At 42.7% G+C, this 72,089-nt stretch overlaps 2 protein-coding genes across 2 annotated transcripts; both read left to right on the top strand.

Annotated features, from left to right (window-relative positions):
* Positions 1-3,289: 3,289 nt before the first annotated feature.
* On the top strand, positions 3,290-39,992 carry cox10 (cytochrome c oxidase assembly factor heme A:farnesyltransferase COX10). Its single transcript, XM_083932686.1, has 7 exons — positions 3,290-3,388; positions 5,026-5,168; positions 5,321-5,693; positions 6,682-6,806; positions 31,804-31,874; positions 35,652-35,884; positions 38,856-39,992. Exons 1-7 carry the CDS (start codon positions 3,358-3,360, stop codon positions 39,284-39,286), a joined length of 1,407 nt encoding a protein of 468 aa, XP_083788812.1. The 5' UTR covers positions 3,290-3,357; the 3' UTR covers positions 39,287-39,992.
* Positions 39,993-45,562: 5,570 nt separating this feature from the next.
* hs3st3b1b (heparan sulfate (glucosamine) 3-O-sulfotransferase 3B1b) lies at positions 45,563-67,414 on the top strand. Its single transcript, XM_083932317.1, has 2 exons — positions 45,563-46,402; positions 64,408-67,414. The coding sequence occupies exons 1-2, from the start codon at positions 45,804-45,806 to the stop codon at positions 65,024-65,026; spliced, it is 1,218 nt and encodes a 405-aa protein (XP_083788443.1). The 5' UTR covers positions 45,563-45,803; the 3' UTR covers positions 65,027-67,414.
* The last annotated feature ends 4,675 nt before the right edge of the window (positions 67,415-72,089 follow it).

Genomic DNA, 72,089 nt, shown 5'->3' on the forward strand with positions numbered 1-72,089 from the left:
GCGGAGAGGGTATTAATCAGAAGGTTTCCATCTTGTTGGTCGTGGCAGCCAGGGCCAACAAGATGATCATTCACATAAATAATAGGCCAAGCAGCGGAGCTAGTCAGAGGACGTACAAGGGCAAGAGGCAAAAGGCCAGACATTGAATTAGACGGCAATTTTGAATCGAATGAATCCTGTCTCCGAATCAGATTTATTGGTCGGTGACAGAGGTTTTCTGGTAACCTGACTTCTGAAAACTCCGGCGATAGTGTCGTTACACGTAAACACACTTTGTGACGCATTACTTTAATTCAGCTGAACAGACTGAAGTTCTTCATTTAAATGAGCCTTGCTGGGAATACATTTGTTTTCTTCTTGGCTCTATAATCATTATAATAACATACTGCTACAGACACAGTTGTTGGAGATGGGGAAAAGCCGGGGTTTCTCTTCTGTTTCAGTGGGTCACGTTGCCTGAAATGTGAAATGAAGGCACTTTTATGAAATTACATGTTAACCCTCAGTGAAAAAGAGCAAAGGCACAAAGGCAAACACCATATACAGTGTTTTACAAGTGTGACTTTTGTTTAGTCTGTCGTCTTCTAATTAATAAGACAATAAGATGAGATGCATCAGAATCTGGCTGCCTATTTCTTGGGGGAAACAATATACTGTATATAAAGACCATAAAAAGACCAAGGGAATTAAGTGAAGTGGTTAAACAAGTATATACAATTACATTTGATAGAAAATTAGATGCACTATAGGCCTTTTTTCACAGCAAATATAGGGAAAGCATAGGTGTCAATAATAACATTAAAGATGGCTGCATTCGGAGTAGAGACGCTGCTCCTTTGCGTTGAAAGGAGCCAGTTGAGGTGGTTCAGGATCATCTAGTAAGGATGAACCCTGGGCGCCTCCCTAGGGAGGTGTTCCAGGCACGTCCAGCTGGGAGGAGGCCTCGGGGAAGACCCAGGACCAGGTGGAGAGATTAGATCTCCACACTGGCCTGGGAACGCCTCAGGATCCCCCAGTTAGAGCTGGTTAATGTGGCCCGGGAAAGGGAAGTTTGGGGTCCCCTGCTAAAGCTGCTGCCCCCGCGACCCGACCTCGGATAAGCGGATGAAGATGAGATGAGATGAGAGATGAGATATTCCAGTGAGCCATGACACATGCAGAGTACCAGGGTCCTGAAACTGAAGCAGCTAAATGGAACCCAGCCGTTATTTATTCAGTTTTACCCCAAAAGTTTGATTTATTTACGTCATAGGTACACATAACAACAATTGTCAAACAAAAACAATACCAGCAACTTTTCAGAAGCCACATTTCACACTTTCGAGTAAGGGTGATGTCAACAAAAGTCAGGCCACTTTGATTTGTGGAGGAGGAATTTACCAAGAATGATCAGAAGCTGAATCCTATAGGTAATCTTGCTATACACCAACTAAAACACAAAATATAACATCACATCAAATACATTAATCTGCACATTAGTAGCCATTTCCTGTTTATTGTATTCCTATAAATTAAAATGATAACAGTGAAAGGACAAATTTATTATTTCAATTCAATTCAATTCAATTTTATTTACAGTGCCAAATCATAACAAAAGTTATCTCAGGACACTTTACAGAGTAGGTAAAGACCACACTCTATGACTTATTTATGATTTACATAGACCCAACAATTCCCCTGGTATTTCTCGATTTGCTTACATGAGCACACGTAGAGTCAGTATTTAGCTATTATTGATTGTATTATTTACACCCCGTTTACGTCTAGTTTTCCTACTGTGGCATGTCAAGAAGTTTTCTGTAAAAGCATAATTCCCAGTGAAATATCAGATGTCAGTGCAATTATATTATATTATGTGATCAGGAGTTAGTTTTCTGTGCTTTTTCTTAAAATGACTAAATTAATTAAAAAGTATTCACCTTCAAGTAGGCTAGTAGAAGTCATTTTAACGTGTTTTTTAAAGTGTAGGCCCGTATTGTTACTGGACAGTCTGGTAACATAACCAGTACATATATGATTCATTCATTCATTCATCTTCAACCGCTTATCCCGTGGTAGGGGTCGCTGGGGGCTGGAGCCGATCCCAGCTGACATTGGGCGTGAGGTGGGGTACACCCTGGACAGGACGCCAGTCTATCACAGGACATATTTGATAATTATTTTAATATTTTTTTACAATACATTTCTAGTGTGAACCTTTTTTTTTTTTTTACATTTATTTACTTTATGCACATCTGCTGCTTTCCCCCCCCCCCAGTTATACACAACTTATATTGAAAGTAAATCACAAAATCACTGAAAACACACGGACGACGAGGGTGAAAAGCAAAGAGGACATTTCTCTTTCATACACCGTGGACTGAACAGTATGTATGTCCAGAATATTGAGGACAAATAAGACTTTTTTTTAAAAAGTTATTCTAATATTGGCATCACTTTCTAATTTGACATCCCTCGGCATTTCTAATGTGAACGTTTTTTTTAACATGAACTTTATTTAAATATGCAATTTACAAATTATGTCAAACCTTAATACAGAACACAGTTTATAAGAGCTGCTTCACAGATACAATACAAAAAGTCAATAAATAGAATAATACATGTACAAAGTATATTCCTGAGATCTCATAAGGTAGTATAATAATATGAAACAAAATAAGCAGATACTAGTAACTAATACAATATAATTCTGTCATCCCAAAAATATATGTAATCATTTTTTGCAGTCATAAATTTCACTAATTGCCAGAAGGTATATCAAATATCTTTTCATAGTTATCTAAACATTGTATATTCTTTTTATTTTTAACCAGGGCTAGGGATTTATAGAGTAAGTTCAATTCCATCAATAAATGAGGAAAGGTTGGCTTGGAGGCTGAAAACTTTTGCTTGTGAATAAAATATTTCCCTAACAAAATGAAAAGGTTAACCAGATATTGTAGACCCTTGTTCTTCCTATTTTCATAATAACATATAACATCTTTTAGGGAAAAACAATACAACATGTTAACATGGGTGAAAACAAGAGAACTCAATTCTGACCAAAATTGCATTGTGACATAACATTCAAAGAACAAATGGATTAAAGTTTCATCAGCATTCACCACATCCATGAATTTCGAAATGAAGGAGTTAACAGGATATATTTTATGAAGAATTTTGAAACGGGTTTCTTTTACTTTGTTATGAATACAGTATTTGTACGGTAAAAAATGTCTGATGTGAACGTGCATGTTTGAAAGTACGAGACGTGACGTGTGCTACCCCGGAAGTGTTCTTCCGTCTGAACGAGGTCATAATGGCGGCCCGCTGCATGTGAAGGGGTCGGAACGGGAGCCGGCTTTATAACCCGAGAACATGTTTAAAACGCCATGTAGCAGACTGTCAGGTAACGCTACATCACTAAGCATGTTTAGTTTGACATTCCGCTGCATTTCAAAGTCTTTATTTTATTTACGCACGCTGAAAACAGCCTTTTGAAGACAAGGCGGAAGCTAAGCTGGTTAGCTTAGCACGTAGCTATCCGGTTAGCACCTGAGCTGTTTGGCAGGAGGCTAACGGTGACCTTAAATAGAAGTCAACCGCATCTGTAGAGACCTAAATAAACTAATGACTGACTCGTTTTGGACAAAGAGAACGTTTAAGCCATTTTATTGTAGCTTTGTGGCACTAAACAACGTGAAAAGCTCACGTACAAAGCGATGTGGATGTGGGATTTTGTAACGTTACGTGACAAACCGGTGACGTTGTGATGAGGACGTTACATCAACAGTGTTGGTGTTGGGTAACCGTTAAATGTCACTAACGTTATTTACGTTATTTCAGAATAAAAGCACAATAGAGAGGCACTGTCATCAGTACTTTTGCTAATAATATAATCCGGAAAAGTCCTGCATTCAAAACGTTACTTAAGTAAAAGCTTGTAAATGTTGTGATTACAATCCCTACTGTGGTAATGTGCATGCATGTATGTATGTATGTATGCCTTTTGCTGCTGTAGATGTTTAAGCTTGTGCTATTGTCAACTAATTACTATACTGTTGGGCAGGTCAATCTACAGTACTGCATAATATTCATGTCTTTGCGTTGCTGTACTGCAAGAAACACATTTGTCTACAAAGTCAGGAAAAACGCCCCTTTTCAGCTCTGTGGTGAGGCATTTTCCAGCTCATCCCAGGTTTTTAAAAAATATTTTAATCATGAAAACAACAAACAGGATCCTCATCCTTCAGTTTATCAGAAACATATCTAATTGGGAGATGTATGGTTTTCACTGGACAGGAATGGTATGACAAAATTTAAAAAGTAAGTGAGGCTGTCGGATAAATGTAGTGGAGTAAAAAGTACAATATTTCCCCCTGAGATATAGTGGAAGTAGTGGGGTAGAAGTATGGATTTGTATTAAATGGAAACACTCATCTAAAGTACAAGTACTTAAGTACCATACTCAAGTAAAAGTAGGTCATAACAGGTGTAAACTGGGTCGAATGGACTTGTACTTATATAGCACCTCCTTCTACTCCACTGACTACTCAAGGTGCTTTCACACTACTTGTCACATTCACCTGTTCACACAGACAGTGGATCTTCATGCCATCTACTATAACCATTCACACCACATTCACACACCCATGTGCAGCAATTGGGGGTTCAGTGTTCGGCCCATGGACACTTCGACACGACCCGCTCTACCTCCGAGCCACAGTCGGCCCCTGGTCTAAGGCACAGCTGGCCTTGTTGTTATCATGATTTTCATTCGGGAGGGCCAGGACAACCATGGACATATTGCTTCAATGTAATGAACAACCGTTTGTTTATGTTACATGTTGTTTATGTATTTTGTTATATTGTATTTAATCTCATTTTTGCCTTTGCGTGTCCGTGTTCCTTGCAAGATTGAATCCTTGTTTTTTGGGGGCTTTCTTTCTCTTTGTTTTGGTCATATACGTTATATGTATATTGTTTCATTACAGACAGAATTCAGTCATTATAATGACTAAACATTGTATCTTATATTTCTTGTAGGTTTGGTTGGTGCAAGTGTGAAACAGAAATTGGTCCAAAATGTTCCGCAGTGCAACCAGACTGTGCGCAGCCTTATTCAGCTGCACAGGCGAGATCCATCAAACTGGCTGACGTACCAGCACCTCAACTTCCTGAAACGCCAGGTATGTCTCACTGGGACCAATATCTCATTGTTGTTGTTTTATTTCTGAATTCTTACTGTTTTAAAATTGTGTCTTATATGTAGTCAGTGTCTTTGTTGAGTTTAATGGTCATATCAATAAAATATTGCATACATCACCTGGTTTCCTTTCAGTATGTGGCAAAAAACAACAGTGAGCTTCACCAACGCGCCAACCCGAAACCGTCTCCTGCTCTGACCATTGTGGATGACAGAGACGACAGCATTGAAAGACAGGTGCAGACAATACCAACTCTTTCACAGCCAGAGGATGTCACCAGTAAACCACAGCCTGCAATAGCCACCTCTACACCCGATGCAGGAGATGCGGAGGAACGGAAAGATTATGTGTCCAGTTTGGCTGGCACTTCGGATGAGACTCCCCACATCCATGTGGAGACAGATGAGGCACGTCAGGCACGTTTAGACAGGCAATGGAAAGAGCTGAAGGTTGATCTGGCTGACTTGCCAGATATCTACGCCAAGCTCGCCAAAATCAAACTCACAGGTACGGACCACACATCTATTTTTTGACATATAATGAAATATTCACATATGGAGGTCGATAAATACAATTCATTGATTGGATTAATCTCTGAAGCTACGTGAGAACTTGGTGAATAAGCCAGATGGATGAAGAGAATACAGAGATGTTCAGTACTACGTATACACACACACACATACCTGCTCATTTACCATCTATAGCTAAGAACTGTGCAAGCAGTAAATATTTCATATTAATGCAAAGCATGGTGTCAGAGATAACCATCCAGTGAGGGAGTCAATGGAACTACAACAGTATTGCTGGGCATCAGTGCACCTTTGTTGTCTTAGTCGTTGGGATTATCAGAAAAGACAAGACCTGCAGCATATTCCACATCTCCACTGTTTGGTCTGTATGCTCATCATGCTTCAAATAACCTGTTTTTGCAATAAATAGAGAAATATGCTTCTTCTGCTGGAGCTCCGAAGCTGTTGTTTACCTGTAGCATGAAACAGAAGTAGTGTGTGTAGTGATGTTTGTGGAGAAACAATGAGCTTATAAATAACATATAAATCCACAATGGATAAGGAAAATTCTTTGGTCAGTTTCCTGCATGTGTTATTTATTCTATTGAATACCTGTTGAGTTTTACATACTTCACCACTCAATAGCACAGATGTGCTGACTCCACCAAAGCATGGATAGCCTGTGGATAATTATTTAACGACTAGATGTAATTAACTTTGTATTATAACAGGTGTGCTGTTAACTTATCCTTTCCTTCACACAGCTCTCCTCCTGTTTACATTGGTTCGGGCCTTCGACAGAAGCAAAGCAAAACATTCACAGTTTTATTTTCCTGTTATTTTAAGAGGATAGTTCTGATATGTTACCTTTAGTAGATGGCTGTCAGCGTGACCCCAACCATCCCTTTTAAGATGTAATACTTAGAGAAGCAAAGTTTTAACTTACTGTTATAATCTGTTGTATTATTCTTGCTTTGTGATTTCAGCACTGGTGGTAACAAGTGCAGCAGCCGGCTATGCAATGGCTCCGGTGCCCTTTGACCCTGTCATGTTCTTCGTGTCTCTTCTGGGAACAGGCCTCGCCTCTTGTGCTGCCAATTCAATCAACCAGGTCAGTTTTCCTCAGGAAGAGGCCTAACAGTGTTTATCATCTGCAAGCGTGCATGCGTGTGTACTTTGTGTTGGCTCTTTGCACACCACCACATACAGTATAGGCCTTATCACAGCTTGAGCCCACAGAATGTAGAACTTGATAATGTGTGATTAATGTCATGACCATGGTGTTTAGTCAACACCACAGCTTCAAAAAGATGCACTGCAGGATTATACAGGTGCATCTAATAAACTGGCAGCTTTGTCTAATAGGAATAATTGACTGCAGCTTAATTGCTCAAACTACAAAGATCCTATGAACCCAAAAATAAACACATGGTTTGTGTAATTGTTCCAAGAATGGCAGTAAATAGTACAGATGTTTCCCGTCTTTAATCTGTTTATTTTTGAAGTACCAATTTCCTTTTGGAAAGAAAACGATGAGGACTTGTCAGAGAGCTGGCACGATATCTGTTGCTCTCATAATGCGTAATACATTTTTTATTGACATGTTATACAAATATGAACGCTGAATTTGTTGACGGACACATCCACAGTTTTCTTTTCACTGATGCCTGCGTTCATGACCAACTCCACATTCCTTTTTTGCTACGCGTCGCAAAAATGCATTGAGCCGACTGTAATACTATTATTATTTCCCCGCTGAAAGCTTTTTTCGCAGCTATAAACGAAGGTGAGCTCGTGTGCCTGGACACTTAGAATGCCTGTCTAGTGTTGACGTTGTGCATCGGAATTTGCTCCGTGACTCAAGAATATTAGTATAATGGGTGACCTCTCCCTCAGCCCTAGGTTGAACTCTGCTTAGTAGTGTCTTTGGCCTGTAATTTGGCAAAAGCCTTGATTACACTGCAGGTTGCTGCCCTTGGGGCCAACCCCCCGCCCTCCTCCTGTACTCAACAGCAACGTTCCAACTGCTGTCTCCACCAGAAGTGCTCCACCATGTCAAACGGAGTTGCTTTGTACTGACACTGATCATCACAGACCTGAACCTTTTCTCTCGAGGACTTAGATCAGTGGACACAAATGTGTGAATGCCAGGTCTGTATAGTGTCAATCAGTCCATCGCTCAGGTTAGAATCGTCGTCAGTGGCCTGAAACAGAACTGTGCACCTCTACCTCACACCGAGCAGGTGTGTAAATATCCTTCAGGTATTTGAAAAATGTCCACCTCTCCTCATGCCGCCGAGCCCAGACTCAAGCTCCAAGACGTTCAGAGCGTTGAGTGATTTAAGAGGCGGCTGCCACTGTCCGTACGCTGGGTGTCCCTTCATCTGGGCCCACCCTCACATCAGTCCCGTCAGTCTTCATTTTCTCCACCAACTCAGCCTGAGGCCAGGATACGACGTGGCTTCATATTTCATTGAAACAATGTTATTTGCCTTTCGGTGCCTCTCTCTCGGCCTCCTCCAGTCGGGTCCAGTTTCAAACCTACAGTGAAGGTGAAGCATGGGCAAAGGTGAATTACAGAGCAGATGTAGCCGAACCTCTAGTTGCAAATTAGATAAGTGTGTTATAACCTACAGGAAATGCGTACAGTCAGGGCGTCTATTAATATGAAAAATCTGGACACGTTTTTCAGGTATTTTTTTTAAAAGGCACATTTTTTAAAAAGCAGGTCAATTTTAGGATTTTTTTCAATCTCTAAGTATTAATTACAGCAGAATTTGAAAAAATGTGAAATATACAGGTCAGCCAAAATTTTCTCCAACTTATTGCTGTGTCACTTTTCAAGTTGTATTCTACAAAAAAGATTTTTTTCACTGTCATATCATTTTAAATGTTCCTTCAGTATTAGTAGACAAGTCATAAAATGCTGTGAAGTCATGTAATGTTTTTATATTTGAAGTTTGAATGGATCCTACAGATAGTAACAATATAAAAGAAGCCGTAGGAGAAGATTGTGGATGTCTAAAAATATTATACATTTGCATTATACATGTGGGTAAAAGGGCTCTATGGTAGAATGTCTGGTATTTTGGGAATGCTTCACATGGTTTCTGTAGATAAATACACAGTGAATTGTAAAGAGTTGGAACCCCGGTGGAATATTACTTCAACATTTTTCTCTGTTTTCACAAATGGCCTTGTGTGAGATTCATCAGTGCTTACTCTGTTTGAGGCCAGCAACTCCTTTTCTTGAGGCTAGTAGCTGGTATGTGAGCTTGATCCTGAGCCTTCACCCTTAGAAAGATTAATTCTTCTCCTTATCCCTTGTTCTTTGTGAGCACATTTTGCGTGTCATCGTACTCATAATTGCCAAGAGTCGGAGATGGGATTATTGTTTTGGACAAATTAGCCACCTGTTTTGCAGTGCGGCTGACTTATGAAGTGTATACGTTATCAGACAAAGTCACACAAGGGCACATTTTTCATTTAAAGGGCGGTTAAACGAATAAATAACATTAGGAAGGTAGACTTTTTTTGTTGTTTCCATCTGCTTGTCTGCTATGTTAAGTATGTGCATATGATGTAACTGCAGTTGTTACTTTGTTTGAAGAAGTCGTTTCTTCAGCGTAATTATACACACAGGCACACGAGATGGCATGTGTGACACTTAATTGCCACTGTGGCGGCACTCTGAACCTTTTCTTAATGGACTAACGCACTCTGTCCGCGCTTCTTATCAAAGACACACCCTCACCTATGTGTAATCGACGTCAACACTTTGGTCGTCCATTTGTTTTTCATATTCCTGAAAAGAAAAAAAACGGGAATGCAGAAGAAAAACGTTATACCCTCAGATCTGCTGCCAGGTTTTTTTTATTATCATTATTTATACTCCCTTTCATCTATAAAGATGAAGCAGTAGTTAGTCGTGATCAAAGCTAGATGTCTCTTTATATGACAAATCAAACAAAAGCTTGTCAAACAAAATCAAAGCAGAAAAAGACCCTTGTGATGATCGCTTCCTATGGATTCTGCTGCTCCATCCTAATCCCTTAATGCTCGGCATCTAAAGAGGCAGAGGAGTGTGCAAGTATGTGACCACACAACTGTCGAATTACCTTGTGGAAAGGAGGAAAATGCCTTAAGGGAGAGGAAAATGCTTTGGCTCTTGGAAGTGGGAGTCGGACCTTCAGTGGAGCTGTCAAAAGCAAAGACTGCTCTTTGTCCCATTGGGAAGTGCCCGTAGGGTGAACAGAAATGTTGTGGTTTCCTTTTAAAAAGTTACTCTATTTAGGAAACTGACGGAAGGGTGTAAGCGCTCGGAGTCACGTAACAATGGCATTTCACCATCTAGAGTTTCCCACCACAGTCAAAAGACTTAATGCTGTCATGTCCGTCTTACAGTCAGAGGAGCAGTAGGTTCCAGCAGCAAAGAGAGGTAATTATTTGAGCCTCATGTTCAAGTAGCTCTCATGAACTTTTCTTAACATGTTGTGTTTCCTTACACCTCCGTCTGCTTAGGGAGTAATCGTACCTGGGTGCAGACTGACACAGCTACACTGAGACCCTTCTAAGAGGTGGTCAAACTCCAGAGCGGTTTGTTAGTGGTGGGGACACGATCCGACCCAACTACCAGGTGTTCTCCGCAAGTGTGAGCTAAACGGCTCATGTACTCAGGTGTGCTTTGCATTCTGTGATGCCTCAGGGATATACACTGTACGGGCACAGCGCGCACATTGTAGCAGCTAGCCGCAGAATTACATAGCAGTGTTTCTCTCTCAGAAATATGCACCAGTCCAGAACACAAGACTGTCTTCCTGTTTCCTGCTACTGTCCCAGATACATCTGACCAATACGCAGAGGGGACACTCATATAGTTTGTAGTAATGCATTTTGATTCACTTTTTGTGTGTGTCAGGAGAAACCGAACCAAGGAAATGCTACAAATTTACAAACTCATCAACTGATTTGGACCAGAGCAAACAAACAAGGTGTAAAACACCCTTAGACTGCCATCAAAGCCTCTATGGAGATGACAAGTGTGATATTCTGTAGAGAGATGGCTCCGCGTCAAAGTCTCACCAAAGTTTTAACTCCAGAGTTCCTTCTGTTCTTACCCAATAGAATCCCGGATAATGTTAGTAGAAAAAGTGCTGGTTGATCTGGTCATCGGGACCCATGGGCCCCACAGCAGGCACAGCCTCCCCAGGTGTTCTAGCCGTCATCACCTCTCAGTCTGGCCACTACTTCGGCTAATTGGATAATTGGGTCAGACGAGAGTTTCAGGCTGGAGACTTCGAGGGAGGGGTAAGTCTGAGGTCCCCAGCAGGGTAAACAAGACCTGATATGGCCTTTTACTGTCAAATAAGTAACGCGTGACTATTTTGACAGGGGCTATAGTGTAAGTGACACCATTTCAGCTTGCATGTTTGTTTTGATGAAAATTCAAGCTGGCTTTTTTTGTGGTTGCCCAGTGTCATCGCCGCTTTCCTGACCACGCCAGTGAGTTCTCTTTTGTGTCTGTGTCTCTCCTGCGGTGAGCTGTCTGAGGCTGGCACGCATAAGCGAGCCCCCACAAGCCCCCAGCCCATCCACTCCTACCATTTCAAGCTACACCCTTCTCTCCTGTCCTGTGCAGGCATGCATTATTTACCCTCCTGCATGCCTCCTTCTGTGCACATCTTGGTCAGCCCGCTGCATGACTGAACATGGGGATTGGTTTTGCAGACGAAATCAGTACATTATTAAAAATGTGTTTGATTTATCATTTTTTAACAAGTCTTTTCTAAGGATTTAACAAGGTTCAAATGATTTCAAAGAGTTTTCATAGCGTTTAAAAACAACATCACTTTAAATGGTTATTTGAAACTGTGACAAGAGTAAGAAAGCTTGATACTTTTGGGGCATTTCTGACAGATTTTGATGATTTCTACAGCTGCGCGTAGAATGATTAATCAGCGGAATAACAGAAATTGATTTAAATCGATGGCACTTTTATCTTCATACACATTGCATCGTTTAAAGCCACTATATCTAGGGGAAGCTCATGCTTTCAACTTAAAAGCATTGTCAAGCCCGTCAGAATCTAATCTACTATTTTAAGCACATGCGATTACAATGCAGTCTTGTTGTTACAGTTGTGATCTTTATCTCTACCATTTTCTATTGTTTGCAGCGGCTGTCATCCTGTTAATCATATTTATCCAGTATTTTGGAGGTCTTATTGGTAGGCTGCCACCTGAAATGTGATCTCAAATGAGGCATAATTTTCCATATTAAATCTGTTGCACATCTAGGGTAATGTATGAATGCGTAAGGGACTGATTCAAATTTCCTAGCTGGTGTTGGTGAACCCGATGAATCACACTCTGTTAAATTGGTTAACACCCGCAGTTTGTGTAATGTTTACATTACAGTATAGTCAGAAAATGTTAGGGCTGTGACATAATTAATTCATTTTCCGTCTAAGTTTACATTCACATCGGATAAATCGAGTATTAATAATAGAATTAGAGCTGGGTGAGACCTAAAATGTATAGCCTAACACTTGCTGTGACGGTATTATAGAAGGAATCCCTCAAAACACGATTCTACCTCTTCGTACTGTATTAAAAGGGATTATATCTTAAGAAAGAGACTATATATTTAAAATGTGTTTATTGACTCTGAATAGGAATGACAATGAGGTATAGGTTCTACCTGTATTTTGGAGGAGTAGCCTGTCCTGTAATGTAGGTCAACTAGTCAGTCGGCTTTTGCGATTCATGTTTAGAGTTTATAGCGACAGCCATGCGTTTTTTTTTAAATGTGAGTGAACTGTATTGCTGAGCACCAAAACAGTGTTTCTCACACAGACCTTACTTTGCTATGCCACCAAAATATATAATGTGTGTGTATATATATATATTTTATTCGTCCACCATCTGTGATTGGACAATCTCCCGTCGTCCCTCCTGCATCTGTTCAGCTGATTGATTCATTGATTCCCTCTTTGCTTCACTCAGTGGGCCTGTCTGTAAATAGCCCCTTGTCTCTGTGCACACTCTGAATCAAAAGACGATCGTGCGCAGGTTGACTCTAACTTAAGTCTATGTTTTTAACACTAAGCTGTACATCTACTAATATGCTGCACATAGCTGCTAGTGCGCATGTGGACGCATACATCCCCCGTTTGTGCTAAAAGCTGTGTGTGTGTGTGTGTGTGTGTGTGTGTGTGTGTGTGTGTGTGTGTGTGTGTGTGTGTGTGTGTGTGTGTGTGTGTGTGTGTGTGTGTGTGTGTGTGTGTGTGTGTGTGTGTGTGTGTGTGTGTGTGTGTGTGTGTGTGTGTGTGTGTGTGTGTGTGTGTGTGTGTGTGTGTGTGTGTGTGTGTGTGTGTGAGAGAGACTCGGAAATGGCAGTGTTGGGAAATCAATGTAGTGACAGAAAGTGACACCAGTGACTGTGAAGTAATTGGTATAATTCCCACCCCTAAATAGGATATTGTTACACCACTAATATAATTAATTTTTCTTGAAAACTCTTCTCCCTTGTATTAGCTTCCATGTGCATTATTAAAGATGGCATTTGCATGCAAAGCAAGCAGGAATGTTGGGAAGACATGAGCAAAGGGTGTCTGTATGCCGGTGCTATAGACACAAATTAGCCATTTTATTTGTTTGATGTACATTCACTCCTAAGACGCTTGGCTGTGACTACAGGGATGCTTGCTTTCTTGACTACTTAACTACTTTAGACAGACTCCAGATGTAGATCGTGGTCCATCAACAGCGCAGTAGGTGGTGGTAGTCTACCTCAGGCTGAGATGGCGGCAGCATTTCTGTGCCCCAACAGTCAAGGCTGCCACAACAATTTTCCAGAATGGGGCTCCTCTCATTGTACTTGAAGGCACCTCACATAACATGGTACCTCTTGAGAGGATCATTAGTTGTAACAAGACCTCATAGCTGCTAAAACCCCACCATCCATTGTGCTCTTCAAAGAAAATTAAAACCTTCCACCACTAGATTTGTGTCTGTTCCCTGCTGAGAAGTAGCGACAGAAGATATGGTTTCAAACGTGCTACAGAATACCTCTAGCATGATGACATTGCCATTCGTTTTGTGCCGTTTATTTCCATTCTGCTTGAGAACCCCCCACCATTCTCATACCAGAGGCCATTTGATGAGTAGCAGTGGATACCTTCAAAATAGCCTGTGTTGACGGTGTACTGCATTTTGTTTTTCTTGCGTGGAAGTCTTCAAAGATATCTTAAGACACATTGAGTTGTAAGTATCAGTGCTTGTCATATCTGTTCCACTGACTGTGTACAGTAATTGACTCTTCAAAAGGGTTTTGTCTGTCAAATCATTATGTTGTGGGCCGCATTTAAGAGTTAACGGTCAAATACATCAGAGGCAATTTAACAAAGACACGATATCCCTTCCTTTGTGCAGATGCTGCTCCTAAGATCGTGTTTTCCAGCAGCTTAGTTAAAACAAAAGAGCAATGTGAACTTTGACATTGATAGTTTTGAGTTTTTTGTTTTCATGGTCTCCACCCAGCTGTTAGTTCAGCCTCGGAGAAGGAATGGAAATTCCTTTTTAATTGCCTGGCAAGATGGCACCAAAACGACTCGATGGGTGTCTCGTTCGGTGGTAGATTAAAATGAATATTTTACCAGACAGCCCTGTTTAATAGTTAATTTCTTTAAAGGCTTTTGTCTTTGTCAACCATGGGGTGCCAATCCATTTCGAACTGTACCAATGAATCTCTTGTAGCCTCAGACGGGAGGCAGATGCTTTCCTCTGATAGAGTCATGATGGGTAAATCCACCTATTATATACCCCCCTAGATAATGCCTGAGGGAGCAAATACTGTTGCCAGGGAAAGGGTTAGTTCACCATAGATACAAAGACGTTCTATAAGCTGTTTTCCATCGTCTCTCTTTGTCTATGTTTTGTGTTTTGTTCATGGTTTGTTTTTTGAATGTACCTTTCTTTTAAAAAGAATGTGGCATCAGTGTTGCAGATGAAGAGCGCCTTTATTCATTATCTTTAATGTGTTGAGTTTGGCGTATCTGTGTCTGCTTGACACAAGCACTGTGTATTAAGAACCTGAGCCAAAGTGGAACTGTACTGGTTCTGATGTCCGTCTGTGATGTAGCTGTTGGCATTGTCTGTATATATTCTGTACACTTCAATCACAGTTTAGCGATTAAAACATTAAAAGGTGTTAGTGTAGATGGACGTGGAGCTGGTGGGGATTCATGTCTAAAACAGTGTTGTCAGGCACGAGCAGCGGTCTAATAAAGTAGTTGTAAGGTGTTTATTTTACACAGCACAGCTTTCCTGCTGATGCAAATCCCTAAAATACCAGCCCAACTCTTCATGCAGTCAATAAATCGGCCATATCAAATATAAGGAGTCCAACAGAGGGAATTTAGACAAATACTGGCAACTTCTATAGGAAGTTATTTGATGCAGGATATAATACTACAAGCCAAAGCTGGATGTTTATTAAAGACACCAGTTATTATACCATAAAGGCCATAAAAATGTTACTTTTCTAAGGCAATATATTAAGATAGCCATGTTGTTTAAAAGTATAGCTATATCATTCTGAAAATAAACTCCACTGGTTGCCATCCATTCACTGATGAAACAAAGATGACACTGGTATAAAAGCCAGTTCTGCCAGTTCTTAATATTTTTTGTATTCCCTTTGAAAACGTTATATTCCCATTACATGCACACAAACTAACGCCAGCTAGCATAAAGGCTAAAAATAGGCACTCAAATGGCAACTTACTGCAAAATAAATCACTTGATTCACTTTTAATTTTCTGGTTTTGTGTCATAGAGGGAATTTTATGATCGCAAGACACGCAATGTGTATTGTATCAATATGCAGTACACATTAATATCTACATGTCTTTTGTTTCTTTTTAACTTCAATGTTTTTGATCCTGGTACAGTAAGCTCAAGCCTTTACAAACAGACACAGGGTTTCCTTACTTCAAAAGAAGAGCTAAACGTGGCTTCTCATCGGAGTTGTCCACAACATGTCGTCATCTTTCGTAAAGATCACGCTCACACTGCTACTCACACGCAAAGCGGCTCTCTTGGCTTTCAATGCTTCAGCTTGTTGGGGCAAACACACCTCACCACAATAGAGTTGCCGTCACCTGAGGGGTTGAACATGACTGACTGATGGGCATGTGGAGCCGCTCCTCTCCACCTCCCTGATTAGCCTTTACGTTTTGACAAAACACTGTGATTATGGGCTTCAGTGACCAACACGGCAATGTGCAGACAGCGCTGAGACTTGAGTCAGAGCGGCAGAAACCACCCACCTCAGCTCTGTCTGGCACCAATGAACCTTTCTACACCTCACGCTGCATTTGGCAGCGGCTGACCTCATGCAAGCTGAGTAAATGTTGTTACACCAACTAGAACGCTCCATCTGATGTATTTGTTCTCTCTCTTACTTGTTAGTGCTTGTGGCAGTTGTTTCCTGCAGGTTAAAAGTAGAGTCCGAATTTAACATTAACATTTAATATTGGTTTTAGAATAACCGTCTTAACTACCTTTACTGAAAGCAGCGTCATGAGCTCTGTGTAGCATTACTGGTACTTTCTGTCAGTGTCTCAGTTACAGTTTCCTTTGACAGTTCTGGACCTGCTTTCCCACTGAAACAGATAGTGGGATGTCAGCACCTCCAGCTTGCATTGTGGAGGTATCAGTGAATGGAGACAGTCAGTGTAGAGGCCCCCCTGTATGTCTAGAGGACAAACCGTTCCTCTGGCACGACGGTCACGGGAACGCAGTGATAATGGGTTGCTGAAGATGCACTCATTTAAGAAGTTGCCCTCTCTGCTTTCCATCATACTATTGCACTGCTGAACATTAGCAGACTTGGGCCGGAGGTTTGCATGCTTATCCCAAGCCCTCGCCCAAATGGTTCTGGTTTAGTTGAGCCACTCAGAATGACCCGTTATGACATGAAGAAAGTAAAAGAATTATGACCGAAAGAGCAATGACTTTGCAGTGACGCACAATGGCTTTTGTGATGCTAATGATAGTCAGATGAGTACTGCACATACTGTGTTTTGATGTTTGGTACTGTACTGCATTAAAACCAGTGACAGGTTGAATAACAAATGGCATTAAATCAACTGCTCTTTCAGTTATGTAGCTTTTTGTTTCTTTGGCCCTGCCTTATACTGTTTAGTTGTAACAGTATAAGGCAGGGCCTCTGATATCTGTGAACTTTATGCTTTACGCATCACAAACCTTTTATCTTGGACCTTCTTCAGATAAAAAGGGCAGATGAAATCAAATAAACACTTCGCTTGAGCATAATAAAACCTGACGAAGTTCGCTTCTGGTTTTACTGTAGCTAAACCATGAACAAGTTAGGAAAGGTGTTTTATGTTATGTATTTGTGTAGTTTTTCTCCTCCCTTGAAACTCAAGTTCACCCTCTTTATCTGAAGGTAATTTAGCCAAAGGCAAGTAGGAACACTCTTTGTAATGCTGAGATCCGTGGATAATTAACAAAAGCGGCCCTGTTTATGGCGTGCCCGTGAGCCAACACTGAATGCTAATTTGATTCAAGCCGAGGAGCTTTTGGGGCAAGGGCATCGCTGCTGGAAAACAAAATGGTTACCAACATTCACCGAGGCTTTCCCCTCGGCCAAGGGTGTGTCTCACATTCAAAAAAATCTTGTCAATCGTTAAGTTTATTTATTTAACCCGAAAAATCAAAAAGTCCTCTCACAGGGCTTTACAATCTATACATTATGTGACTCTTTCTCTGTTTTTAATTAAACTGATTTAACTGATTTCTCAATGGCACATGGAGAGTTACATTGATGTTGCCTATTGCGGAAAGATGTTATGATGTTAAAACCAGGGACAAATTTGTAATTTTGACAAATTGACATATAAAGTTAGACTTGAATCTTCTCCATCATTAGCGGTTCGTTATCCTCTCTAGCCTTTTAAATAACGAGCTGCTCTGAATATGTATTCTTTACATTTCACCTCGTCTATCGAAGAAAAACTCCTCCGAGCTCACTTCTCTACACTATTGTAAAGTGCTGTGTGTCGGCAGAGCGTTATTAAGACATCATATTATTGCCGTGTACTTTAGATTTAGTCTCGCTGTCATTTCTTACTCTGTAGTTTGAGGAATTGTCTCCATGCGTTCAGCTGCTGCTCTTATTACTTTAAAGTTTATAAAAGCCTGGTCTCCAATGGCTATTATTCAGACTGAATTTCCTGAATCTTAAGTGCCACCCGAGTCCTCAGTCTTTCATTATGTAATCACACAGCATGCCCAGGTGATATTTAGCATACAAAAAAGGCTGGGCTTTGTAAGACCATGGCGTTTTCGGTTTGGCCCATGATAGTCACATTTTAAAGCACAGATATTCTTCAAGGCTATATTGTCAGGACTATTGTAACCACACTATGCTTTTGGGGGCAGATGACACTCTAAACATATATAACATCTCCAAAGTGTATCCATACCTGCCATTGAGATTTCAGTAGAATGCATGTACATGAAAAACACTCTCACAACTTTCTCTGAATACACATGCCCAAATCTGCCAATGCTTTTTAGAGGTGAACCTCAGTAAATCCACTGGAATGCGTACCGAGCCTCACTGTATCTCCTACTGTTAATCCTGTTATCTCCCTTAAATGCATGTGCATAAGAGACAGAGGTGTGTTTCACTGTGTAGGTTGTCGTTAAAACATGCTCTAATCTCAGCATTGAATGTATTTGAAATGAGGTTAGAATAAGGCTGCGTCCACACCTTTCACAGGACCCTGTTTCCCAACATTAATAGTTTTGTCATGCCTTTGTGCTGGAAACAGCTGTGGCTAAAGGCATTATAATGTTTTCAGGTCGGCCTTCCTTCCATCCCATTCTTGCGATTGCGATATTTCATGGATCTCGTCTCCCAGCACAAAGCACATAAAGGAATACAGAGATGCGGGATTTAAAGTATCATTTTGTAGGCTGAGATTGTAGCCAACTTTCAACAGGTCAGATAGTAATATTTGGGTGATTGATGGTGATGATGACGAGGAGGGAGATGAAATAGGGGATGAGGACAGCTCAGCACTTCAGGTTGCCACGGTGCCAAATGCTAAATGTGGGCAGAGAGTGCCGACAGCGCGGTGTCTCCAGTGGAGAGAGGAAAGGAGAGAGATGGAGCTAGAGACAGGGCAACAGCATTTTGTCTTATATTGAGAATTTTTCCAATGAATATAATAATAAAACACATCAGACACAGTGTGCAGGTTATCTGTGCGTAACATGACGGCTCATAAAAAACACGCATAAGAAAAATGCAGACTCATGGTGCAAAGAGTGTGTGTGTGTGTGTGTGTGTGTGTGTGTGTGTGTGTGTGTGTGTGTGTGTGTGTGTGTGTGTGTGTGTGTGTGTGTGTGTGTGTGTGTGTGTGTGTGTGTGTGTGTGTGTGTGTGTGTGTGTGTGTGTGTGTGTGTGTGTGTGTGTGTGTGTGTGTGTGTGTGTGTGTGTGTGTGTGTGTGTGTGTGTGTGTGTGTGTGTGTGTGTGTGTGTGTGTGTGTGTGTGTGTGATCTGTGTTCTGTGTTCTGTGTTCTGTGTTCTTTGAAAGCTTTGTGTCAGTATAGCTCCCCCTCCTTCTTAATGTTTTCCGGTGGCATACAACATCTACAGTCCTTATGGGACTGCAGCACTACAGAGAGCACAAAGGGCTTAGGAAGTCTGCCTTTGTGTCTCTGCCTCAGTGTAACATTACCGTGTTCTGTCAGCATGTCGGTCCACCTGTTTTCCCCCCCACCTGTCATCCTGCTGTGTTGGGTGTGGACCCTTGTCTGTGTCACAGGAGACACTGCAGTTAAAAGGATCTTCATATGATGACATGGCAGTCGTGTGGTAACTGTTGGTTACTGTTCACAAGACAGACCAAAGTGTGTGTCTCTGGGTGTGTGCAGCTTGAACCTATTTGGCCACCCTGGTTCTGATACCTAACTATACCTATCCCTTTTTGTTACTCTTTATATGGCGCAGGGCTTTTTTGCTTTGTGGCTTACCCCAGCCGGGGATCACAAAGGGATTGTTAAACCACACTCTATTTCTTTCTCTGTTTATTTCTACAGTATGACATTACTTTACCTCTCTTCGCTGTACGTCTTAATTACTTTTTTCTCTCATTACCGAGGCTCACCTGTAAGCCAGCTTATAGTCATTGCTGCATCGTCAGCCCACAAACCAAAGTGACGTATCTGTTGTAATTGTGGCTCTATAGCTTAGACTGATTCTGCTTTGAAGGAGCCTCTTTCACTAACGCTGTGTTGTTTCATACGTTCCCCACCAAATGTGCATCTAAAACTTTATTTTTCCTCCTCGTGAGCGTATTTTGCCATTTGTTAAAGGAGACCTTGTATAATCCTTCAGGTATAATTGAGCAAAGACGCCATAGAGGATGCTACACTCACCCTCTATGGCATTATCCCCCTGCCCACATGCCTCCGACACATCAGCCATGAACGTACAAAAAAAGGCATTGAAACGCAACACGTGTTTTTCTCTGAATACCAATAATGTTACCATACTGCCATTTATTCAAGTAGAAGGAAGTAACCACTACTGTGTACCCATTTCTTTTACACCCACACAACTGTAATCAGTTTGACAATGATAGACTTGGGGCGCATGCCCATGAGTGGTTATATCCATACGTGTGTGTATATTACTTTCAAAGTCTTTGTTTCAGTTGCCCAGATCCTGGGGATTAAACGTTTCCGCTGTCTGTACACTGGTAGTGGTACTGTGTGTGGGGGGTGGGTGTCCTGCGTTTGTTCACAGACCTTTTATCTCTGTCTCTTGTAGTAATTACTTATAAAGAGACGGGGGTGGGGGGGGGGGGGGTGTAGGGGAAGAGCAGCTCCAATTTCACCAGCCCACAATATTTAATGACACTCTGCTGCTGAAATGTTTGTGTATCTATCTTTTATATGTCAAGTAAAGAAGCAAATGTATCTTTCATCGATTACTCACCTGTTGTTGCCTTGAAGAAAACGTTGTTTTTGTCACATACCTCCACGATGCACAGAGCATCAAAAAACAAAGAAAAGCCTTGATGCACTGAGACTTAGAGGTCGACGTTTAACAACAACAAAACTACAATATATCAGAACATTTATTTACAGACTCTTACACAACTCATGCAGTATAATAAAGTATACACTGTATATAAATATGAGGAGCTCTTTTCCAAAACGCTATAAATCGATTTTAATAGTTTTCAGGAAAATTACATTTTTTACCTAGACCCACACACTAGACCCTAAGTCTGAACATGTTGAATGGACGGACGAAACAAAAAACTCTCCCGCTTCAGAGCGCCGCCATGTTGGATCGCATAGAACGCTCACTGAATTCTGATTGGTCGAGAGGACGTATGGCATTTAGGCTAAAAATAGGTTTGGAGCTGGTCGCGATTTGGAAAGGAACTGCATCTTGCGACCATTTTAAACAAGGAAATATAGAGATTTGGCAGAAACATTGATGAAGCAGTGAAAAGGTTCTGTATACAGCAAAGTGGCATGATAAACTCATTTTTTTTTAAATTAGGCTTTTATCTCGTTTTGGAAAAGAGCTCTTCATATGTAAGTGTATAAAATCAAATTTACAACCTCTGAGAGGAGCTTGAGCAGGCGCACTACTCGACCATTTAAGTTGAAGTGTACTGACCATACGACTGGATAATTCCTTCAATGCCTCAAGACCTTTTGCAGTTTTCTGAATCTTCATTCACTGCGACAAAATTCAAGGAAGTGAATAATTGATACATCACTTTAACAGAACATTATCCTAGAGCTGTTTTTTTAAAAATCAAATAAACCAGTATGTGGGAATTTCTTATATTTATTTGGCACAGTATGTTAGCCCTGTCGCCTCACAGCCTGGTTCGAATCCCGGCTGGGGCCCTTCTCTATTGAGTTCGCATGTTCTCCCCTTGTCTGCGTGGGTTTTCTCCGGGTTCTCCGGTTTCCCCCCACAGTCCAAAAACATGCTCGTGTTAGGTTAATTGATGACTCTAAAATTGCCCGTAGATGTGAATGGTTGTCTGTCTCTGTTCGTCTCTATGTGCCCTGTGATAGACTGGCATCATGTCCAGGGTGTACCCCGCCTCACGCCAGATGTCAGCTGGGATCGGCTCCAGCTGACATTATGTAAGATAATGTCATTCTTTGACCGTTATTGTGACTCACCCCACGGAACTGTGCCAGCACTTGCTCTTCTCCATTCAGACACACTGTAAGCTGTGTCTCACAACGTCCTGGCAGGAAGAATTACTGTTACGATCACAGGGCAGATGGTTGACAGCTCACTTCTAGAACACGTTGAGAAGCAAACTGGTCGGCTTTCCACTTGAGGGGATAGTAAGAGAGAGGATGGGATACAGAGAATATGGCAGGGTGGGTCTCGGGGTGCAAAGCTGACAGATTCTGACAGGAACTTTGCTACCCTGTTTTCCTAAAGTCTAGTCTGATTTGCTCCAGCAAACAAGATTGAAACGCACAGGTAAATTATTTATTCCTGCTGCTTTTTGCCACTGTTTACTGCCTGTGCCTGTGTTGAGTGCGTTGAGTGTATCAGCAAATGTTCCAGTTCCATATAAACGCAGTTCTTTCTTCTCCCTATTCTGTTTCCTGTCACTCAAAAATGTGAAAACTAAAATGAAAGAGATCAGAACACTGGGAGGGTGTCTTAAAAGGAGCTTATAGGCTGAAAGCCACAGCCCTTTGTAGTTTCTAATCAAAGATGTAACAGTTGGACGGCATTATTTTATTTAACACCATCCCGATACGATGGTATAAAGAGTGCTCCTCCTGCTTCTTGAAGCCTGTTAAAAGCAGATCCTTGATGTTAACCATGTGCTATTTTTTGTCTTTTCCCATTTGGCTCAAGAAAGGAGGTGGTTGTGATTAAGATCTGTAGGATGTGATTCAGTTTGTTCGCAGCTTTACTTCACCGCAGAGACTGAAGATACAAAGCCTGCAAATCTACTCTCATATATTAAATTATAGGGAGAATACTATAATCTATCCATTTTTTTCCCTGGCCCTGTCCCTGAATCAAGCTTGTTATCAGAAGTCTAGTTTACGGAACATGCCGGCGAGGAGAAAGGAAGGGAGAACAGATATGCTGATTGAACAATGTCGAGCCTGTGTCACTTTGTGTTTAGTTTGTTGGACCTGCAGGATATTTTCAGAAACAACCGTACCTGGGAGGAAAGCAGGCAAAATGAGACCCGTGACCCACGTCCCAGCATGCCAGAGATAAAAAAGAAAGAAAGAAAAAGAACAAACGGAAACTGAATAATCAGCTCTGTTTTAGTTTACCTACACTGGGACAAAAGAATATGTGTTTCTTTGTAAATGGTGGATTCAGATGGATTATCTGTTTGACAGGAATTTAACTGGAAATAAAGGGAATACAAGGCGACTGTCGCCTCAAAGCAAGAGGGTTCCTGGTTCGAGTCCCGGCTGGGGCCCTTCTGTGTGGAGTTTGCATGTTCTCCCCGTGTCTGTGTGGGTTTTCTCTGGGTTCCTCCCACAGTCCAAAGACGTGCATGTGTTTGGTTCATTGATGACTCTAAATTGCCCGTAGGTGTGAATGGTTGTCTGTAGGTGTGAATGGTTGTCTGTCTCTGTTCGTCTCTATGTGCCCTGCGATAGACTGGCGTCCCATCCAGGGTGTACCCCGCCTCACGCCCAATGTCAGCTGGTATTGGCTCCAGCCCCCCCACAACCCCAACAGGGACAAGCAGTTGAAGATGAATGAATGAATAAAGGGAGTACAATTGGGAAATGAAAGGTTATTTGCTTACCATTTGCCAGTGGACATAATAAATCCTTCCAATAGAAAAAAAAAATCAACAATGTAGTTGATCAATTAGTTGACTCGTGTAACGTGGCTTTCATTGAGCTACAAATGAAAAAAACATAGTTCTTAAGCCCATCTTCTCTTAGAAAATGTTGGGAAATGTACATAACCTTTGCAAACCTTGGTATACTTAAATAAACACTGGACGTGTCTCACCCTCAATGGTCGCCAGCTAGGTTACGTAGAGGAAGGGAAGGAATGACCAAACTTCAGCTGAGGTTGCTGCAGCAGTTGCGGTTGCTCGTAATGAATGCCTTGCATGAAAAGGAGGCACACACAAACAAGACATCTTAAATCATTTCCCCCTGGGATTATTAAAGTATTTCTGATTCTGATTATTAAATAAACCGAAGTGAGAAAACGAGCCAGCAGATATTTTGCAAGTTTGAAAGATGTTTTTGTTTGATTTGTTAATATCTAGCTGACCTCATTCCAAATTTGAACCTGCTACCCTTAAAAGGTGATGCTGTGGATGAGCGGGGAAACACTGGCTACACACAGAGAACCAGAGCTCACTGTGTCTTCTTCTGAGGTCCTCATCATTTTCCATTTGAAGGGCTTGTTGAATGAGCCCGTCCAGATGAAGGGGGGGATTTTGCCGCGGGTCACTGCCACAAATACAAATCTGCCAGAAGTGCTGACGGCTGCTGTCATGTTCGAGAGAACAGTGAGGGCCTTCAGACGTGTCCGCACCTTATCACTTCTAATTTCCAAAAAGGGTGCATTTCTCCGAGATCTTCAGGAATGGCCGTATCAGAGCGGCGTTGCAGCAGACATTCACACCCATTCCAGTCTCCTTGTGGTCAGACACAGCTGCGGACCGAAAAATCTAAACACTCGCATTCCCTCAAACATACACACGATCGTGCGCATGTCTCCTTTTCAGCTGCACCCAAACTGTTGAGAACCTTTCAAACTGCATGTCATGTCAGTCGCACCCTCACAGTTATTTGCAAATGCCCACTGATGGCGGAAAGGACTGTTTATTTCTCTTTAAACAAGTGACCCACACACACACACACACACACACACAGACATGCACACGCACACACACACACAGCTTGGTTCTAGGTATTGACCTTTCCCTGATATGTTTTCCCACAGTGTGTGAGACTGAATAGAAAGCAGTCGAGTGTGTGTGCAAAGTGAACTGTAATCAGGAACTGGAGTGAAAGGCCCTCATTAGTAGGAACGTTAACTTATCAGACTAGAGATATGGCTTGCCAGCACTGCAACAAAGGAATTTGTCTTGTTTGCACAGTTCGTATGTTTACAGTGGAGTGAAAATGTATATGCCAGCCAGAAGTCTAGTACAGTGGAAAAATGGTACCCAACCGCTTTCTACAAATGAAGATTAATACAGAAAGGCCATTTCGCTAAAAGATTTGGCTCCAACTCCACAGATTCTTATGATGTGATGCATATTTTGACAAAAGTGGCAAATTTATGAATACACGGCCCGGAGTCATAAGTGGTAGGTGCTCTTTCTGCCAGTTTAAACAAACATACCCTGTAATTAAAACTCTCTTTGTAGGGGAGGGTCTCTTGATCTTTAAATCAAGATTCTCGCTGCCATCCACCAAGAGTTTGCCCTGTAATCCAAGTCCTCCCTCACACTAGGAGGCACTGTGACCCGGTCGCAACGCAGCGTTAATGATGAAAATGGCGATATGAGCTGACACACATGACGGAAACGATAAAATACAGCATCGCTTCTAAACACACAGCCCATATTCCCCCACAGGCCCCCCGAGTTAGCCGCTTCTTCTAAGCAGAACAGAAATAGACAACACTCATTTATCTTTAGCCGCGCACCGAAAATGTTTCTTTGTTGTTTACGGAGGCAAAGCAGCAGCTGTCAACGCCTCATTGGATCAGACGAGTTGGATGAAAAGCAGCGTGTAAGAATAATCCTCTACTTTTAGAATTTTCTCTTTCAAGTTTATGTTTCATTTTCTTTTTTTTGCTCCCCAACTCCTTCCCTGTCTTCGTGGCACAGGCAGGGAGAGTAGCATGCCTCCGTCCTGCAGAAAAGCTTTCCCAGATCCTGCCCATATCTTCACAGGCGAAGGGTCTGATTAGGGCAAAGGCAGTGTGGCTCCGCTCAGCATTAATTGGCTGATTAACATAAGGACAGTTTAGCACTTCACTGTCCCACACTCAGGCCATCCATCAAGAGAGAGGCTGTTCCAGCTGGAGTGCTGCCAACAGCTCAACACAGGCCAGTGTACGGAGAGGGGGAAGAGGTGTAGGTTCAGCACACCGCTGAAAGGGAGACATGATCCACTCGACGGCCAAACACAGTACTGCATTTTCTACTCTGGTGCCTTGGAAGAACACAAGGAGACTTTATTAGAGCAGCAGGGATTCGCAGTTCTGGTATTAAGAGGTACAGGTGGTTTCAACCTGGGTAGTTATGTGCTTTTGAAAGCTTGAAGTTAAATGTCTCCGGATTCTGTACACACACGAGTCACTGTGCAGACATGGTAACCAGGATTATTCAGTGGTCAAAAGATGTCTGGATCATAGCTTAGGTTATGTGATTTTATTTGTTTGATATCTCCTCTCTCATGGATTGGAACTGTGCAAACAATTTGGGCTTTTCGTGTCTAATCACACCAGCCGATCCCCTATCATTTGGTTACATCAAAGGATCGCAGAAGGCGAGGAGCCCCAGAAACATCTGCCAGCTGTCCGCATGCAACATTCCAGACACACACACGTCTCCCGTTTTTTTTATCTTTCACCTCCGCTGCAGATAGTGTGAACTAAATATTGCCATTTTCTCAGTGACAGAAATGAAGTGATGGAGATGTCCCTGACACTCCTTCTAAACACTTTACTGCAAGAATCCAGTTTCTAGTTGTATTTCTGTATTATTCCATGACTTACCAATCAAATCATGTGCAACATCTGGTTGAACCATTATTTTTCTTTATCATTTGCTCCTGCCTCCATAATTTCATCTTTGTTTTTAGCATAAAAGGGAAGTTACATACAGTTGCATACAGTGAGTTATGCTCATCATTATACATGTTATGTCAGTGCCGTACGTGTCATGTCAGTCTGTTCTGTACCTGCACACGTGTAGCTGAATCCGTATAATGACACATTTCCACCGGTGTACCATATTTATACCAGTTTAGCCCCCACCTATTTCTAATTATAATGCACAGTGTTTGCTCACCGTCTGCGTTCAGCCTCCCCTCATTCCCTACGCTGTAAGCTATCTTATCTGCCAGCTTCCTGTCAGATTTTTTTCTTTACTGCCCTTTCACCATTACGTCTTCTATATTTCCTGACCTTTTTTCCTGTTTCATAACACCCATACTGACACGCACGCAGATCCTCGCTAACAGTTTAATAAGTACTTCGGAAGTGTTTGACAGGTTCGTCAGGGAAGCGATGTAAAATCATAGCATTGCTCACATGGCTCCAAGACTATTCATTTGAGTCAAGAGAGACGAGTAGCATTTCTGAGACAGAGCAGTCCCACTTCTAACGTAAAAAGCACCTTGAAATAACTGTAATCTGCCATTCCAGCGTGTGTGACTCGCCTTGCTGCATGCCTTGTTTATAGCGTTCCGTTTCTTTTCTTCCATTTGACTTCAAAACATTGTGATTGTCTGCCTGGGCCGTTGAATTGACTTCTGAGGAACGCTTAATCTATGTAAATCTTTGGCTGCTTGTTTGTCAAGTGGTTGATCAGAGACGGTTCACAGTTGACGTTGAAGGGGGCTCTCAAGCTTTTTTTAAGCCGACTTGGCTCGCATGCAGCCGAGTACCACCCTTGCCCTGCGGATGTTTGACTCTGCCATTCAACTCCGCTGTGCAAACAGGTGACGTTCTGACAGGTGATGACTTGGTCTTATTGTTGGGTTTAGCTCGCGCACCTGGGTTTCCCTCGCAGGGTGAGAGAGATGCACTGTTTAGACCAGCTGATGTTCCTGTGAGCCAAAGACATACAGCTGCCCAGCTGTGTGTGTTCTTGTGCCTGTGTCTACTCTCCTCTCGAAAGCACAGTGTGTACTTACTGTATCACTCGTCTCCGACCTTCACCGCACTTCCTATTTTTTATCTCTGTATTTTTTGCAGGCAGATAGGCAGTGTGACATTGGTAGCCCTTCTGCCATGGGGATCACAAGGAGTGACTGCCTCGCGTGATCCACTGCGTACAATGTACATTACATTTTTCACACTTCACGTCAAAACTACGCAGCCTTTTAACTCGTACTTCAAATGTGTCTGCATACATTATATCATGATACAAAGCCAAGTCCTCTTCCATTGCTTCTACAGAAGAACAGGAAATGCCTGCCTGTTATCAATTGAGCCCTGGTGGTTGGCGATGGATCACGTTCCGTCTTTGATAGCTGGGAGGATCTGGCAACTGTACACCCCCTCTACTTTGCTTCTCACTTTGGTCTCGCCTGTTTTTCGTCCTCATCTGGCAGATAATTGTCCTTACAGTTATGGTTTTTGTGTGTGTGTATACCGTATGTGTTTATGTCCATAATTGATTGCAGCAGCCAAACTTCCGGTTCACTCCCCCAGTTTCCTCTCTAAAGATGTATTGAGCTGTTCAATTTGGGACGGGATTGGTATTGATCCAGGCAGTTTTTGATGGAACTGTATGTTATTTGAAGCCTGATCCATTTTTTTTAACTTTGTTTGTTTGGTGAAGTTACGCCACCATCAAAATTCCCCATTATGCTCCACTGCTCAGTTAAACTGCAGGCTACTGTTTTTTTTCGTTCACTCATGATGCATTCAATCAGATGTGTCGTGGTGGGTCAGTGAGCGATCGGAGCAGAGACACAAACAAACAAAATGTCTGTTTGCCCAAGGCATTGTGCACATGTCATCACGATGGAAATTGAATTTGAACCTTAGTTACTGTTCATGCTGTTGATGATAAGAGGCTGTAGAAATGATGTCCAGTAGTGGTCGACTGATTTACCAGTTTGGCTGATGGGACGAAACTGGGTCCCCATAGTCGTCTGTGGTCGTGGAGCCTCCGACAGACATGCTGGCACGTACATTGCCGTTTTGCATGGAGACTCCATAGTCAGTGTACCTGATACATAAACTAATTTATATTTAAATGAAAATTGACTGCATATAAGACAGCTGCATCCATAAGTTATAAGCACGATAAGGCTGTTTGTTATAGTATGTCATTGTAAATGCATTGGACTGCGCGGAGGTAGCAGCGCTGGCACAGTGAGCTCCAGTCCTAAATGCATGACAGCCTTTTAAAATGTTTTAAATCTAGACTTCATCAGATATTTAGAAAGCAATTCTCCACTCCATGATGTTGTTATTAATCGGCCGCGCTCAAAACTATCGATATTAAATCAGCCTTTAAAAATCCTCTGTCAGTCTCATGTCCAGACTCTCCTGATACTAAATACCGTAGGACGCAATACAAACATATGATTCAAGAAAACATGTTACTAACATATTTTATTACAGGCCTATGATAGGCTGTGATAAGCATGCAGAGTGCACCTGCAGTATAAAGGAAAAAGCTGCATAATGAGATTAAATGTTACTTTACAAAATTGTATTTATTAATCAAACGTTTTCGGGCCTTAAAAGAAACGCTTTACATCATTAACAATATTCTATTCACATTTATCAACAACCATGCGGATTTGGTATCCATAATTTTTATGACATTTTGTTGAAAGGCTTATTAGCGTTCAGTAATGGCACTGTAAATCCACACTGGCCAGAAGTACCCTACCGCAGATTGAACTGGTTGCTAAATGCTATAACCACTGAACGTTACACCAGCTAATTATACCGTCAAGTCAGCTCAACTCATTGAAGGTGAAGATCTGTCCTTTTAAGCTGGTGCTCTCTGAACCAGTCCTTTAGACCTACCTGTAGGAACACACATGCACGCACACATAGCACAAATGGCCCAATTATTTTAATGCCCTCACTGTAACACATGGCAACGTTGGGCGGAAATAATGACATGGGCTGAGAGGGCCGCTGATGCAAACCAGATGACTTAAAAGGCCGAGAGGGAGGAACAAGCGCAGAACTGGACAAACTGTGAAATGACAACAACACATGCAGTGGGGCGGGCCGAGTGACTTTGACATTAACATCAAATCACTTGTTTACACACACACACACACACACACACACACACACACGTCATGTTGATCCAAACAATGGCAACACTGTAGATCTTGTGTTTTAAGATACTTTCCTCACTCTGGTTTAGTTCCTTCTCTTATTCACTGTACAGGTGCCTTATAGGCCTGTGGAGGCCCAACGCACAAAGCATTTTTGTGCTTCATGTAGGATGATGTTATTGGAAACTAAGTGGATCCTTTTTTTATGAGAGCAGTGTTGCAGCGAGCTTGGCCCCGGGCCTGCCCGAGGCCTGGTTCAGCACTGCTCTGCTCTGGCCTGGCCACAAAGTGCATTTCTCTCCGCATGCGGCCCCTGACCTCCTGACGCATTTCCTGACCCAGGAAATGGAATTAACACCTCAGCCTGGACCTCAGGGTCCCACAGCCGCATACACAGCTGTCCATTAGCCTGGCCCAGTCCAGCCTGGCCCAGCTAGCTAGCGATTGAAAAGGGAGGCAGAAGATTTTCTTTGGAGCGTATTGGAGAGCTTATTGATATCCTTACGCTAATTTGAATGTCTTTGAGGACTTGAAGGGTTTTAGTCCCACTGCAATTTCAGTAGTAACTGGAGTCAAATAAGGAGATATATTCACCTACCTTACTTTAAAAGCTCTGTTCCTCTTAATACTAATGCTAACTTTTTATTTTTGTCTTAAAAATAGCACAAAATAATAGCAAAACTGCACTTAAGCAAAGGAGAGCGGTACTGGTTCGCTGTGTTCAACTTCTGGACAGGAATCCTGAGAGGACAGACTAGCAGTTCATACAAACCAGGTCAACACGTAATAGAATAAGCACTTGGAGTATTGCTGACCCCCAGCTCTGAGAGGATCGCTGTTTAAAACTTCCCAAACTTCAAATCAAATCTCAAATGTTATCAAACATGTCTGATGTTTGAGCTGCTGATTTGTATTTGGCTCTAAACTCCAAGTCTCACTCTAGTATTCTGAGATGCCTTGTGCATTAGACCTTAATAGTGCAGCCCACTCCCTAATGCTCTTCAAAATAAAAATCTATATGAAATGAAATGCAGAGCCTTCCAGCAGGAGCTTTTTTTTCTTTTTTTTAATAATGTGGTGGCTTTCAGATGTCATGAGTGCAGTAAATCTGGAAACTGGGGTTTAAGAAGAGAAAAGTGCATTATCTGTTTATTAGATATTTTATGTGAACCATATATCAGAGGAGATGGATCTTGATATGCCGTAGTCTAAGTGCTTTATCTGTTTTCTTCATTAGTCAAATGCTCTTATGCAGGCAAGCACATACACACATCTATGTGCTTTTGCTGGCTTACACACACACACACACTCACAGATTAGCCAGTTCCTGCGTTTAAGCACCCCATGTGTTTGCATTTTAGTCACACATTGCCAATCTCATGGGAGCACTTTGAAGCATACTCCTCCAGAGCAGATCATAAAACAGGAGTATAAGTAGTTTTTCACATACTTGTATCGCAGAACACCCCTCCACCCACACCACCACCTCCACCTCCCACCCAACAGCTCGCTGCCTCCACCTTCCACCTTCAGTCCATTTACTCTCCGAGTGCAGGGCGAGCTCGGTTCAGAAATTTGCTTCAACCACGCTTTAAGCGGCTCCCCTCACATTGTTGCTCTCCAGATGTTGCATAGGAACGCTCACAGAGGCAGCCATGCTGGAAGTCCTGTGATCGTTACACGTTTACCAAGTTGATTTACATTTCTGGGAACGATAACACAACCGACACTGGGGAATGTGTAGGCAGAGAGAAATACAAATAATCTCATAGTGACTGTCCTTCCATTCACACATTTGATTGTTTGCAGCTGCAGAATGATTGTACAATAAGTCTTTATCTATTTCGTGTTGTATCTCAGCCCAACCTTTGCATCTCGACATTAATGAAAATATACCAAACCACATCTGTACTATTCTGAAAGTGTGAAAAAACCTGAAGCAGTGTGTCAATGGAACAAGATACATGTGTGTGTGTTTGTGTGTATCTTCCCGCATTAACTACCTTGTATTTCTGTCCCCACAGTACTTCGAGGTGCCCTTCGACTCCAACATGAACCGTACAAAGAACCGTCCACTCGTCAGAGGACAAATCAGGTAGAGTTTACTGTCTTTGTGCTTATTCGTTGTCTTCTGCACGGAAAAAATTTGGCCTAGCAACCCCATCTGCGGCGAGTGAGTGACACGAGAGGAGGCGAGAGACGCTACAGCTCAGCATGATTTGGAGTTCAGTTCAGTAATGTGGCAGCCAAGCAACACTACATGACAGCTACTGAGTCTCCCAAGCTGCCTTATGTGCAAATTCATGCTGGCAAAACATCAAAGTCTGCTACTGTTCTCTTGCTCTCTGACCTTATCTCTGTCTGGGCTTTGTTGTCGTTTTTCCTGAGGTGAAACAGGACCTACCTAATGGTTTGCGATGTCAAATCATGTGTGTATGTGTAGGCAATATCCTTTTGGCCACACCTTTTAATAAAACCGTAGCACTAAGCATACAGCCCATATTGATTTACACCCTTCTGTTCCACTTTTGCTTATCAAGTAATCATGGTGCTGTAACACACCAGTTAGTGTGTATGTAGAGAAGCAGCAGCCACCGACCGTAGCTGCCAATCACAGAAATGCATGCCAGCGCTGATGACCCTCGGCTCTACACCTGTCAGGTGTAATGCAAGCTTGTTACCAGGATGGGAAGGAAGAGGGAGGAGGGCGAGGTGAGAGTATAGTTTACCTGAGCTGCCTTACTTTGCCGTCTCCACTGTTTGGATGTCAGATAACCGCTGCATTGGTGCTCAGTGAACCACGTGTATCGCCACGCTCCTACAAATCTGACTCAATGACTGGATTCGCTTGTCTTTACCTGCCCTTCTGGGTGACTGCCACCCTTAAGCAGCAGGCGGATACACAGCTACTCACTGGTGCGTAAACGATACCAAAAAAAACAAGCCAACCACATGTCCTCTTTACCCATTGTCGGTGCCGGGAAATTGCCTCTGTTGCATTTCACTCTTACTGGAAAAGCGCTCTATCTCTCCTGTCGTTTTTTATTCAAGAAGAACAAAAGCAAACAACCTGTTGACATAAGAGGGTGCAACACCTTCCAAAACAGTCCAATCCACTTACAGCTAACAAATGGAAGCTAAACGCCTTTGTTGCCTACGGATATATACCAGCCACATAGACACTTTCTAACTGAAACGCCCTGTTAGTACCATAACTGGACCTTGACCCACAGCTATCTCATCTGAGTTTGAGGAATTCTCCATTGACATGCTGTTTAAAAGTGGACTCTCATGCGGTTGAGCTGGTGATTGAAGATGTTCCCTCACTATCTAAACACAGACTCTTCTCTCTCTGGCTTTTAGCCCTTTCCTGACGAAAGGAGGCGTGTCTGTCTCTGAGTTTGCATAGAAATCCAAGATCTCTCGCTCTGTGTCTCCCTTCTTCTTCTCTCACTCTCGCATACGATCTTGCGTAGAGACAGCAAGCAGATGGCAGGCTGGACTGTGCTGTCAAACAAGCCATCAGAAGGCCACATTTTCTACATTTGCCATGTCGCCGTCATGATAAGGCTTTATTAAAGCCAAGTGACGTTCCTCCTCTACATCTGTCTTACTGCGGAAGTCTGTCTGCCCACTTCAGTGATGTGACAATAGGAAATAGTGTGTCATCTTGTGTCTGGATTACAGTAGTGCATCATCTTTCCTACCTTTTTATTGTTCTTCTGTGAAATGTGGATGACAGTCCCCTGGCCCTTTGTAGTGGTTTTGCAGAGTTTGAGGCTTCCACTTGTGGTGAGGCTGAATAGCTTTGAGCTTAGTAGGAGACCAAATACAGATGATTAGTGCAATTTTTGTGCCTGAAGACAGTTATGATTTGGGCCGCTTCAGCCGCGTCTCACTCCTCATGGATTTTATGTGACTTTACCAAACTACTAAGCATATTTTCAAAGGTCAAGAATTAACTTTTACACTCAACTATTTTGATGCTGTTTGATTTTTACGACAAGAATCTGGACGGACGAAATCATGTAGCTGGAGAAATATGATTTTTCTTTTCTTGTTTTTTACGGCTGAAAATGGAGAGCTAACGGTGCAAAAATGCAGTGTGCTTTGTTATTTTACGATTCAGTTAATCTAAATCTAATCTAATCTAATCTTACATTCACATCATTCCTATTTATGTGACTAACCGCTAAACTAAACAACATTTTCTTTGCCTTTTCGGCACACATTCCAACATAAGCAAGGACAACGTTTTTAGAATCGTGTTGGTTATGGTTGTGCGATACGTTCAAATTAACAGAAATTCAACAGAAAAACGCAACCTTACACCTGCTGAATCCCAGTTCACCTCTTTCACCCAACTAGGACTAGCTTAACTGCCTTCTTAACTCGTCGCAAATACACTTAATTCAAACTCAACAAACCTTCTTTATTAGTCTTTCCAGTCTTCCAACAATCACCAACTCTGGTTTGAAGCGTCGGATCATTCTTCCAAGGCAAATAACAATCACACAAAAAATTACCCCCAAAAAACAACAACCTGTGTTGACCATCTCTCATTTATTCATCCAATTCAATGAAGGAACACTTCTCTTGCAGGATTATTCATTTCATGGTGTCCTCAGTATGTTGAAGATGTGCTCCGTTCTTGCCGTCAGTGTAAAAAATATCTGTGCATATCAGTTCTTATGTACAATGTCTAGTCTTTGTAGATTTCAATAATCTGTAGTCTGTAGCCTCAGATTTACACCAGTCTCTGATGCCACTGTGTTGTAGGCAAGGTTTCCACATTTGGAATGTTCAGACTTGTTGTTTTCCACAGTTTCCTTTGCCCTCTCTGACCACCTGAGTATTTAAAAGTACAAAGTACAATCATCCTGTTTCTTTAACCTAATGGATAAATCCCCCGTGTTTAACATGTGGATCCCTGGCCTTGATTGTGGTCTAACCAGCCCGCCACATCTTTGGCTTTCCGTATTGACATTACCCACCTGACATTATGACTGTGGCTTTGTCAGACTGTAAGCAGAGGACAGTAAACGCACCTCAGGCCACGTGACGTACTCCCTCCCCTGACCCCCGCTGAGCTAGCCCACAGCCAGACTGTCGACAGCCCATAGCCAGCCTGCACGGCCCCACCTCAGCCCACATAAAACAGACATAACACCACTAATCACATTAATGTACCGATCTCTCTGCACGGCCACACCACCAAAATAAAAGCCCCGTTTGCTTTTTGAAGAAAAGGCCTGCGTTTGGTCAAGATTTTAATCTAACCCTCTCTTTAATTTATGGAGCATTTACTGGTGAATTTGAACCAGACCTTGCCATCACTGCTTTCAATAAAGATGAGGGAAGGAGGAGGAGGAGGAAGTCTTCATCCGGCTAAAAGCCTGAGCCGCAGTGGTTTCCTTCAGCTAGGTTTGATCTCTGGCGTGTGCACATGCTCTTCATCTTGCAGGGCTACTTATATCCCTGACAAACTCTTATCAGATGAGCTTCCTTTAAGCCTCCCGTTTTGAGACTCAGCCATGCACGGCTGACTGTCAGTGTGTGGCCCCCATGGGTCTGTGTGTGTGTGTGTGTGTGTGTGTGTGTGTGTGTATGTGTGTGTTGAACATGTGGCGCTATCATTGTCTTATCTGGTGTCTGCACAAGGCCACAAAACTTTATCATCCCATAGTTCCCGTGGCAGTGATTGGCCTTTGTCTGAGCCCGAATCTGTGTATTGTTACGTGCCTTTTATTTTGTTTTAAACTCATCCATCAAATTTGCGTTTGTATTTATTCTTTCCTTTGTCTTGCTGATGTAGCCGATTCTCATATCTCCATCTGGTTCTCTTTCTCTCCTGTCCCCTCCTTCACATCAGTCCCCTCCACGCAGTGTCTTTTGCTCTGGCCTGCGGGATTCCAGGAGTCGCTCTGCTCACGCTGGCGGTCAACCCCTTGACGGGCTTCCTGGGTGCCCTCAACATCTTTCTCTACACCTGTTGCTACACACCGCTCAAGAGGCTCAGCATCACCAACACCTGGGTGGGAGCGGTGGTGGGTGCGATACCTCCTGTCATGGGCTGGACAGCTGCTTCAGGTTTTCTGGATCAAGGTACGACTCAGCAGCTGAAATATGGGGTGTTAGAGGACCCACGTGTTCACGTACATGTGTGTAGTTATTGGTGCTGAAACATGACTCTGGGTAGTGTGTGTGTGTGTGTGTGTGTGTGTGTGTGTGTGTGTGTGTGTGTGTGTGTGTGTGTGTGTGTGTGTGTGTGTGTGTGTGTGTGTGTGTGTGTGTGTGTGTGTGTGTGTGTGTGTGTGTGTGTGTGTGTGTGTGTGTGTGTGTGTGTGTGTGTGTGTGTGTGTGTGTGTGTGTGTGTGTGTGTGTGTGTGTGTGTGTGTGTGTGTGTGTGTGTGTGTGTGTGTGTGTTAGACTGCTGATAAGATGAAACAAGACATTTGAATACATCACTTTGGCTCTAGAAAAACTATTTTATAAAACTACATTTTCAAAATAAAACATGAATCCTAGGGATTTGCTGATACCATTTCCTTCTTACCGATCAAACTTGCACATCAGCTTGTTATTATGGATGTGATATGACTGCTATCAGGAATAAATGAATGAATGCCACAGAAATTAACTTTATATTATCTGATTTGACACTGAGAGAACATAAACTAGTTTAAAGTAGATTTCTTTATCGCATCTTTCTGACATTTTGTCAGTCAAACGACTCATCGATTAATCCAGAAAATGATCGACAGATTGATTAGTAATTGTCAGTTGCGGCCCTTTGTATCAGTAGCAAACAGTTGGGTCTCAGGTGTCACTAGCTCCACTTTCAAATGAGATACATACCCAGCATGTACTAAAAAGACCATGCTTTTTTCCAGTCTGCAGACCCTGTGTTGCAAAAAGAACTGTTATATTTTAAGTAAATCAAGTCTATAAAGCCATTGTTGTCGCCCCAGACTACGGTGGTATTTAGGCTGGTTGTTTTTGGTGGAAAGCTTCACATATATTAAGTTTCTGCAGCTATTTGAATCTTTTTACTAACTGTTTGGGTTATCGGCTGTTGTTTGGAGTCATTTGAAATATTTATATTTATATATTTAGCGTATACGATCAATATTGAAATTAATTGTAAGCCCTATTTAAATCATGTAGCTTTGTTCCGCTAGTGTGTTTGTGAGCCGGCCGCACTGATGCTCACTGGGTTCATCAGGACCTCTGTGAACGGGCCCTGATCTCACGCCACACAAAGCTTTATTTAAACCCCGGAGCTCCGTCAGTGCTCTTGTCCCTCGTTCCTGCGGAGTTTGAATGCACTTATTGTAAGTCGCCTCGGACAAAAGCGTCTGCCAAATGAATGCGACGCTAACTTGGTGAAGAGACCGAGATCCAGGGGCTTATTCAACGTGTCCGGGTGACACACGAAGTGCTCTGTTATGGCGACTGTACGAACCGTCTTTCATCGCGCTGCCGCAGTACCCTTGAGGAGTCCTCACACAAGTTTATATTTACGCTCCAAATATTCGGCGGGCTCTTTCAACATAATGTTTGATGAATTTATTGGCTTTTCTGTAAAACGAAAGCAGTTCTATTCCACTCAAGGACCCCTGATTCCATGGCAACTCATCCTATTCATAAAATCTTTAAAAACAGTCTAGTGCATACTGCAGCTGAGCCTGTGAGATGAACTTGCCCTCAAATGCACCGTGTGTCATCATGTGATTAAGTCTAATGGTTACAGTAAATACAGTCTATATCCTATACTGAATGTCCCCTCAAAGCAGAGCACACTATCGGCCTCGTACAACGCTTTGCACTGTTTTCATAAGGGATTTGGCATGTTTACTAAAAGCAAGACAAAAGAAGACCTGTATTTGTTGCTCCGTCTGTAGAAGAAGAAGAAGAATTCCTTTATTAGTCCCGCACTCTATTATAGTTATTCATGTTACACACAGGCCCGAAATACACACACATGCACAGACAGGACCTATATACACCTATATACATGCAATTAATGGAGAGATGTCAGAGCGAAGGGGCTGCCAGTGACTAGCACCCTGAGCAGTTGGGGGTTCGGTGCCTTGCTCAACAGCACCTCGGCAGTGCCCAGGAGATGAACTGGCACCTCTCCAGCCACCAGTCCACGCTCCATTCATGGTCCACACAGGGACTCGAACCGGCGACCCTCCGGTTCCCAGCCAATTCACCTAAGGACTTAGCTACTGCCGCCCCAAAGATAGATCTCTGTTGTGTAGTTTTCTATTTCATGTTGTGCTGACTCAGGGATTAGTGCTTACAGTGACCATGGCGTCCTCACACAGAATGAGAATCTCAAGCCACTGTGAAAAAAATGTTGGCGTTGTATGTTTCTGCAAACCGCAGAAACACTGATGTGAAACATATTTGGCACCCTTTAGCATCTGTATGAGACACACCAGACGGGTTGGATACCAGTCACATTTGAACCCATGCCGGTACCAATAACAGCACCTGGAATCTAGTACCAGTACCCAACAGCAACACGCATACAGGTTGATGCTGTTCCAGCTGTCCCCAATAAGGAACTTTTTTCTCTTCTTTCTTTAAATTCTTAATAAAATGAGGGAATACTCTGTCCTTTTTATTTGTCAAGTATTTTACAGCATTCACACAGGAGTATACAAAAGTAGCCTTTGCCATGTGTTTATTCCTATTAAATTCATTCATCATCATTGAATCATCACATAATTCATTGAATTTCCAGCAAACATGCTATAGTCATTGAGATGTGGTATGATCTATAGGACAAAATAGAATTTGGCCATATCATCCAACACTAAATATATTTGAGAATCTAGTTTTGGGAAAGGACAAAACACTCTTTTTTTTTTTTTTTTTTTAATGAAAAATAAAGTTTCACAATAAGGTATTTGCTAAGTTATGGAAGTACTGCCTTTTATTCCCACTGTAAGATTAAAAATACATCGTTTTAAGTCTTGTATTTGAACACAGCTCCTCTGACTGCATCCTCACTCCCCTCCCTCCTCATTCTTCTATCTGTCCCTCTGTCTCACCCCCCCACTAGGTGCTTTGTTGATGGGTGGTTTCCTGTACAGCTGGCAGTTCCCCCACTTCAACGCCCTCAGCTGGAACTTGAGAGAAGACTACTCCCGCGGAGGCTACCGCATGATGTCCGTCACCCACCCTGGCATGTGCAAGCGCGTGGCCCTGCGCCACAGCGTGGGCCTGATCGGCCTGTCGACCGTAGCGCCCGTGCTGGACGTCACCACCTGGACCTTCCCCGTCATCTCCCTGCCCATCAACTTGTACATCAGCTACCTGGCCTTCTCCTTCTACCGCAAGGGAGACCGCAGCAGCGCCCGCAAGCTGTTCTTCTGCAGCCTGTGGCACCTGCCCATGCTGCTGCTGCTGGCGCTCTTGTGCAAGAAGCGTCGGAGAGATCAGGAGGACACAGCTCTACCTGCAGCTCCTTCACCTCTCGCGCTGCAGAGCTAACTAGCTTCATAGATGCCTAAGACCTCCGAGAGCTTTATTTTGACTGAGCTACTCCCTCAGTGTCTCAGTGTTTTAACCACTTGTGCTTGCAGGGGTCTTGACGATGGACACATTCTTTTATCTGCGTGTAATTGAAGCCAGTGGTGAAGTGTGCGGATCAGAAAAATGAGCTGGAAATGATTTGGATCAAAATAACTGATTTACAGAGAACACGCTGCATTATTACATCAGGGTGTAATCATTTCAACGTGTGTGTGTGTGTACTGTATACTGTATATTCTGTATTTATTTATGTTGGGAGCCCCTCCAGTTCCTCTCCATGTTGTACATAAAATATCTTGTACAGTGTAAATCGCTCCTACGGATCCACGCAGAGATCACCGTCTACAGATCACTGCATTGTACTAATGCAAAATATAAGAGCAGCATATATAATGGACGCGAAGGCATCATGTACTCCCAAGATCTATGCTTGATTTTCAGTCTGCGTTTGAAACTAGGACAAATATAAGCTCTTTGAAGCAGCTGTGATGGTGCTCTTGATGTGTATCGTGTTTCTGCCTTCACCTGATCCCTGATACTTGACAGTCGGTAAAGCCTCCGCTGCTCATCAAACGCACTGATGGGTCTTCGTTCATATTCACAAATGGTGTAATTCAACACGGTTAGCGTGCATCAAAACAAAGGGAATAACTAACCCCTGTACCGAACACAAGGGCAACTGTTCTCTAACAATAACAATAAACGTGTCACGATTGTAATTCTGTCTTCTTTGTCATCATTTGCCGTTTCCACTTAAAACGCCATTAAAAAGTTAGAGCGCGCATGATGTACCTGAGGTGAAGGCCTCATACACGAAGCACTACCACGCCTCGTTAGCCGGTGCTGACTCCACATTATATGGATTTAAGTTTCAATTATAGCCTTAGTGGATATGCTCGCTTTTAAAATCACCGTCTCTCCAATAAGCTCTATTTAGCAGGCCACCTCTGCACCTGTCAGTCAACATGTGCTCCCCCTTTCCGCCCTTTACCCCTAGTTTTGGTATTTGGTTACAATTCCATCACCGCACTCGGAGAAACGAGCGTCCCCTTCCCCTCGCTGCCATCCTCCCTCCATAAAAGGGAGCTGTGGGATTTAGCCAAGGCCGGGAGACCTGAAACGGCCCGACGTCCTCGTAAAGCGTCCGACCGGATACAGAGTTCCATATCAGAGGGTGAAAGGGGAGCGATCGGGCCAGCTGTTACAGTTGAGAGAGAAAAGTGGGGGGAAAAAACACAACCTGTGTGCAGATTGAATATCAACCTCCAGGGCTCAGTGTGATGGGCCGTCATGGTTTACAACATCCGCTCCTACAGAGGTGCAGAGCTGCTGTCTTGTCCTCAACAGCCACAGTCCACTCCCTTTGGTTGTTACTTGTGTCGCTGATGGTCAGAGCGTATGACCTCGATTTTATATTTACCATTTTGGTCAATACATGAGCTTTTATTACTTTTATTAAGCTTTCCACCTCAAATGATCCAAGAGTGATGTCTCCGAGCTGCTGTTCGGAGGAAATGTTCCAACCAGAGGAAAGTCTTGGGTAAGTTTCTCCTCACATTTAAACACGAGAGTTGTTTGGAAACTTTATAAACTTTACTTAAACCAACAAACGGGGACGTTTGAAGCCCCTAGCACTCGATGTTTGGGGCTTTTTCTAACTTTAGGAAGAGTTTGAGCTTCATGAAGCGATGTGTTGTTTTTAAATCCACGCTGAAGGGGGGAAAGTTTCTCTGCGAGCACCTTGAATCTGAGTTTACATAGTGCGTGCATACGATCAGGATTTTGTGACATCACAACTAGTGTCGGACCCATTCATGGTCCAGTGTGCAACTTTTATTTTTATATATATATATATATATATATATATATATATATATATTACTAGAGTAATGCTACTTAATACTTCTACTCCCCTACATTTCAGAGGCAAATATTGTACTCTGCATTGTATTGTAGTGTCAAATACTACATGTATTTGACATTTACAGCACATCTTTAACACTTAAAGCTACTTTTAAAAAACATGATACGCTTATATGATATGATGCAGTACTATATTACTATAATAAATAAAAAAAATAATCATAATACAGCCATTAGTATACAAATACACTGGCTCCACACTGACAAATATTAAAATCCTTATTAGTGATAAAAATAGATTTATATTCACTTTTTAAAGGAGCTTTATAGAATAATGTTACTTTTAATACTTTAACTCCATTTTCTTATAATTATTTTGTACTCTTACTTGAGTTTTTTTTTAATTCAGGACTTTTACTTTTATTGGAGTATTTTTAAAGGATGCATTTTCATGGTTTACTAAAAATAAAGCATCTGAGTTCTTCTTTCATCGGTGCAACTTACACAGGCGTGACGTGGAAACATGAAACCTGCAGCGCACTTACATTCAGAATGGACTTCAAGTAGGAGTTAATATTTCCACATATTCATATATTATTGGCTTTTAAGTGAAGAAAGGGGGGATATGCCATTTTAAGCATTTTAATGAGGCAAGTCCAGTTTTTATTTCTGGGATAAACATCTGAGAAATTATTATTCAAATCACATAAAGTGTAATATATTTGATATGTTAAAGAATGCCTGGAGGGGGATTCTGACATTTTTGCACTTCACAAGCCAATAATATTTCACACTCTCCTCTTTTTTTCACTTCTTGTTATGCATTAAAAACATGGAGGTTTGTCTTCTTCTTCTTCTGAGGTTTTTTTTTTTCAGTTGCTGATATCGCTCATTAAATCATTCATGTTTTTTTGCCCTCCGGTGTGAATCTTGAGCCTTTTTCTCGCCAGAGTCCACAAAACTGAACTGAAGAGCAAAAAATATGCATCTGTATACAGGAGAGAGTCCCCACACGGCAATCTGCAGTGCAGCACTTTGTTGCTATACACCCAGTCTCCCATCAGAGGGAAGGGGATGGACACACAACCGCTTATGATCCCAGTCAAATCTCAGGATGATTTAAATTTTTTTAATGTAAAATAAAGTGTCACAATAAGCTACATGCATGTGTTTAAGTTATGGAAGTACTGCCTTTTATTCCCACTGTAAAATCAAATTATAGATCCTCTTTTTCACAACATAAGTCTTTTATTTCAACACTGTTCCTCTGACTGCATCATCACCCCCCCCTTCCAGTGGGTAAAGGAGGGAAAGGGATGGAAACACAACCTCTTATGATCCCAGTCAAATCTCAGGATGAATTTTATTTTTTAAATGAAAAATAAAGTGTCACAATGAGGCATTTGCATGGATTATAATTGCATTTAAGTTGTGGAAGTACTGCCTTTCATTCCCACTGTAAGATTAAAAAAAATAGATCCTCATAAGTCTTGTAGTTGAACACAGTTCCTCTGACTGCATCCTCACCCCCTCCCCCCCCTCCAGTGGGAAAAGGCGTGACCTCTGGCCTCTCTCCAAAGCTTAGTTGCTACACCATATTTTTAATTTAAAAAAAAGGAAAAATAAAATATCACAATAAGGTGTTTGCATGGGATGTAATTGTGTTTAAATTATGGAAGTACTGCCTTTTATTCCCACTGTAAGATGAAAAAATAGATCCTTTTTTTCGCAACATAAGTCTTGTATTTGAACACAGTTCCTCTGACTGCACCCCCCCCCAAACACACACATACACACACACACACACACACACACACACACACACACACACACACACACACACACACACACACACACACACACACACACACACACACACACACACACACACACACACACACACACACACACACACCACCCACCCCTCCAGTGGGAAAAGGAGTGAAAGGGATGGAAACACAACCGCGTATGATCCCAGTCAAATCTCCGGATGATTTTCTTTTTTTTAGTGAAAAACAAAGTGTCACAATAAGGTATTTGCACGGGATGTAATTGTGTTTAAGTTATGGAAGTGCTCCATTTTATTACCACTGTAAGATTAAAAATTAGATCCTTTTTTTCACAACATAATTCTTGTATTTGAACACAGTTCCTCTGACTGCCTCCTCACCCCCTCTACACCCCTCCAGAGGGAAAAGGAGTGAAGGGGATGGAAACCCAAGCGCGTATGATCCCGGTGAAATCTCGGGATGACGGATGACCTCTGGCCTCTCTTCAAAGCTCTTCGTTGTTGCGAACCAGAATCCAAATAGTTGCGAAGATCCTACAGCGACATTTCCACTGAAAAATATACAACCCCTCGTGTAAAACTCTGCCTTGAAGTCTCTGTTGGAATATTAGAGTCATACATGAAAGAGAAAAAACACTTTTCAGCACGATAAACTCGCATAAACTCGCATAAACAGGGTTCTTCATGAGGAAAACAGACAGTGGCTGACGCGTAAAAGGACGAATCTCCTGTTTCCAAATGCTTCTTTTTCATTGCATGACACTTGACAGCCGTGTCAATCACACTACCTCCACATAATATGATATTAGAATGACTCAGGCCGGTCATTCAGCGCGGCTTTGAACGCGCCATTTGCGGCCAAAACTACAAATGAAAAGCCCACACGTCCACGCAGTAAAGAGACACTCGCGGTGCACATTTAGTGAATCTGTTCGTTCGATTTAAAGCGTGTAAAATAAAAAGCAGTGTGTCAGTGGGTCACTTTCATACCCGGCTGGAGTTTCCCGGGGGATGAATCATAGATCTGTTTCGACTCATCTCCAGTCTCAGATGAGAAATGGTCGCTGCGAGTTTCTCCTGCTTCCAGTTTCTTCTCCTCCTTCTTCAAGTTTCTTTTCCTCCTTCCAGTTTCTTCTCCTCCTTCCAGTTTCCTTTTCTTCTTCTGTCTCTCCTAATTAACTGCACATTGCCCAATGTTGGGCTTTTTTTTTTTATCCAAGTGCTCCCAGACATTAACAAATGTTACCAGTGTTTTCTGGAGCATGGCTGAATTGTGTCCAGCCAAAAAGACTGATTTCCATTAGTTCTGATCCATATGCAGGGTGGAGTTTTTTTCTTCTTTCTCATTTCCGTGCAGACTCTCTTCGTCCTGATTACACTCCTATCTCTCCATGTGGAAACGCACGGACTATTCCCTGAGAATAAACAAATGAACGATGCGTAATTGCCTTTTGAATCGACTTCTCGAGTGTAAAAACGGGGCCTTTGTGTCGCCGGAGGCAATAATAAAACAACAGAGCCGTTAATTAATGTCAGTATCATTAAAAGAAGTAGAAATTCGCTGCCCAGCCTGTTGAATAGGAGGCTTCAGCTTCATAATACAGTCTCCTTTATTTCAGCCGCGCATTGACGCGCTGGTGAGCAGCTGGAGACGTAAAGAAAAGTTACTATTACGCGTAAAAACCATCCAACTTCTTTTAAAAAACGACTTTCTATTAGTTAATGTTCACAGTTCTTTTGCCATGAATGTTATTAAATTAAATGTATGTATTATTGTTTAGTATTGTGATTTCCCTCAGGGCAAATAAAGTTGCATCTTATCATTATTGTTATGATAATAATTAAAGTTTCTCCAAGCGATTGACGAGTACAGCGTGCGTAAAATGGATAACCCGTAATTGTATAATTAAATATATAATTAAATATAATATTAAATATATAATTGAAACATTGTAGATTTGTAATAAACCATCTCTCTCACATAAGAGTGTGAACTGACGACATGTGACCCCTGCGTTATTTCTCATTCAGTGTCCAAAGTCAAACCGTCTCCAACTGTATGTTCCCGCTTCAGTGGATCCTTGAACTTATTATTTTTTCCTTTGTGCTTTTCCTTCTTTTCCAAGCTCCTTAAGAAAACTACCATTTTGAACTTTATTTTGTTTACTGCGTCGTAAAAACAAAAAAAAACACCCTGTCACACAAGGTTGGAGATGTCGGAATGAACCTGCAGGGGACGTTTAAAACGCTCTGAACCCACTTGAACAACATGTCCGTGTACGTGACAAACAAAACCTAATTGTCTTTATGCCCAATGAGAAACTTTTCCAAACTCTCAGCAGAGCCCCGCACGCGCTTCATCTCCATACCGAGGCTCCCACGGCCGAGTCCGCCCGCGCCTCCCTCTCATTGGTCCCTTTCTATCAACACACGGCTGCATATTTACCTCCCGCGCCTTCTATTGGCCGCTGCTGCTGTCACTCTCCCGCGTGCCTCTCTATAAGGTCTCGTGCTCCGGCAGCAGTTTTAACAAACCTGAGATGCGCGTGGAGCTGCACCGCGGTGCGCCTGTCGCAGCTCAACACTCTTCCATATTGTAGCCACAACTATGATTACAAATCCATCCATGCCTCTCCATTCCTGGATCTATCATTCTCCAAGATTACAGTTGCATTAGTGTCTTTCTCCTTTGATTTGTGACTTTTATTTATTTTTAGTTTGTTAGGTGAGCATGTGCGTAATTCTGCGAGGATTGCCGAGGTGCCACCCGGAGTGACTTGGGCAATATGCGCCGCTGGGATATGATTTTCAACCGAAAGGCTTATGGAATATAGCCTGTTTTGTCACAGCCTGTATGCCCTCTGGTCCAGCCCCGTGAAGAAGAAACTAATACTGCTCAGCATCATGTTTTTAATCTGGGTATACATGCTGTACTCCTGCGTGGGCTACTGCTCCACCATGCCAAGTTTGATGGTGGACACTTACCGGGGCAAGGAGACCGGCTCCGCGGTGGGCAAGAGGACAGAGAGCAGCAGGACGGACCTGGTGTCCAGGCTGCTGGCCAAGCCGCAGCCGTGGGAGGATATAGAGAGCGACTACGAGGAGCCGTCCATCAGGACCGCCGCGTCCAGAGACCTGCTCAATAACGAGCTGGAGACGGACCGAGCCGACGACTGGGACGAGATGCGGGGCGAGCAGCAGCAGCAGCAGCAGCAGCAGAGAGCCCCGGAGCCCAGCGCCATGTCCAGCTTCTCCAACGGCTCCGGGAGCAAGAAGCTGCCGCAGGCGATCATCATCGGGGTGAAGAAAGGAGGCACCCGGGCTCTGCTGGAGTTTCTCCGGGTTCATCCGGACATCAGAGCCGTGGGAGCGGAGCCGCACTTCTTCGACCGCAACTATGAGAACGGGCTGGAGTGGTACAGGTAAGACCGATTTCATTCCCCCGTGTTTGGATGATGAATCCTGAATGTGTGCGGGACATAAAGTGTGTGACACTGGGTCATTTTGGATCATTTTATTACTCCATTAAATAGATTTATAGGGGGTTAGTTGGTACCGCAGTGGGTGTATCGATCAGTCAGTCAATATGGTGAAATATGTATTTAATAAAATCTGTTGTTTTGTGGTTGCGGATCATTTTAAAGTGTTTTATTAATTCCCCGGTAACAGCAGTGACGGAGGGGCTCATTAACTCCGAACTGGGTTTACAAGCGCACTCATTTAGACCTCATTAGAGGACACCGGAGGTATATTTATTTACAAATTATCCAGCAAATGTAGAGTTTATTCCAAACTCAACACATTAAAATAGATTAACACGGATTAAGACTTTTCTCCAACTGGGTTTTGTGTCCATTTACGCCCCGAGCTGCACACATTAGGCCTTATTAATTAAATTATTCACTTTTTAGGTTTGCTTGCAGACTTTTTCGATCGTGTTTGTAATTTAAAAACAAGTATAGTGTCATTATGAGGCTGCTGGGAGACCCCGCTCAGCCTGTTTCTGCGATGTGCAGTGATCTCTATTGGACGCAGCGCAACACTGCACCTTCACGGGGATGCGTCTTTACGCCTTTCTGTGGAGTTGAACATTGGGAATGAGTTGTTTTTGCATACATATATATATTTAAATGTTTTGTTACAACTATGGGGCATTTTCATAAATTCGATCAGATGTATTCCGAGCAGGGTTTGGCTGAAGTGAAGCTGTGCTGATTTAATATCTGCTCCATGTGTGTGCGCGCCTCTGTGACTAAATGGGACGTTTTATAGTTTACTGCACTGCATTGGGATACATGTGGTACACTATGCACTTATCTGACTGATCCCAGTGGGATGGGATCCAAAGAAATTCTCCATTTTTTCCCCCACATGATAGATTATTTTAAAGAAATGGAAAAAATGAGAATATTCCAGTGTTTTTGTTTATAGAATATTCCACCTAATGGTGTTTCTGACCGTTCAGAATGGGCTCCGGGCCTAACAGCCTGCGTTGCAGGAAGATTAAAAAAAAAAGGATCTGCAAGACAAAGCGAGGATCGAAGCCCGCTTAACATCTCCAGAGGTCCTCAAACTAACATTACCTTTCCATTTACATCACAAAGTGTCCGTGGAACCAGCCGAGGGCCCGGCGAGCTTAATGAGTGCGCGTAAAACAACGGAATGAGTTTGAGGCCTAATTAATCTCCCACCACTTTGTTTTTATAATACTATTGTTTAACGTTTGATCAACCTGGGGTTTACGTGTTTATTTAATCCTCAATTAACAGAGTGTAGGGAATTAAAATCAGTGTATTAGTTGGACTTCCACTTTAAAATCCTCTTATTATTCCCTGCCTCTTGCGCACCTCCCTGTTGGATAAGTTGCCAAATGTTAAGTTTTTTGTCAAAGTTTTATCTGAAATAAAAAAAGGGAAATATCATCTGGTAAATTTATTTTAAAAAATTAAATAAAAAAAAGATATAAGGAATAGTTTATGGGTTGTGTGGCTTGAATGGACGGATTGTGCCCGTGCTCTTATTTTCTTATTCCCCCACGTTAAATATGCAGGACCTCGAAGGGGGCCCCAGCAATGTTCAACATAATGAAAGAAGAAGAGCCGAATGGGGCAGCAAGTGTTGGCAGTGTTCAGAGTAAAGACACTGTCCCCAGTGCTTCCTTTGATAGAAACACATTTACTCGCAGCTCTTTTTGGGTTTGAGTTTTTTTTTTGGGGGGGGTGGAAGGTTGTTATTTCACTTTCACATGCAGCATTCTCAACTTTGAATTGTGGAAACGTGCTGGTTTTCTTGAAGGCCCTGAAATCGAATATACTTTTGAGCCACTTGAAAGAGTCATGACTCGTGGTTTTCTCTCGAGGTGGAATGGAAGCACATTGTCTGGAGCTAAATCTCATTTAAGTCCATTTTCTTTCCCGTTACGACAACAAATAACCTCATGTGCTCAGTCTCACAACTGTGCCTTCCACTTCATTTGAAAACAACATTTCAGATCATATTTTTTTGCAACATGAGGCACTTCACTCTACAGCAGGATATGCAGGCGGTGGTGTTTATGCCTGCCAATGCATGAAGTTGTTTGTCTCTTATAAGTAGTGCTCTCACTCTGGGTTTTATCGGCCTTGGCGTACTTTTATGGAAGAACAGCAGTTGAAAAAAAAAAACTTCTTTCAGTGAAACAGCTGGTGTAAGCAGTCCCAGAAGTAGGGGGGAGAAAAAAAACGTTTCAGTGATGTTATGTTATTTCTCGAGAGAGGATGGACCGAGAAAAAGGAATCGTACTTCACTCATTGCTGAGCTTTCAAAGTTTCCCATTAGGACCAGATACTGGAGATGACTCGGGGAGAGACGGGCTGGAACGTTCCAGACAGAGGCAAAAATTGCGTGTCATTGAAATATATGCTGTGGGAACATGATCTGATCACGGCGAGGGTCATTTATAGACGGTTGTGTGTGTGCGTGTGTGTGTTCGTGTGCGTGCGTGTGTGTGTGTGTGTGTGTGTGTGTGTGTGTGTGTGCGTACGAGTTGAGCAATTTTGCCTCTCCTTGTTTGTTCATTTGCACAATCTCCCTGCCATCCACTGTTGTAACGAGCTTGCACCATCTCGGCCTCCCCTCAAATGGACGCACATTTGGAGCTTTCCACCGAGTAAATGCAGCCATGGAGGGGGAACGGGGAAAGACTTTGAAAGTGAATGGATGACAAGTCTGATTGTGGATTTCCGATGTGTTTTTGACTTGATTTTATTTGTTCCAAAAGACAAACGCATGATTCACGCCTTTGACCGAGGGGTCCTTGTATCAGGAGGTACACATTTTCACAGTGAGGTCATGCATGAAGTGGCCCCGAGGAACACACACACACACATACACACACACACACGCACACGCACACACACACACGCACACACACACAGAAAGAGAGTCAAGCTCAACAGGCCGGTGTGACTGTGAGTGTGAACAAAGTTGGTTCATTCCTTCTATTTGCACCTGTTCAGTGAAAGTCGGCTGGTGTTATCTAATAACGCGATAAGTGAAAAATGTACTTCTCCTCAGCACGTACATTAATGGTAAATTCAATAATCCATACACGATATATATATAATAGAGTTAAGGGACAGCAGTGTGAGCAGGTTATATGTGTTTTGTCTGTATTTGCTACTACGTCATTTGCGGTGTTAAAAGTTTTGTTGCGAGATATTTTTTTGTACACAAAGTGTAAAAATTCAAAATTAGGCAAAGCAAATATATATAAAAGGACAAATAAAAGACAGGGAAGATCCAAACAAGTGGACGACGCGTTCAAACCACAAAATATAAATTATAAAATCTAAAAATTATAAAAAAGCCAAAGAAGAACTTTTAGAAAAATGCATGTTTTATTTCATACATTTTTTTAAGTGGTGATTTTGCTTCTTTGAGATCTTAGGGGAGGTTGTAGCAAACAGCAGAAGCACAGGCACCTTAAGTGTTAGTTTAGCAGTCGTTTGTAAGACTGTCACACTTAACACACGTCTGTACGGTTTTGTTTAGAGGGTCACTTCTGACAAACCGTGACTCAGAGAGTTAAAAGTCTAACCCTTTCCATGTCGCCCCGCTTCTCTTAAAGGAGAGCTTTTTTATTTACTCCTAACTCTTGTTGACTGTTGCCCTGTCAGTCTGTGGTGCACGTCGCTCTCTTCATATTCCATTTAGCCCTATTGGCTATGAAGGGGCTTTGATATATAATTACTGTACTGTGGTTTTGCTTTCGTGTCGTGGGCTCCGGTCTCAGATCGCTGTCAGGGCTCCCGGCAGTGTTGACGCCGTTGCTCCTCCCTCGGAGTGGCTTTAGCATTAAACAAGGAGCTCGGAGCATGCTGGGGAGAGCGAAGTCACTCGCTTTATGGCCGTATGGGTGGTGTGAGTGTAGTGTTGTTGTGTTTTTGAAGATTAACTCGGAGTTTCTGGAAATAATCAGTAATTAAAGGGCACATATTCTGCTCATTTTCAGGTTCATACTTGTACTCTGGGTTTGTACTAAAGCGTTAATGTTCAAAGAAACATTTTCTCATACTGTGTCTGAATAAACCTTTATTAACCCTCTGTCTGAAACGCTCCGTTTTAGCGCCTTTCGCTCTAAGAGCCCCTCCCTGAATAAGCCCAGTCTGCTCTGATTGGTCAGCATTTCTAGGTCTTCGGCATCTGCGTTCTTGGCATCTCTGCGCCGTCATTGCAGCCGGGGAATGACTTAACAGTACTGTAGCAGCACTTTCCACTTCTATTTAATAAAGTTGTGACATCACGACAGCTCGTTCAAAGGCGCAGTTTCAGAATACGGGCTGTGTGTGTTTCTCTGCGGATTGATCTTTTTGAGACTTCCCCAGTCGTTTTTCATCACTATGGGACCTCTACGCTTGGATGTTTGTGAATTCTAGTTGTCATAATAATGCAATATATAAATGGGAGCCCACACACTCAACTATATAATCTTCGGTCCTTGTGTGATGTGGTTTGTGATCAAAGGTTAGGCTTCAGTCGCAGTCGAGAGACTGGTGGGGTTGAAGCGGCGCCATCCCTGTGCAGGATGTCTCTCTGTTCAACCTTTGTATCTCGTCTGTGATAAAACACTGTGGAGGTAAACAGACCTACAAAGCAGTGTGAGTAAAAAGAACTTATAGTGCCCCCACATGCACAAAAAAGGACAAGTGGTGCATTGTTGAAAAGGAGAAAAAAAATGACGTTCCGCTATCAGACTTCGGATGCTTGCGGAAGTCTGCGTCGGTTTGAAAGCTGTTATCTAAAGGCCGGTCCACCCCCACTGGTAGTCGTTGAGCCGTAGTCAGACTGCAGCTCCTGGCTATGTCAGGGACAGTTCTGGATGGGTGCACTTCCTTTTATCTGCTCACCACAGGGGTGCTCCTATTTCCATGTAGGTGACCCATCCACTCTCTGTTGCCACTGACCTCGCCTTCCTTCCTTCCTTCCTCTCAATGGCCACCTGGTGCTATAGAGCCACAGAGAAGGGCATCATATCAACACTGTTCACAAAACACCTTGTGCTCGTGTTTGCATACATGGGGTGCTGTATAGAAAACCAACAGGAATGGAAAAGTGTTGTGATAGGCTCAGCTGGGGAGCCACAAATAATTTTCATCTCCGGTCACAAAAGAATGAAGCACTCAGACGGCGGACACAAATGTCAGCATGGCCTGGCTCCACAGGGATGGCCACTATTGATTGGTCAGGCCTGATTGGAGGCAGTGTGTAGAGATGAGGGTCAGACCCACGTCTGCTTGCTGACAGGGTCTGTGTGTTGACCATCTGCAGAGCTAAAGAAAGCTGCCGGAACATACAAGCCCCACTGGGGATTTTATAGCCGTTCCTTGCAGAAAACAATAGTGGGGCAGCACAGTTTTATGTAAATGAGGATGCTTTTTGTTTAGTTTGAAGCCTGCGTTTGACAGAATCAATGAGCACTGAAACTTTTAAGTGGCTCTAATTCAGATGATTACATACTTTGGCGCTCTGATTGTTTCCTGATTCCTGGAACTCCGGAGCTCCTCTGGGGACCGAGCGCCCGGCCGGCCAACCGTACAGCTGACAGCAGGTTCACATCCTCCGCTCAAATCCTCGGCCACAGCAGCCAATGTAAAAAAAAACAAACAAGCAGTTTGAAACTGTGCCTCTGTGTTGGCTAAACTTCCACCTTGTGTTCCCGAGTGAGTGGATTATTTGTTAATGGCTCCCCGTTTCCCCCTCAGTACCTCCCAGTTCCTCCCCCAAACATCATCCTCAAATCCCTCCCTTATGAACTGCTTTTCTCCGTCCTCCAGCTGTGCACTTGCTCTGCTGGTGTGTAAGAATAGTGTCACATGTCATGCTCGGTTTGTCCGATCCTGGGCGGGGCTCGCTGCAGGCCTCGCTGACCACGAGTGGCTGTCTCTCACAGAGGTCAGTGCGGAGGGGCAGAGGCCCTCTCTCCCCATTGCCTGAGCTGGCACGGCTCACCCGAGAATGGAGAGTGACCGGGGGGTGGAGAAACAGAGAAAAGGCAGCTTTCACCCCCAAATTACAAGCGGTTAATTGTGAAAAGGGAGACCTGTGGAGAGGGGCGTGGCAGCACTCCACTGTAGTGGCCTCCGCCTCCTGATGGTGCACAGTGAGCACTACTCACACCGGTGAAGACAATATGGACGCCACCGACAGGAACCTCCTGCTGGAGTTGGGGATAAAAGCCACAGAGCCTGAGAGGAACTTGCTGTCAAACACCGACACACTGAATATGCTGCATTCATGCGTTGGTTACAAACGGAAAAACACAATCACATGTTTCAGAAATTGTGGACTATTGTGCTCCTGCAACTGCTGCGACACGACTCTGGTTTTCTATGCAATTTAAAGTCAACAACAATGAAAAAACACTCTTAAAGAAGTGTAATGAGGTAGTAACGGAGGAAGAAAGGAAGCGTAGGATGGAGGAGGCGGCGTACAAACCCTCCCTCTGTGCTACGTGTAAATTAGGCCTGTTTTAACGAGGTGATAATTTGGACGTTGTTGCACATGTTATAACAGAACCAGACATCCTCCCTCCAGACTTAATGGTCATTCATTGCTGCTAAATAAACACTCTTTAGCACATTAAAAACTTCCCCCGGAGGCAGGGAGAAACGCTCCTAATATGGTTTTGTTAATCATTTGCTGTTGAAGACAAGTTACTCGGGGAGCTCCTCGCTGCTTTCCAAGGAAAACGTAGTCGAGGAGAAGGTGGCGGAGGAGGAGAAAGCGATGACAGTTAACCTGTAAAGCTTCACTTGTCCCAGGTATTAAGTCCCAGAGGTAGCCATTAGGGTGTCAGAGAGTGTGCCTGCCTCTGGGAAGAGAGGACACACACACACACATGCACACAGACAGAGGGAGAGTGGCTGAGGTCTCCTGAGGTTTCCATTAGCCTGGCAGTAAAAGAGCAGAGCTCATTAGAAGCCCTGAGTTGTCTCTCTGCACCATGGCTGCTCGACACTAGTCACTCTCTCCGTTTAGATGTAGTCCCAGAGCTGTTGGGCTCCCTCATAAGAGCTGTAAGAACACTTCAACTTCAAGACAACCTGGCCAAACTCAGCCCTCTTCCAATTATTTCCCACCAGAAGTAGTTTTCTCCCTCTTATTGAACTGATTGGAATCACGCTGTACGTTTTGGATGCAGCAATGCTACAACACTGCTATGTTTCTACTTTTCATTTTACGATGCATTTTTAAAAAGGGGGTGGGGGTGGAATGAAATTTGGTCACAAGTTAGTTTGAGTTGGTGTTACTGTCTGCTATCTTTAAGCAGTCTCTCTTCACATTGCAATGCATAGAGCCTTATTGAGCGTACTGTATTTGCGGCTGTCTCGTAAACTACTGTACTTATTCGAATGGAAAGAAAAAAATCTGGCACATGCACCCTATAATTTGTATCTCTGTGCATGTAATTAGATCCAAATCAGAGTAAAAAATTCTTAATGTTCCCTGTGAAACGGAAGTTAGAGCGGTGTACAGCTATGAGACGGACTCAAATGAAATCCTTTTGCGTTTGATTGGACCGCTAAAAAATGGGCGGGCTTAGAGTTTAAGGCAATAACGAGCTGCACACACACCGAGGAGGACATGGGAGAGATGAAAGGGAAACTTTCAACCAACTTTGACTGGATCGGTGCTGACGCCACCAGCATCCGGAGCTCCCCACTCACCTAGCGGAAAAAGTCTGCATGTACTGCCCAACTGCAGTGATACAGAGTTGGTCGAAATAATTAACCTGACTCTCGCCAGATGAATTTCGCTGCTACGTCACATCTATAAAACCCCGCCCGGCGGTCGTAATTGGCTCAACCATTTTTTGCTGACCCTGAAATCCCTCTGCAATGGATCGAGCCCAGATGGTTGAGTGGAGCTAGGCGGAGTCAAGACGGACGATAGTCAGGTTACGAAAAAATGGTCCTGAAATAGAAGTTTTTGATCACTGCTCCTCCCTTTGAGTGGCTTTAGCATTAAACAAGGAGCTCGGAGCATGTCGGGGAAAGCAAAGTCACTCAGTTTATGGCCGTATGGGTGGTGTGAGTATAGTGTTGTTGTGCTTTTGAAGATTAACTTGGAGTTTCTGGAAATAATCAGAAATTAAAGGTCACATATCCTGCTCAGTTTCAGGTTCATACTTGTATTTTGGGTTTCTACTAGAGCATGTTTTTATGCTTTGATGTTCAAAGAAACATCTTCTCATACTGTGTCTGAATATACCTCTATTCACCCACTGTCTGAAACGCTCTGTTTTAGCGCCTGTCTCTTTAAGACCCTCTCCCTGAATAAACCCAGTCTGCTCTGATTGGTCAACATTTCTAGGTCTTCGGCATCTGTAAAGACAGGGATTTAGAATGTAAAAATACTCTGATACTTGGTATTTTTTGCATAAACCAAGAGATAAATGACACTTTATATTTACCAAATTAACACAGGGACCCAAGATTTTCTATATTTCTACATTTTTTTTGGCAAAAGTGTGTGAAGGCTTTCTAACTCGGGGGGGGGGGGCAAAGTGGATGGCAAAGTGGATATCAAGTGAAAAAAAGAAAAAAACAACTTTATTGAGCTGTTGAAAACAACCATCCTCTGAAGTCTTCATGTCTTTTTTATATAAATTCTTCGTCTTCACTCCTTTTACAAAATAACTTCCTGACACAGAGTTAGAGCGGATCCCGTTTCACTTCTAACCAAGAGGCCTACTGATAGAGATACAGTGGAGGGGTGAACACATTTGTCATCGTGCTCCACAATCACCCCTTAAATGAAATAGTGAGACCCTGAAACTGAGCTCGTAACTCAGATGACTGCTTTTGGCAGCAGAAATGGTTAAAACTGTGCCTGATGTCCTTAACAGTAATTATCTTGTCTTGGGGGCGCTCGGAGATATTGTAGGAGACAACATCCTGGCTCGAATCCAAAGAAAACTGCAGGATTGCCTGAGGATTTCTGCTGCCACTCTTTCCATCTCTTAAAGGAGCAGGTTAATTGTCGCGACTGGTGCTATCGTTACTCAATTTAGCTAATTATACGTTAGCTCAGGAGACAGGCTGTCTTGAGGAATTTGTAAACCATTAACCTGCAACAACAGCTGCAGTGTAAGGAAGCCAAAATAATAGTCCAAACACACAGGAAGATGGTTTTGTGCTCACTGAGTGACATACAGCAGAGAGGAAATCCCCTCTTTCTCGCACACATGCTTTGTAGTTCACCTGTCTTCAAAAAGGTGTGCAGGCAGTTACGGATGACAGCCAATTCAAACAGGATGCAAAGTAGCCTCTCTCTCTCCCCCTCTCTCTCTCTCTCTCTGTGTGTATGTGTGTGACTGTGTGTGCGTCTGGGGAGTGGGGGTGGTGGCATGTATGTTCTTCCCGAGTCTGTTTCATCTTTTATTCATCTTTGCTGTAGCTAGATCAAGGAGTCATGTGCCTCTTGGTGCATGTCAAGTGTCAGGAAATCAGTCAGAATAGCTGATTCTTCCTGCACACCCACACACAAACACCCAGAAATGCACGCACACACACACACACACACACACACACACAAGCCGAATCTTCACCTGCAGCCCTTCATTGTTGTTTCCCCCTGTTGTTTTTTATCCTTTCACGGTTCATCGGTTTATTTCGGCCCGAGCTGTCAGCCAGTCGCACCCTGATCCTGATGGAGCGGTGGAATGTGTGGCTAGCTTTCACGATAACGCCTACAGCAAACACAGAGAGCAAACACACTGATTAGTGCGGATTACTAGGGCTAAACCAATATCTGGGTAATATCGCCAAGTGGTTGGATTTCAAAGAGCGTGTGTGATTGTGTCTGCTGGCGAGAGTTTGCAGTAGGTTTGGCGTTGAGGCACATACAAAGACTGGCCTGATCGCTGCGGCAGTGTCAGGTGACCCATCTTGTCAAACAAAGCGGTGAAATGTTGTGTTAAGTGTTCCCAAAACGATGGGATCTTTCACTTCTATTAAGCCAGAGCAAAAAAAATAAGCTATTTGGTCTGCATCTTAAAAAGCTTGAGGAAAGAAAAAAAAACCTGTGCAAGCATGCCTTTGCACATTCATGAGAGGAAGGGAGGATGTGTTTCTTCCCTCTACCCTCCACCATCCCTTTCACCAACTCCTCTGTTTTATTTATGCCACATGGTGGGCTCCTTCGCTTCACTGCAGGGTTATTAACACTCGGTAATTCCATGCAGCCGTCTATGGCCACAGGCCGATGTGGTTCCAGGCTCTGAAAAACCCTCACGGCTCCACACATTCCTGCGTTGTTTTCCAAAGGTGCCAAATAGCAACAAATATACTTGAAAACAGATTTTCCAAGTGGGGAAAAATAATAGTTACTTGAATTGAATAGTTTGCTCTTGTCATGCCTCTGCGACGCTGCCCATCGCGGGGCAACCACAGTGGTGTAAGAGTAGAAAGTCTCGGCTTCGCTTAAGTATTTTCAGGACGTAACTGAGGGTGGTATCTAGAGCTGTGGCTCGGGGTAATATGCCGTTGGGGTGTCTGACCCCATGTAGTCCATGCCATTATATGTGGCGGTTAGTTCTCTATTTATTTATTCTACTTTACTAGTGTCTGATGTTGCCTCCAAAACCAGGCTGGGTATGAGCCCGAAACCAGTCTGGATGGTCTGTGACCGCAAAGCTCTGACTCCCCTTCTCTCCCTCTTTCTGTCTGTTCCTCAAATTCTCTCTGTCATTCACTCCACCTCTCCTACACACTCTTGTACACACACACATACACAGGCTATAAGAGACACTACGATAAAAAGAAGAAGAAAAAAAAAAAGCTCCACTCTGGCGAAGCACGACTCCCTGATTCCAGTGAAAAATGATGGATGGACGGGTTGCGTCGGTCGGGTTAACTGCTTTGTTTACACGAAGGGTCAGTAGATTCCCAGGCTTTTCTGACATCGTGCAACTTCTTGATGGAGTTAAGGAGGTCTGGGAGTCGCATTTATCAACCAGATTACGAATGCAGCACACAGAGTCTGAGTGTCAAATTATCACGGAAACAAGATGAAGGCTCTGACCCGTTGGACCATTGCACTCGGCGGTTCTGGACAAGCTTAAAATGGTATCCGCTTCATTATAATTTGACCTCTGATCCGTTAGACTCCCTTCCTTCTATCTTGTTGGTAGAAATGTTCTAATTAAGTACGGTGAAACCAAAGCCTGTGTGTGTGTGTTTTTTGTTTTCCCAGTTGTGCTCAAAGTACAACTCAAAAAGAACCTTAATCTTCTAGTTCACGGAAAATTTGTGAGTCTAGGCTGCTGGTTCCCAAACGTTTAGGTTTGTGACCCTTTAAAGCAAGCAATGCCTACTCCAATTCCTCATTTCTAGTCGAGACCACCTTCTGATACATAGGCTTGTTATTTCAATTATTCAGGGCTTGGTTGTATGGGAGCTTGTGTTGGGCTGTATTTTTATCAATTCATCTTTTTAGAATACACCCTCTTCATCCCCAATTGGACGTAGTATCAGCAGAGGTGTAAACCTGATCTGATACATGTCAGAAATCCAATACAAGCGTCAAAGATGTGGCTACATTTGATCTACACTCACTGATCCAAACCAAATTCCTTTTTTCACAGTCTCACTGTTTCATAAAATGTAACGGCGGCACCACAAGAAGGAAAAGTCAACCCAAGGAAAGAAATATGAGCATTAACACCACTTCCATTGGCCCCGGTAATCTGGGGGAGGAATATATCTTTCAAACTGCTGTCCTCCTTATAACCACACCATCCCATGCAGGGCCCTGACATCCAGGTCTGAGTGTGTGATACTAGGCCAGCCTGCATTATTAATCCTTTTAGCAGACAGATGATTCGGAGGGGCTTCTACTCAGCCACCTTTTCCAGAGTTTCCAGTGACACCATTATTCAGTGAAGCCTGTTAATTTGAAACCTCAGGCTCGGGGAGGAGGAGCACTGACAGTTGATCAGGTTGATGCATCTGCGGCAACTTCTTCTTGCGGGTATTAAGTTACAAGCAGGTGTCAAAGATAAATATGAAGACTTACCCAGCAGCAAGTGCAAAGGTATGAGTACTTCTTGGTACCCAGACACGCAAAAGCAGAGACATACTGTATATAAGACAGATACACGCAGACCCCCATCAGCATACACTCCTCAAAGGTCTCGGCTATAAGCAGAGATCTCTGGCTCTTCTCAGCCAGGAAATGAACTGTCAAAAAGCTCTAAGTGGCCACATACTAACACCTGGACTCCACTCCAAGTGCTTGAAAGAGAGGCCAGATGAAGAGTCTGTAACTGAGCTCTTCTGCGTCCTGGAGTGTCCGGGGCCGACCATAAACCATCTTCTCTCTTTTAATTTACAGCCAAAGCCCGTGCTCTGTGGTTGAATCTAATGTCAGACTCCAGGCACAGTGTATTTCTAAATGTCTGGCTTCTGTATGCACTTAAATGCTACTTTGAAAATATTCACATGTGTTACATAAACATGTTGCTCACTTCAGTTCCATTCCATAGCATATGGACTTTTTACACACTGAGCTGGGAGCTTTTAAAATGGAGCGCTGGTAATGAACACTGCCTTTATTTACCAGTGACTCATCCATGAATTCATATACTGAGGTTTCCACATCTGCATCTATCGTCCTAGTCTATCACATTTCACGCATTGTCTTGAAAAATACACGCATTTTGTTTGACTTTGTGCCCAAATGCTTGTTGTCTCCGAGGATGAAAAGATCAAATTTAAAACACGCCGAACCACGAGCGACCAAGTGGAGCTCAAGATCCTTATCATCCGATGAGGAATAAAGATGCTTCTTTGTGTTTCCTGAACACTGCTCGTACGTCCACCGCACTGGTTCATGTGAAGGACTCAGTTAAAGAGGCCCTTGGACAAGAAAGGGAGCCTTTCAGTGCTTCTTCACTCATTTCCTCCCTCTCCGTCTTCCCACTTGTGAAGTGTCACTTTGCTATCGGACCTCAAGGCCTGATTGTCAAGGGTCGGGGGAACCTCTGGGATCAAGGAAAAAAAAGAGTAGGGGGGTGACGAGTGCAGACCGTGGAGGGTTTTAATGTAAAGAAAACTCAGGATTTCAGCACAAAAGAGTGAATTGTTGATGATGAATGTTGGTGATTTCTCAAAAGTAGCTGATGTGTTAGATTAATTCAGCCCTTTACTTAGAGCAACTTAAGCCTTTTTCATGACTTGTTCTCTGGGAATGCGTCTGGGTAGAGTGCGCAGGAGGCAGGACATGACGTGGATTACACCGCGGCCGAGCAACTGGTTCATAATTTGGTCATAAACAACCAAGTCATCTGCTGTTCCATGAATTTGCCTGAAGATTTCAGTGTCAGCCCTATCAAAGTTCCCGAAACTCCTCGTCTCTCCAGTCAGACATTTTCATTGGCGTCTTTGTGTAAATGACCCTTCTTCTTCACTCTTGGATGTTCTTCCCGTTTCGCACAAGCTGCATGATAAAATGACATCACCACGTCCACTCCCTCGCGGTAAATTCTCACACTTTGGTCTTAATCGGATATTTCACGAACTTTGTGCTAGGCAGGGTAAATTCCGAAAATTTGCACTCTCTCATACAGCTCTGTAATGGGTAATGTCTTTGCATAGATAATATCAGGTATGCAGTGCATGTGTGAAAGGGGCTTTAGAATACCGTTCAGTGTACGCTGTTGTTTTGTGTGTTGTGACCTCCCAAGAGGAGATAACTCACTCTAGGGTCTTCAAACCATAGAAACCAGACATGTTTAGCTTGAAATGCCCACAAGAGTAAAGCCACACCCTCCCTTCGCCGGTGGATACAAAGTGCCCTCTGATTTGTCTGCATTCAAATAAACAAACCCTAATTTGACATTCAAATGCTTTTAACATCCAGACATGTGAGACAATTGAAAAGCTTTTGTATCGAACAGAAAATTGACAGACACCCGCCAAATAGCTTTTTTCTCTTTGTCTGTGAGCAAGCTAGTCATTTTGTCAGGGATGCTGTGACACAGACAGCTCAGCGGCAGCCCGTTATCATCAAATCAAACATGACAGGAGGGAGGCAAAAGCATCTGACAGAAATAACCCTTTTTCCTGCCTGCCGTTTATCTCCACCGGGATGAGGCTCTTTAAAACACAGGCCAAAGGGCCACTCCGCCGGCCCCTGTTTGATGCTGTGACGTGACAGGGGCTTCTGCTTTGTGTCTTATCGCTGATTTTGGCATGTCTTTTAACTTGGAAGTATTCTCAACGGACAAAGGTGGAGAGAGGCGAGGACAAAAAGCTGTCTACAGATATACAGTAAATATCATATAAAAGTACAAGGAAAAACTTTACTGCGCAGTCCTCGGTGTCTACGGGGTACAGGGCGATGTTTGCAGGGCAATTTTGGCACACGTTCCACTTAAGAGCTCTCCAAAAGGCTTCTCTCACTCGAGGTCGAGAAGGATGGAGAAGTGCTCCACTCAGCCCTCGATAAGCACTCTTCCCTCTCTCCCTCCCTCCTTCTCCTTCTATCTGCCCCCTCACTGCCCTGCCCCCAACCCCGCCCCTCTGCCCTGACCACTGCCCTGCTAACCCCTATGCTCACAGACAATGGCTCACTTTCAAAGAAAAGCAGGAAAAAAGAGGAGCCCGGTGTCACAGAATTGCCTGTTTGCTGACGGAATCTTTAAAAGCAGCACCTCATAAATCAAAAAGGAGCATAATAGGCATTGTTTCTCCAAGAGCTACTTGTCCCACTAAAATACCCCTCCTCTCTTCTCTTTTCTCTCTTCCTGCCTTTTTTTCCCCGCTTTGACAGGCAAAGTCAGAGGTGGATGGTTTTTATTAGAGGGGGTCTCTTCTTGTGGATTTGCTGCTTTTGAGGAGTTTCCTTGCCACTTTCTTTCTCCATCTCTGTCCAACCATCTCCTTGTTTTATGCTCCTCCAACCCCCAACAACAAAAATCCCCGAGCTCGGAGCTCTATCACTATGCACATTGTAACGCAAGCCTCCTCCCTGTCTCCATGCTGCATTGTCATGTTGAAATCGGATTAGATGGGAAGCCATTTGCCTCTTCCTCCTTTAGTGCTGCACTCTTTTTGTATGTTAGCACAAGGAATGAGTAAAAGCTTGCAGGCAGTTTCACCATTGTGCATCGAGAGAATGACGAAAAGCGCACAGTTTAAGAAGTTTGAAGACATTTGTGAGGGTGAAGTTTTAAGTTGTGGCAGAGAATTAATGTGTGTGCTCATAATGCATTGTGTCCGCTTCACGTCAGGCCGAACAACGCCCCTTAGCTTGGATATAATCCCGGCATACCACAACCTCTCATGAGCTATTGCTTTTATAAGAATCAACTATGGATATATGAAAGTTAAAGACACGTTCCAATTTTTTAAACACACAATAATGATCACAATAAAAAAAAGGCTCTCCTGGGCTAGCTGCCTGCATACTGAGGTCTTGTTATATATGCAGCTTTAGAACAGCTCCCATTTAGGTAAAATTACTGTTTTTGTCAGTGGAGGCTGGTGGCCTTGAAGAGAGCATAGAAGTTATTTGCGGTAAACAGATGTTTGACAGTAAGGTTATGTTTTTATCTCAGACTTGGAAAATAAAAACAACATGGAGCAAATACGTACATTAACTCATAGCAGTAGCCCATCAGCCCCCCGTCTGCTTTAAAGATCCCATATTGTAAAGACGTGAGTTTCCATACCCGTAAGCCCGTCTTCAGAAACTGTGCCTTTAAACGAGCCGTCTTGTCTTCTGTACGGTTGTGATGTCACAACTATACTATACACTATATAGGTAGAAGTGCTGCTACAGTGGCGTTACAGTCATTCCCCTGCTGCAATCACGGTGCAGAGATGGCCGACATGATGAAGACCCAAAAACCAACCCGAGCACAGTGGGCTTTTGTGTGAAGGGGGCTTTAAGAGATGGAGCGTTGGATTTATATAAATATATATATATATATATATATATATATATAAATATATATATATATATATATATATAAATACATATATATATTTATATATATATATATTCAGATGAACTGTATGAGAAAAATAATGAGTTCTTTGAACATTAAAGCATGTAAACATAATTACAAGTATGAACCTGAAATGAGAATATAGAATATGTCCCCTTTAACCTAATGTTATGATCTTCGCCTCTCATCACACACGATTGTTTGCACACACATAAGACACCTTAGGCACACACCTTTTTTTGTCTTTAACGACCGGTATCTTGGATGTTTTTTGAAGCAATTTTTTGTGTGTAGTAATAAAACCAAATGAGCCGGTCTGACATTAGATTCACAGCTTGTTTGTATCCTAGTCTGGCCCTGAATGAGCTTTTGAAAACAGCCCGCCCCCTCTTACACACACACATACACTCATCTACTCCATTCACCCCTCGGATGTGTCAGCAATCAACAAGCTATTATCATTATTAGATCACTGGCACTGCATCAGGATTGCACAAATCTGCCAACAGCATTTCCATGAGGCATTTTATTGGTTACCTGAAGTTACCCTGGGTATTTTCTCTTTCTCCTCACCATTCCTTCTATCTTGAGCACAAATATGTGCATTGTTGGAGAGAGAGAGAGCGATGTTCAATGAATTAGCCATGAGCTGGATGGACGTGAACTAGATTCCAGCTTTTAGAGTATATTTCTGAGGACCGGCTGAAGCTCTGGGGAAGAATCGAGTGTTAGAGACTTCTGAGTGTACAGAATGTGTCCAACATCGTACACCGTGTGGAAATACACAGAGGAATTTGAATGGGATCGACTACAATGGTGCTGACTACACAATGGTGTATCAGTGCACCAACCTTAACAACAAAGGCGAGGCTCAGGGTACCACAGGCTAACAGGAGTCTTATCTTTGAGAGCGTGTTCACCCTGATAAGTGCCCTCGGTTATCTCATCCTTCCTTTGTTTTGTTTTTTCCTCCTTTGAGTGCTTTAAACTGCTTATTTGCTGTTTTGGTTGTCTGCGTGCGCCTTTACTTTTTAAATTTGACTCTTTCTAGTCAAAAAACCAAACCCCCTCCCCTCCAGCCAGCACCAAAAACACATTTGATCCATCACACATAGTTTTCTTCCTGGTGCACGGGGCCAAAGATGGAAAGGTGATCCACGTCCCAATGTCAGTCAAACCGCTCTTATCGCCTCCGCCATAATCGAGACTCTGCGGTTGGCCACTAATTTTGAAACCTAATGCTGAGAGAGCCGAGCGCATTCACTTTCCCTTCAAAACCAGTTGTTCTCAAGTACCTCTTGATTATACAGTATGTCTGCATGTAACATATCTGTGTTAAGCCCGTCAGCCAGCCCTCACACAAAACTAAACCCACTCTTGTCAGAAAACAGATTCCCTTTCTGAAACAAGCCTTATCATCTTTCAGCACTGTAGTATTTTACATTTTTGTGTGTGTGTGTGTTTTCTCTCCAATGGTATAAAGAGGGGGTGGATTTTTTATTGAGTCTGACCACTTTGGGACATTTCATCCAGCAGTGAGGTTTGAGCAGAGATGTCCTCGGGGGAAGACACATCAGGTTTATAAAAGCCGAACAGGGGCGGGAAAACCAAGCTCCTGATCCCTAATATGGGTAAATTCAGGGTCGGCCATGTTTCGAAATTCCTGTAAATGTTTCCTTGTGTTTGATTATGTAGTAAATAAGAGTTGTCTGTTTTCTGTCAGGAGTGAGAAATCTAATGAATGAGTAAGCATGCTGATGTTGGAGAGCTGCCTGCACTAATAGGTTTTCAAGCCCTATAATAAACCTAAACAGGCTCTGTGAGTCATTGATTACAGAACACAGTACACTCCATCACCATGATTACATTATGCAAGATGTTTCTCCACCTTACCCTTTTCCTTACCTCCTATTTGTGTCTTTTTTTCTGAAGGGAGCTGATGCCCAAGACCCTGGAGGGCCAGATCACCATGGAGAAAACCCCCAGCTACTTTGTGACCAGAGAGGCTCCAGCCAGGATATCCGCCATGTCCCGGGACACCAAGCTGATCGTGGTAGTGAGGGACCCCGTCACCAGGGCTATCTCGGACTACACACAGACACTGTCCAAGAAGCCTGACATTCCCTCGTTCGAGAGCCTCACCTTCAAAAACAGGACTACGGGGCTCATCGACACCTCATGGAGCGCCGTCCAGATCGGCATCTACGCCAAGCACCTGGACAACTGGCTGCAGTACTTCCCCATGGAGCAGATCCTGTTTGTGAGCGGCGAGCGTCTGATCACCGACCCGGCCGGAGAGCTGGGCCGCGTGCAGGACTTCCTGGGGCTCAAGAGGATCATCACAGACAAACACTTTTACTTCAACCAGACCAAGGGTTTCCCGTGCCTCAAGAAGGCGGAGGGCAGCAGCAAGCCCCACTGCCTGGGCAAAACCAAAGGGAGGACCCACCCGAACATTGACCCTGAGGTGGTGCAGAGGCTACGGGACTTCTACAGGCCCTTCAACATGAAGTTCTACCAGATGACAGGACACAATTTTGGTTGGGATTGATGGGAAATCATGAGAGACGTTTTCTTGTTTTGTTAATTTGTTGAGAAGTTATTATTTTTTTTTCCTCTGTAATTCAATGGCAAGATGTGGAGATATTGCTATATATATGTAAAATGTACAGAAATCTATTTTATAATAATTTATTTTTATTTCTAAGCAATTAATTCACTAAGCTGCCTAACCATATTTGTACATAACATCTGGCCCACATGTTGCTTTTAACATTCCTCATTTTAATTTTGAATTCTCTCGCTCCTCCCTCGTGGTCCTGTAAACTCAGCGGATTTATCGGTGCTTCGTAATGCAGATAATCAGCGATGACTGAAGTAGAAATTAGGGTGGAAAATGTAAAAGCACCATATTACGGGTACAGAGTGCTCACAGAGAAGTGGAGAACCCCACGTGCGTCCTCATTTATATATGCATCATTACTTTACATTCATCCTATTCAAACCCTGTCATTCTGAGTGTGATTCTTCTATAACACAGACCTTCCAGTTACGTTTTTTTTTTTTTTAAATCCAATGTTCCTGCAACGGCTTCGGCCAAAGCTGCAGATCTCATGTCCCTTTCCACTCAATAACAGTTAGATCAATAGGCCTAATTGATCCTCATTGTGTCACTCATGCTTAAAGTATACAGCTGCCCTTTCATTCTCAGTGCTCCTGCTGCCTGCTCTAATGAATGACCCATCCATCAAACGTTAAATCCTATCCCGGACCACATAAGGGCCCATGTTAACATTATGCTAATCGGGTAAAGGTAACTGGCAGATCGATCGGGCCACCGCTCTCTAACTCGCCCATTAGAAGCAGTGTTGGCTGAGAGCCAGGCTCTTGCCCTATCCGCTCAGTTCAAAGGTCACGCAAAGTCTCAATCAAATTTCCTTGAGAGGCATTTGATTTGTCGGTGAGAGCAGAACCCGAGCACCGAGGGGGTCAGGGGGAGTGTGTGCCTTGTTTTCACAGTAAGATGGAAAAATCTTTGCGTGAGGTACTAGAGGCATATCTGTCAGGAATCGAGCATAAAGATAGAAAAGATGGCAGATAAACAACTTGGCTTCGCCTCACTGGAATAGCGCATCTTCAAACAGGAGTCCACCAGGCCCCATCTTAGATCCCAGACTAAAGAGATCAAAGGAGAGGGAAAGGTTTTGTGAAGAACTCTCAGCACAGCAAGAATTGCCTCAGACGGGGTTTCAGTGTCTAACCTCTCTAGTGTCATCGGAAAACCTCATGTGCCATTGTTCATGGCCTATATACTTTATGCCTTATTCACTCTCATCATCCTCACACATCTCACAATCTCAACTCTCTACTTGTTGCCAAAAAAAAAAAAACCAACCCTTGGGTTGATATCTGATTTCACACAGCTTGAGTTGCTATCTCTGCTTTCCCCCTGCACCGATTCTTTGTTTTTGTCTTTCTACTTGAATTCTTGATATGCAAGAGGGAGAGAAATGCGTAGTTATCATTCTTTGATGTGCTATACCATCTCTTTGCAGCAGGCGGTACGCTATTATAAGGGCGCAGGGAGACAGCCGTGCTATGTTGCGCTACGCTATGCTATGCATGCTCAATGTGGTGGCCATTATGAAAATGCAGGGATATTGGAAAGGGATTATTAGCATCCGGAGGAGGGCTTCGTGCGTTTAAGCAGGGCCCAGACCGAATGTACACAACCTACCCTCACACTCAAAAACCCTCAAATCAATTTTAAAGGTCGGATTGTTGCTCACTTTTAGTTACATTTGATTGTCCCTCTTTCCTTTTTGAAGTTAAGGAAATGTGCCTCTTTAACTATCCGATATAACACAGGCAGTCTGCTCCTGTCATTAAGACAGAGAGTGACTCCAATTCAGTCATTTCTCTTATTTTCCAGTTGAAACCAGCTGCCTGGTTTAGCCTCAGACCAATGGTTGGTAGCAGGGGAAATGGAGGCTTGTTTCACTGCATTTGTTTGTAGTGATATCCCTTACTTTTACTCCGCCTGAGCGATAATAGAGAGAAAGCCTTTATCCCACCTTCTCTCCTTAGTGCAATGTTTGATTATTAAAAAAAAAAAGCATTTATGACTTAGCAAGCTGTCCCATTCTGGAAAGTCTGACATTTTCCCCGCAATTGCCAGAGAACTGCATTTGAATTCTGGTGAAGCTCATGTAACCTGGGGAAATATCTGAAAAATTAAAAAAACTTTTACGCCATGTTGTTGCATCTGTTACGGTTGAGTTTTAGTCAACCTGTTTTCAAATCTAAAAATGTTAAATAATGTCCGTCTTACCCACATATAATATGTATTTAGACTAGCAGATCTGTATGTACAAAAATGAAAAAGACATGTAAATCGAGTATTTTGTGGTATGTACATCAAAGGAATTAATTTTACACAATGCAGAAGCAAAGCGGAACAGATGTTTCTAGATGATTAAATAATGAACATTCAAAATATTTCTTTGTATGAAGAAATAAATAAAAAAGTATATATTTTACCAAAACCTTGTGTGCTTCCCTGATTTCACTGATTCTCTCACAGGTTTATTATGTAAGTGGTATATGACAACCTCAAATCTAAGCTTTGCTTGTTTCATGAATACTACCTTTCAAATTTCTTGTTGGCATGGTGACAAAGGTTAGATGTTGTGACATAAAGTGTGCTAGCAGAAGTGACAAAGTATATTAGCAGAAGTGACAAAGTATATTAGCAGAAGTGACATAAAGTATATTAGCAGAAGTGACATAAAGTGTGCTAGCAGAAGTGACATAAAGTGTGCTAGCAGAAGTGACATAAAGTGTATTAGCAGAAGTGACAAAGTGTATTAGCAGAAGTGACATAAAGTGTGCTAGCAGAAGTGACATAAAGTGTGCTAGCAGAAGTGACATAAAGTATATTAGCAGAAGTGACATAAAGTATATTAGCAGAAGCAGGCATTAACTGTAGCCTACTTTTGTTGGGTTTGGTGAAATCTACAACTCAAATGTTGGCCTAAATTACACAAAACAATAATACAAAATGCCTTCGCCCTAACAGTTTGAAGAGAATGGAATTTCATTTGTGGTGTCCAAAGGTTTGAAAAAAAGGCATTTAGGCTTAAAAACAACAACAGAAACATCCATTTTTATTACTGTTTTCAATTAAAGAAATAATCCCTCTTAGATTAATTATGGTGTTCATGTGAATTCATGTTCTCTGGAACACTTTTGCCACTGAAATGAATATTGATCAGATAAACTGAGTAAACATTCATAGGCCCATAACTATTCTGTCTTTGAAATTCTTTATTTTCAAATTAACTGACTTATAAACTTGACTATAAACTAAATTAATTTGGCACAAAACTTGACCAAATTCAGATATTTTACTGTATTCATTAGCTACAACTGCATTTTATTTGCACATGCTTTTGGTTACATTTTTAAATTTTTAACCAAATTAAACATAGCTTGAACATCAAACATCATGCAATTACTCACATTTTTTAATTATTTATAAAAGTAAACCATAAACTGCTCAAACCAGGGACAAATGAATACCATCTTTAGATCCTCCCTGGCACTTTTTTGGGGGGATAAACAGCACACTGGCACCTCATAAGAGAAGTGCAACAACACCTGCAACACCTGGCATGTAAAATAAATGGGTAAAACATTATTTTTCTGGAGATCAATGCTAGTTAGCTAGCTAACATTAGCTTTGTTAGCAAGGTGCAACCGGACACTGATCACGACATTTTAAGGTGACCACAATGTTAAACACACTCTGAGAAGGCCTCAGAATTTAACCCTGAGAACACCCAAAAACAATAGTCTGGAAACAACACAAAACCTTTTTCCAAACTCTTTTGCCTTTATCCATACTTATCCAGACCTGGAAATTACTCAAATTAAATCCCATACTTTTCCATACAGCGTAGGAACCCTGTGTTTTATCATATGGGTGAACTGACCCTTTAATTCAACTCTCCTTGGTGAACAGTTAAGTGAATCATACCACACACCTTTTTTCTTTTCTCAGTGAGGTCTTTTCTAAAACTCTAATAGCCCCGCCCACTTTGATGCTGCATGGCTGCTAGCTAAAATAGCATTTTATCAGCAAGCTAGCCACATACAATAATCTCATTATATCACCTTTAACGGCGGTTCTGTGACACATTATTGCTTCTAGTTGTATCCAGAAAAGTTCTTCTATCTTCATGCATATCAGCTGAGGACCACACAGCTGCACTCAAGCCGGGAAGTAGGGACCTCTGTGTCACCAAACCAAGGTAAGCTAAGTGCTAACTGCTTGTGCTAACATACATGTTTTCAGTTGACAAGCTTGTGTTTTGGTAGCTGTTTGGCATATTATGGGACTATTGTTTTAAATGCTGATGTAATGAATATCTTTACGTTAAAGTATTATGGGCTCAATTAATTCTGTCATATCCCCCCTTTGTTGTTGTTGTTGTTGTTGTTGTTGTTGTTGTTGTTAGTGTTGTTTCAGATGTTTCCTGCAAACCAGTTGCTAGTCTGCATACTGGCTGTAGAAATGTAAACAGGCTGGTGATGGCTTTTTTTCCCACACACTTTGAGATGTTTCGCCTCAGAAGTAATCTTATCACACGTCAACGGGCTTTATTATTCTCCATACATCACAACTGCTGACCTCTTGTTCTGAATCTGTGCTGCTGCTTCACTCCCAACTTCTCGCAAACCATGAGCTTATATTGAGGTCGTCCGCTCTTGCTTATCATCGCTACGTCTGTATGTCTCAAGCTGTTAATTATTGTGATTTTAATGTTCATAATTGACCATCTGCTGCACAGCTAATTCATCTTGCACTGCTCCTGCATTCAAAGTGAGTTTCTGGGTTGGAGTTTATTCATCTCAGTGCAGTACACCACATATACCAGTGATGAGTCATAAGATAAATCAGCAGAAATATATGTGCCATATGAACTTATCTGTGTCTAATGCAGTTTTTTCAAGGAGGTTAATTATCATTCTCTGTGAGCTCTCTACGGAACATTCTGGTCATGTAATATCTCCGCTATGTAAGTCAGCTCACTGAATAGTACACATAATGTTTCAAAGGTGGAACACCTGATCCAGTGGGGACCTCAAAAAACAATGATTTCTATTCTCGACACACCATATCTGTTATATTCAATGTATTTTGTGCATCAACATTCTAAATTTAAATTTAACAGTGACTTAGTTATTATACTTTCTCCGGATGTTGTATTTTTTGAATTACAAATTTGCTATAACGGACTGTTTTGTACACGGTGGTGTAGTGGTTAGCACTGTCGCCTCACAGCAAGAAGGTCACAGGTTCGCATCCCGACCTCGGCCTTTCTGTGCGGAGTTTGCATGTTCTCCCCGTGTCTGCGTGGGTTTTCTCCGGGTACTCCGGTTTCCTCCCACAGTCCAAAGACATGCATGTGTAAGGTTAATTGATGAGTCTAAAATTGCCCGTAGGTGTGAATGGTTGTCTGTCTCTGTTCGTCTCTATGTGCCCTGTGATAGCCTGGCGTCCTGTCCAGGGTGTACCCCGCCTTACGCCCGATGTCAGCTGGGATCGGCTCCAGCACCCCCGCGACCCCGACCCCGGGATAAGCAGTTGAAGATGAATGAATGAATGAATGGACTGTTTTGTAGTTTTATGGGACATGTAAACTTGTTGTGCTGAATTGGCTTTTAAACGGGAGTAGATCCCCAAAACAGAGAGATTTGAGTAACTTGAGCACCTCCAAATGTTTGCACTAAAACTTTTTTAGTTGAAAAGGCTTGCATCAGCACCATTTGACAGTTCAATATTTACACTTCTTAACAAAAAATGCAAAAACAAGATTTGACGCCAGCCTCCTGTTCAATACATGTGGTGGGGTTGAGTGAGCGGTGTAGGCAGACAGTCTGTGTGATGTGTGAGGCTGGTTTTCTGTCTTGGCAATTTTTTGTTTTTTTGTTTTTCTGTTTCCTGCTCAGCCTGGCACTGTGGTTGTGGAAGTGGGGGGTCTGTGTGGTTTCAGGTGACCCATAGCTGTGTGGGAGGTTTGGTTGCTGGTAGTGGTGGGTCTGCCTGCTTATCGGAAAAAGCCCCGTCTCATTACCCACACCCTCGCTCTGTGTAAAAGCAGTCTATGTTTCCTCTATGGCTTATAATGAGATACACCTCCAGGGCTGTTTATTTACAAGCCTCTGAAACACCTCTGTGTATTAACAGGGCTCCCATTCACAATATTGGAGGTGATGTATTTACAAACCTGTCCACGGATAGAGATGTTGACATCCTCAGTGAACTGTGGGGGAAGTTTTCATGGTCATGAGGATTTTAGCAATTCATATGCTGGTATATATCCTAACAGATACATATTTCATTTAGGTAAAGATGACTAGATGGTGCGATGCAGAATACTTTTTTGACAGTTATGCCTCAACTTTATACGTGATTGTACACTCACACAGCTAAAATGAAGTTGTAGCCTACCTTATGGCTGGACAGCATAGAGAAAAATCATCACTAACTCGACTAAGATTCTTCGAGTTGAGCAGACATGTTTTTTTGTGTCATTTCACCCCAGAAATTGGCACATAATTTCTTAGTCACTTGTTCAAAACTGCTTATAATGAAGAAGAAGAAGAATTCCTTATCAAAAAAGACATGGATAGCTCACTTTTTACAATATGGGACCTTAATTTCAGTATTGCTAAAAGCGTGCAGTGGGTAAATAAAGATTAATATTGCATGTTTGCCAACACACGGATAAAATGAAGTTGTAGCCTACCTTATGGCCGGACAGCATAGAGAAAAATCATCTAACTCTAACTCTTAGTCGAGTTAGTGATATGTTTTTTTGTTTTTTTTGTGTCATTTCACCCCAGAAGTTGGCAATAATTTCTTAGTCACTTGTTCAAAACTGCCTATAATGAAGAAGAAGAAGAAGAAGAATTCCTTTATTTGTCCCGCAATGGGGAAATTCAATTCACTCACTCTTAGTAGAATGTTCCTGCAACTATACCAGTGAACCAAAGTTTGCAGGTGTCCAAATCAAGTTTTCACAACAAATTCAAATGAATTGAAAGGA

Source organism: Echiichthys vipera (genome assembly GCF_963691815.1).
Source record: "Echiichthys vipera genome assembly, chromosome: 18".
NCBI lineage: Eukaryota > Metazoa > Chordata > Actinopteri > Perciformes > Trachinidae > Echiichthys > Echiichthys vipera.

What these genes read in the sequence shown, in the direction of transcription:
- cox10 (XM_083932686.1), top strand. Translation starts at nt 3,358, where the DNA reads ATGTTTAAAACGCCATGTAGCAGACTGTCAG. An exon ending in CTGCCAATTCAATCAACCAG is followed by an intron (nt 6,807 to 31,803) that starts GTCAGTTTTCCT and finishes CTGTCCCCACAG; the next exon opens with TACTTCGAGGTGCCCTTCGA. An exon ending in CTCGTCAGAGGACAAATCAG is followed by an intron (nt 31,875 to 35,651) that starts GTAGAGTTTACT and finishes CCTTCACATCAG; the next exon opens with TCCCCTCCACGCAGTGTCTT.
- hs3st3b1b (XM_083932317.1), top strand. Translation starts at nt 45,804, where the DNA reads ATGGAATATAGCCTGTTTTGTCACAGCCTGTATGCCCTCTGGTCCAGC. An exon ending in AACGGGCTGGAGTGGTACAG is followed by an intron (nt 46,403 to 64,407) that starts GTAAGACCGATT and finishes TTTTTTCTGAAG; the next exon opens with GGAGCTGATGCCCAAGACCC.